Source organism: Myxocyprinus asiaticus, chromosome 6, assembly GCF_019703515.2.
Source record: "Myxocyprinus asiaticus isolate MX2 ecotype Aquarium Trade chromosome 6, UBuf_Myxa_2, whole genome shotgun sequence".
NCBI classification, from domain to species: Eukaryota; Metazoa; Chordata; class Actinopteri; order Cypriniformes; family Catostomidae; genus Myxocyprinus; species Myxocyprinus asiaticus.
The window spans coordinates 39,464,873-39,536,961 of record NC_059349.1 but is presented as its reverse complement, the minus strand read 5'-3'; the positions used below and the strand labels follow the sequence as shown (position 1 = coordinate 39,536,961).

General features: G+C 37.6%; 3 protein-coding genes and 1 pseudogene across 3 annotated transcripts; 2 read left to right on the top strand and 2 right to left on the bottom strand.

The window, feature by feature from the left end:
• Positions 1–19,767: 19,767 nt before the first annotated feature.
• On the bottom strand, positions 19,768–30,859 carry LOC127442335 (proteasome subunit beta type-5-like). Its single transcript, XM_051700292.1, has 3 exons — positions 30,601–30,859; positions 27,296–27,602; positions 19,768–20,559 (listed from the first exon to the last, which is right to left on the bottom strand). Exons 1-3 carry the CDS (start codon positions 30,814–30,816, stop codon positions 20,273–20,275), a joined length of 810 nt encoding a protein of 269 aa, XP_051556252.1. The 5' UTR covers positions 30,817–30,859; the 3' UTR covers positions 19,768–20,272.
• Positions 30,860–33,952: 3,093 nt separating this feature from the next.
• Positions 33,953–35,101, bottom strand: psmb11a (proteasome 20S subunit beta 11a). Its single transcript, XM_051700912.1, has one exon. It carries the CDS (start codon positions 35,099–35,101, stop codon positions 33,953–33,955), a length of 1,149 nt encoding a protein of 382 aa, XP_051556872.1.
• Positions 35,102–37,028: 1,927 nt separating this feature from the next.
• On the top strand, positions 37,029–52,719 carry LOC127442325 (protein arginine N-methyltransferase 5-like). Its single transcript, XM_051700254.1, has 16 exons — positions 37,029–37,194; positions 39,539–39,657; positions 40,775–40,860; positions 41,763–41,897; positions 43,909–44,021; positions 44,240–44,289; positions 44,596–44,759; positions 44,843–45,004; positions 45,613–45,690; positions 46,275–46,333; positions 47,233–47,355; positions 47,619–47,794; positions 47,902–48,105; positions 49,338–49,448; positions 49,538–49,602; positions 51,966–52,719. Exons 1-16 carry the CDS (start codon positions 37,097–37,099, stop codon positions 52,116–52,118), a joined length of 1,896 nt encoding a protein of 631 aa, XP_051556214.1. The 5' UTR covers positions 37,029–37,096; the 3' UTR covers positions 52,119–52,719.
• Positions 52,720–60,027: 7,308 nt separating this feature from the next.
• The window catches only part of LOC127442327 (large neutral amino acids transporter small subunit 2-like), a 15,423-nt pseudogene continuing 3,361 nt past the window's right edge, over positions 60,028–72,089 (top strand).

Below are 72,089 nucleotides of genomic sequence, written 5' to 3'. Positions count from 1 at the left end.
AAATTGACCTGAAACACACACACCTTTCGGGTGAGTTGTGTGAGACATTGGCTGTTGCTTTACATGGATGCTACACTTGACACAGAAACGGCTGGGGAAAAGATTAGTGACAATCAGCGCGTGTTTTCTGTCAGAAGCAAGATAATTTTGTCAAAATCATATAGCATGTTAATTGTTTCCCACCACTGGGATTTTAATACGCCAGTAAACGCACCTATTCATGACATGCCATTGCATTTTATTGCATATGTCAGAGCTCGTTCTGGTAGAGAGAGACAGAGAGAGAGAGAGAGAGGTAAGAAAACTGGATTAATAAAAGTGCAGTAGTACAGGTGTAGTTAAAACACTTAACGTGATTTTCTTACATTTCCCTTATGATAAACACTATTTACTGCCAAAACAACGACACTAATCCAAGGAGATATACACTATTTTCATGTTAAGCCTTTTCTCTCCCTTTCTCTCTTCTTCCTGGTCGTTGTATTAAAGCATTTTTCATTTTAAGTTTAGTAGGGGACGTTCGCACTGAACGCGTTTTTGCGCCCGTCCAAGCTGTTTTTCAATGTAAAGCAGTGTCTCGCACAGGGACGCCTGTAAATATGGGTCATTCCTACAATTTTATGTCATTTAAATCCCCATTACAAGTGTGTGTGGTATTTATATTGTTTAATTTCACCCTTAAAAGTTACATTTTAAAATCTATTGCACTGTCATTTTCTCATGTCCTAAAAACTGCACGTATAACATCTTTGACAAAAATAAATGCTAAATCATTGGATTTCTATTTTTCCCCCACATACAGTTAATAGAGTTTAGTGTTACATTCCTTCACTAACATGTATTCATTTGTGGTAAATGTGTAATTTTAACACTGATAGTGGAGGTTTTTTTGTGTGTCCCTTGATTTATTGCACACCCTGTAATGTCATGATACTATGATCTTTCATTGAAGATATACTGTATGTTCTTCTGAGTCATTTGAAGTTTATAACTCTGTTTTATTTATGTTTTCCTTTATTTTGTGGTGTTAGTCGTATGTGGTCAAGCATAACATGTCCACCCTGTTATGGGAAGATATATGGGAAATTAATATAATTTAAAATTTTAATATACAGTACTTATGTTTACAGAAATAAAATCGTAAATATTCGTTTACAAATATGTTTCCTAGATATCAATCACAGACCATGTAGTGGCTAATTTATCCATTGAATGTCCACCCTGTTACTGTCCACCCCAATGCTGCCCATTTAACTGAATGGACATCTGAATGTTTATTTTTTATTTATTTATTTTTTTTATTTAGCTTGACCAGTATGACTAATACAGTCTTTAATATGTCCCTGTAATGATGAAACATGAAGAAACTTTTGAATCTATTCTATGTCTGCTAAACATGTTGAGTGGTCCAAACATCATATGCAGCCTCAAACTGAACTTTTGATAGGAAGTTTGCACTTAACTGCATAGAGAGCTATATGCTCCCTTTTTAGTGAATGACTTAACCTCCAGTGTGCTACTATGTCTGCACTATTCTCAGAACAGTTTGAAATGCATCTTATTTTCATCCTAACTCCATATAAAGCCTCTGAAAGCAACATTTTTCAGCTTTTGGATGAACCCATTGATTCTCAATGTGATAATGCACAGTAAATATAGGATTTCTTAGGAAAAGATGCGCTAAAGTACACATTAGTGTACATTGTGTTAATCATTGTGGAGTTTTTCGATACATCGCTCAAATTTAAAAAAAAAAAAATGGCATACTGGATGAAACTAGAGACTAATCTTTTGACTCAAACAGATTTCAATGAAAAACTTTAAATGAAAAATACGTTTTTTTACCATATACTTTTGTTGACATTTCTTCCAAAGACAAACTCCACTGTAATCGGCCCCATGTTGTTGTTGTCAACAACTGATGACTCCGTGCCTCGAAAGTTTAACCCTTTACTGACAGCACAGAGTCTCCTGAACTGAGAGATCAGTCGGTTTAAATGAACTTAAATTATGTGTTGTGTATAGCGAAGCCAAAATACAGTGTCCACGCATGTGTTCGTGGGGGTCGCATGAGGTTAAAAACTGCAAAATTTGTTTACATTAAGGCATCAGACATGCACTGCACCTCTCTATGGCTCAGACTCTCTGTCTGTTCCAGCAATATCATAAACTATAATGGAACCAAATGTGTTTCTGTTACTGATACACACAGACAAACAGCTACAATTTTAATTGATTTGAAATACTGGACCCAATTTAACCATGAATGTAAGTCATGTCAGAACAATTACCCACTTACAAGTAGACTTGGCCCCTTATCCCCTGCCGCAATAATGGAACTAGATGGACAGAGAGCATGTCTATGCCCCAGAGGTACAATTTCATTAGCGTTCGGCAGTGCTTCCATAATATGGAGTCAGAGGCACCTGCGCACCACCTTGCCAATGTCTTCGGTATCTGCCTTTGCTGCTATGAGAACCACTCCAGCTGTTACAAGCATATTGGTGGGGGAGGAGGATGACGAGGAGCAATGATGGAGCCAGAGACGTCTGTCCCTTCATCTCTTTTCCCACCCTGACTCATCAGTTAGTTATCCTAAGGCATTCAGCTTGTGACTTGGTACCCATCCCAGGCCTTATGGTGTTCCCGTGAGCTCCCAGATTTGCCAATTAACAAGATGAAAGCCAAGTCTACACGGGCACGATCACAGTGAAGAATTACCAGAGTCAGGTGATGCAAACAAACAAATTATTGCATTAATTTAGCTATGAAGCAGATATGGGGCACAGATGAGCTGTAAGCAGATGTAGGTATGCATGGTGGGTGAAAACATTATATTTTAAAGTATTGAAATACTGTAGCTTACCTTACAAATACTGCATCAATATTCTAAAATATTCTAGCACAAAGAATCACTATTTTTAGTTGCGTTTTTCAACTAAAGGGGGTAAAAGACACAAAGCAACTGTGTGAGATGACCAAAGACATAGTTCACCCGAATATTAAATATTCTGTCATAATTTACTCACCCTCATGCTGGTCCACAACAATGTTAGAAATAATTTTTTTTAAGGGGCATATTTGCCCCCTGGAATTGATTTTCCATGACAAGGACATATTTTTTCTAACATCGTGTCAATTGTATCTATCAAAGGGTCAACACTCTTTTTTCTTTTTTGTCCAATTATTTAAAAAATACATAAAAAAATGCAATCCACATAAAACAATTATTTGAATACTACTACTATGATGAACATGTTTTGAGTTTCTGAGTTTAAAAATGATTTTGATAAATAAATAAAATAAAATATCTCATTAAAAGCTGAAATTCTTGAAAACATTTTTAGTTTGAGTAATGCATAATAATTTTTATAAATATTTTCCTATAAATGTTTTTTAAAGCAGTAAAACAATTGTTTTGAAATATAATTTATAAACACTTTTGTGCACCAAATAAAAGTCATGTGGTGTAACCAACATGTAGGTAGCCATTTTGTTGTTTATGTGGACAAAAAACATAAAACAGAGAAGACCGCTTCAGACCCTCAAGATTGTGTACACTCTCATGTACTTGGAGATGCAAAGAAAGTACTTTAATACCTTTTACTTAATGGTTACACTACATGAAATGTTAAAGTCTTATTTTTTATTTTATTTATTTTTTAGAAAGTGATATAAATGTTTTAAAAAACTTTATGAAACTAAATTGGACACAGTGATAACATTTTTAAGAACTTGAAATGTGTTTTAAACTAGATTTTTAAAAGATTTTTCATTTTTATTACCTCGGAACCAGCCTTTATTTGTCAATGACCCCAAAAATTTCAACTGAATCAGTTAAATCACTGAAATGGCCACTACAGTGTCTTAACTCATCACTAAATAAGCCTATAATTTATTTTTAAGTGTATAAAATGTTAGATAAAAAAAAAAAAAAAAGAGGAGGAATTCAGTGGTGGCATTTCCCCCTATCCTATTAAATCAATGAACACTCAGTTCATTTGTCTGAATTTCTATTTGACTAAATTTCAAACTCGAACGAGCTAAGAACATAATTATGTAATTATAAGACTGCGAGGGTTTTGGTACAATGACAAACACACTGGAAACAGCAAGTGCTTATACACTTCTTCTATGGCTCTGCAATTAAGTAAAGCAGGAAGTTCAGCACATGTTGTACAAAGCACCAAATTCCAATGAAGATGGATGAGAAACAATTGAGTAACAGATTACAATAAATTACAGTTTAGGATCGCAATATTGTAAAGCAACCCAGATAGCAATATAATGATGTATTGCAGCCAGGTCTCTGCTGATTCCCACCCCATCAGTGTATGACATGAGTGATTGTTGGACACATCTTACACAGTCACCAGGACTTAGTTAAACAAATGAAAGCTGTACATGGGAACGGTGACAGAAGCAGCTAGAGTGAGAAGCAATGTTAAACATCAGATTAGGAGTCATTCTGTCTTTATTAAACCTTGTCACTCAGAAAGGGACACCTCCAGTCATCACATAAACTCATTGTACTACAGTGTACTACACACTCTGGTCTAACATGTAGCGTTGTTTTATAATTAATTACTGCACAAATTCACTATCAGACACTTGATATGTATTAATAAGGTAAATAAATCTGAGGGATGAGGGAAGACAACAACATGCATGACTTCTCTCAAATACCCACAGGGTGCAGCAGTCCAGAATCTTCCCCTAAGCCATATAGACACCCAACTTAGGGCGATACAAGTAATAACCCTCTCCTTGATTTACTGGACCAGCGCTTGGATAAAATAAATCCTCTCAAGGTAAGGCTGGCTCTACAGACGAAGATTACCCTATCTAGTAAGAGAGTCTCTAGTTTCACCTGATGTAATTTAAAAAATGTCATCTTTTTATCGTGAAACGGCATGCTGTTAAACCCAATGACCATGTATGTGGACTATCCATAGGCTTATTTTCCTTAAAATATCCTATATTCACTGTGCATTATCACACTGAGAATCAGTGAATGCATCCAAAGGCTGGAAAATGTTGCTTTCAGAGGCTGAATATGGAGTAAGGATGAAAATAAGGTCCAATTTAAACTGTTCTGAGACCAGAGCACACTGGAGATTACATAATTCACTAAATAGGGAGCAAGGGAGCATTTTATAGTTTTCCTATGCAGCCAAGTGCATTCACTCCTAACATTCGGTCAAAAGTTCAGTTTCAGGCAGCAGATGATTTTTGGACCACTCAACATGTTTGGCAGACATGGGACAATGGTAATCAGTACATGGATTCAGAATTTTTCATGCACATTTTTATTTTAACATGGTTGGCAGTGATTGGATGATGCTGGCCACTACATTGATTCAGAATTAATTATGCACATTTTTGATGTAATGTCTGTAACATCTCAAAAACATGAATAACCAACACTTCTGGAAACATAATAAATTATTTGATTTAAAATAAATCTGACTTTCTATAGCTTGGCTCACAACTTAGTCCAACTGTCCACATACAGTATGTGGACATCAATTTTAAGGGAAATTATTTGGTCTGAAAAAAAAAAAGGTTTTTTTTTTTTTTTTTTTGCATGTTTCTTAGGGGCTACTCATTACAAATCAAAAAGGGGAATTGAAAATGCACACAGCAGTCATGCTCGGGTCTCATGAAGTTAAAGATTTAAAACAGCCCCAAAAGAATTTGGACAATTAAGCCACACTTAAAAATGTTTGAATGTCACTGCTTAGGGAACAAAATATCAAATCAATGGCTTTTATTGGTAACACTTTACAATAAGGTTTCATTTGTTGACATAAGTTAACAACATTGGTTAACATGAACTAACAATGAACAATACTTAAGCATTTATTAACCTTAATTTCAACATACAGGAATACATTTTTTAAATCAAAAGTTGTATTTCTTAACATTAGTTAATGCACTATGAACTAACAATGAATATAATTTTTTTTTTATTAACTAGCATTAACAAAGATTAATAAATGATATAAAAATATATTGTTAATTATTTGTTCATGATACCTAATGTATGTTAACGAATGGAACCTTATTGTAAAGTGTTACCCATATACTTTAAAAGAAAGCTAGCACAAGCACACTTTAAAAGCAAAGCATTTTCAAAAACCAAATAATGTGTTTGTTAGGTTTTAAAATATAAATCAGTAAATGTACAATTAAGACAATTTCTGAATGTCAAACTTAGTGGAACTTAGTTAATGTGTTAACTGGTTACTTTACCAGTGCATCTGTGTGAACTTGAGACTAACTGACTTCATACATACACTAAAATATATTTTACCAGCAGCCATATCACCCTGCAGCACTTGCCTGGTTGCCCACTATAGCTAAGCAGGGTTAAGCCTGGCCAGTACCTAGATGGGAGACCTCCTGGGGAAAACTAAGGAAGCCAGCAGGGGTTGCTCACCCTGTGGTCTGTATGGGTCCTATACTGGGGCCACTATACTGTAAAAAGGCACCGTCTTTCGGATGAGATGTTAAACCGAGGTCCTGGACCTCGAGGACTGTCTGTTGTCATTAAAAATCCAAATTTCCCCCATAGGCCCTTCTCAATCATGGCCTCCTAATAATCCCCATCCATTAATTGGCTGTTTCACTCTACTCTTTCCTCTCCACCAATAACTGGTGAGCATACTGGTGCACTATGGCTGCTGTCGCATCATCCAGGTGGATGCTGCACACTGGTGGTTGTAGAGGAGAGTCCCCCTATACTATGTAAAGTGCTTTGAGTGCCTAGAAAAGCGCTATATAAATGTAAGGAATTATTATTAAAATAACTTTGGGACCAGTTGGTTTCGAGTGCAAAAATGGCAAAGGACAGTGAGGTTAGTTCTGAGAAAAGGTCACCTTGTTGCCACTTTGTTTGATATTTTGATATCTAAAGCTATGACATTCATACATTTTTAAGTTTGGCTTAAGTGTCCAAATACTTCTTAGGGCCACTCAATAATATCTGCATAGACATGTTTACAAAACGAAAGAGCTGAATGATTATAAGATATACACTACCGGTCAAAAGTTTTGAAACACTTACTCATTCTTTATTATACATTTTTTTATTTTTTTTTTCACATTTTAAAATAATAGTAAAGACATCAAAACTTTGGAATAACATAAATGGAACTATGGGAATTATGTTTCATCCCATCTATGTTGGGCACTTATTAGCTGCTTTTCTTTATTATTCGGTCCAAGTCATCAATTTCAAAAACTTTTTTTTTATTTTTTTTTATTACATTTTAGTTTTATAATGAAATAAATTAATATGGTGGCACAATTATATTTTTGTTTACAAAACTAATTTCAAACATTTAAGCATATGCCTTCAAATCAAAAGATTTTTAAGATCATGAGAAACATTTCAGTCAAGTGTTTCAAAACTTTTGACCGGTAGAGTACATTAGCGGACAAATAAACTATTTAACGGTTTGTCTAATACACAATAACAAGTATGTATGTCTCTTTGACCTTTGTAAAAAAATCTCTAGTACTCTTCATACTTATATCAGAGCAGCTTTATTAGCAAAATTCTAATAAGGCTGAGACCACAGAAAAGCCAACAGCACTTCTGAGTATAGAGAAAAAGGTGAAATCTCTGCTTCGCTCTGTGTAGAACAAGATGAATAGATATATCAGCCATTCAATCATTCAACTATTGGAAGAGTAAATTACACTATACTGAGATCATACACAGTCACAAATAGCAGTGCTAAATTACATAAATGTGAGTCAAGCTTCAAATCCTTTAAGAGGCTCCATTTTTTATTTTAAACTCTCTCAATGTGACTAAAATAAGGATATATGAACAATACTCCTACGAATAAATGCACCATTTTGTGTCAAGGGGGTTAGTAAAGGCCAGAGTTCACTCTCAAGTGCGAAGAGCACGAACAAAGGGCTGACATCAAGGTCAAATGTCAATGTTTTGTAGAGCACTATAGAGGTCTTAGGCAAAGATGCCGGTCATGGAATCAAAGTATGACTATAGCTATGTGTTTGTGTAGGTGTGTGTGTACTTGTGTGCCTGTGCAGGTGGCAAATTTGCAGACCAGGCACTACACAGCCAATGTGTCCTTGAACAGAAAACAGTTTATGAGCAGACTGCTGAAAAAGGCCTTGGAAACGCACTGGGGATAGAGCACCAATGAACTGAATCATCACCATCACTGTAATGAGAGCAGATCTGTCCTCTCTGAGAAAGCGCGGGCAGGAGAGAGAAGAAAGTGAAATCATAAAGAGAGAGAGAGAGGTGAGAAAGGGTGGGCATGTACCTGTTTTAGGGAGAGGGCTATACAAGAGATAGGTCTTCCCCTAAGGAGAATAACCAAAAAGGAGTGAAATAGAATGAGACAATCACTGAGAGAGATAGAGACTGTGAGGGGAGGCAGAAGATAAGAACAGCATATGTAGTTATTCAGCGATTCTGCTTCAGCGCTGACAAGCTAACATTAGAGGCTAGAAAGTAACTGCGGTAGGGAGGGCAGGATTTTAACACAACTGGGTATCTGAGCTTGTACTTTACTACACATGAAGAAAGGAAGAGAAAGGCAAATAGCAAACAAGAGTGCACCCTAAAAAATGCTCAGTTATTTTTTTTCTTCCTAAACCCTGTGTTGAGCCTGTTGGGTCAATTTGTTGGGTTGTTTTCTCAATTGCAGGTAGTATTGGTGTAATCCTGTGCCTGGGTTACTATAACCCAGTGGCCTGACTGAATACTGGCTATGTGCAAACAGAGCATTAAATTACAAAATAATAAAGCAGGGAAAGGACATTGAAAGATGAAACATTTAAACTCTAAAGTGATATTTAATGATAGTTGGGCAAACCACAATGTAAAAATTATGAATGAAAATACATTTATGCTTACCTTTTTTCCAGCGTCTGTCCATTGGCAGTTGGAAGCTACAGAACGGTGTGCGTGCATAGAACTCCAATTTCTCCAACCAAGTTTCAATATGAAACAAACACGACTTTGACCAAAATAGATGCTGATCGCATGGACAGCTGTAGTGATGAGTCAACCTCGTTTCAACGTTAAAGGATGTGTCATTTTTTATGTCATAATGCTCTGATGTACCAAGGAATGTTAATTCAACATAAAAAAAATGGATTAATGACTGATACTGACCTTTACAACTAGAAACAGACATTGAATCAACATCTCCTTGCTATTTGTATGCTATCATTTATCATCACCAAAAAGGATTAAACTGGATTGGGAGGTCAATAGTTTTTTTGACCACTGTCATGAGGGCAAAATTCCTGAATAAAATTAAGATCTGTATTCCTAACAATTGTTTTCCTAACATGGCATCTTTGTAGAGACAAAGACTTCTGTAGTCTCACATTATAACTATTTTTCAACTTTTCTGTTGTTTGCTCTGTAACATTAATGGGATAGTTCACCCTAAAATGAAAAATCTCTTATCATTAACTCACCCTCATGACATCCCAGATGTGCGTGACATTCTTTCTTCTGCAGAACACAAACAAAGATTTTTAGAATATCTCAACTCTGTTGTTTCATTCATTGCAAGTGAATGGGTACCAAAACGTTGAAGCTCCAAAAGAATTGAAAGGCAGTGTAAAAGTAATAAGATCTTCCATAAGCAATATGAAACGTGTGGGCGACAAACATTTACATTTTTAAGTCCTTATTTACTATCAGTCTCCACTTTCACATTCTTCTTCTTTTGTTTGTGGTGATTTGCATTCTTCATCCATATCACTTCCTACTGGGCAGAGAGGAGAATCTATAGTGAAAAAGGACTTAATTATTGATCTGTTTCTAACCCACACCCATCACATCGCTTCTGAAGACATGGATTTAACCACTAGAGTCATATGGATTACATTTATTATGCCTTTATGGGCTTTTTGGAGCTTCAAAATTTTGGTACCCATTCACTTGCATTGTATGGACCTACAGAACTGAAATTTTCTTCTAAAAATCTTTATTTGTTTTTATCAGAAGAAAGAAAATCCTACACAATTGGGATAGCATGAGGGTGAGTAAATAGTGGGAGAATTTTCATTTCATTCTACCAACTAACTAGTTACACGGATAGCTTATTTCATTATTTTATTTACTTATTCTTGGGTCACTGGTTTGACACAAATGCAGACATACAAAGTGCATACTCTGAGAGCAAGTAATGTGACTCTGCCATACTAGATTATTTTATACCAAATTTCAAGTGCCATTTTGTGTAGGTCTAAATAGCCTATTCAAGCTCACATTGAATCTATATTTGGTCACATGCTATAGGTTTTGCTGTGTGGAAAAACAAAAATTCACTTCCTAAAACATCATTATTGTAGAGATAACTATTTTTTGTTTACCAAGCTAGCTAGCTAAGCAGCCAATTTATTTATTTTAGTTACTTATTTCAACTAGGGTCCCTGGTTTTGCACAAAAGCAGACATAAAAATTGTCTACACTGAGAGCAAGCAGTGTCACAGATTATTTAAAACCAAAGTGCAATTTTGTGATGTTCTAAATAGCCTACCTACGTTCACTTCAAAATGAACCCTACATTCTAATCAATATTCAGTAAATTACCATTTGGGTTTTATGTGTAATCCAGCCTGCTTTGTTAACTGAGAAATCAAACTTACTGGGTTCATTTAAACCAGCAAGTGTTTTGGTCCTATATTTACCTAGCAGTGTGTTTAAAAACGACCCAGATTGGGTTGTTTTTAACCTAGCATTTTTTTAGAGTGTGAAAGGAATGGACACCACAGTTAGGTAAACAGAGCTGGATGAGCTGCAAGCAAAGGACGTTGACATGAGCTCTCAAGGTAAAGGACGAGCCAAAAATACGACAAAAAATTGCATAACACATTCTTTTCATTACCGTACCCCAGCTCATTGTGTCCCATAAAAAGTTAGTTAATTTCCATAACATGATCTATTCATTTCCATGCCAGCCAACACAGAAAAAGACTGATAGGACACCTACTGCAATCTAATCTCCTCACCCATGATCCATTGACCTTGTCACTCTACTCAAATCCTCCACCCATCCCATCATAGTTGTCCATTACAACCCTCACATAACCCACTACTAGATCTGTTAATTATGCTCAACACCATCCAGTGGCTGCCAATCAGTGCCCTGACGTTCAGCCCACTGTATCATCCATCAGTGGCGGCAGGCCAAATGCATCCTTTCTTATTACCCTCATGTCACTGCCCAAGGGAATTACAAGTACTGTGCCAGTGGAGTAGCCTGCAGCAGAGGGGAATGGCTTGAGTAACGAGCTGGAGGTCCTTAATTAAGGCTGGTCTTCCACAGCCATAAGAAGGGTGGAGGCATTGATTAGCCTCAACAGGAGCGTAGGGGAGATGGACAGTTATACAGGGCGCTCTGGGGGAGATTAAGTAGGCAACTACATGAAAAGAGAGGACTTCACACCTCAGAGACTCTGGCCCTTGGTGAGCAGGAGGCTGGTTCTGCATATCTAAAATCCCTGTTACAGCACCCACTGAGATGTTAAAGGGATAGTTCACCCAAAAATGAAGATTCTCATCATTTACTCACCCTCATGTTGTTCCAAACCTGTATGACTTTCTTATCTTTTGTGGAACACAAAAGGAGATAGGAGTTAGGCAGAATGTTCAGTCACCATTCACTTTCATTGTATGGAAACAAATTGCAATGAAATGGAATGGTGACAGAGGCCATCAGTCCCTAACATTCTGCATAACATCTCCTTTTGTGTCCTACGGAAGGATCAAAGTCATACTGTTTAAGAGCAACAAGATGGCGAGTAAATGAAGACATAATTAGTGACCATTTGTAATATTCGGTTAACTGTGAGGGTTCACGAACAGTTATTCGGTTATTCGTCTGGAGTCAGGACTCTGGAATAAAGAACGTTTATTGCAATGCATATGCGTCAAACACTCAAAATAGCAGGTAATAAAGTCCATAGTGAGCAATGAGCTTAAAAAGCACAATACATAGATCTTCAAATGATAAAATCACTCAAATTAAAGTCAAACAAAAATAATCAAACTATCACAGCCTGTAACACAGTATTCTTAACCAATGGAAAATACCTAACTGAAGTGCCAAACCTGATATGTGCTCTGCCCGGCCAGGTTCACATTCCTGCAGCAAACACAAGTATTTTCATGTGCATGTAATGTGCACAAGACTGCTGCAGTTTATTAGCCTCTTCAGGATGCTTTGATTTTTAAATGGCTTAGCATTTAACTGGTAGAATTACTGTCTGCATACCTGAGCAAAAGGGAAAAAATATTGATGTTAAGTGAGATGCAGCGCAATGGTCAGACGTTTGTCCAACGCATTTAGATTGGAAAAACAGCGCAGACGTACATGAATACAGGCGCGTCAGTTAACTGAATAATGAATGTTCGTTTTTTAATGAACTATCCCTTTAAACTCTTCATACCGAAGAGAATGAGAGAATTAAACTAGATTCACATTTTCTGAAGAGGTACTTGGCAGTGCAAAACTGGATTTGCCAGGGTTTTATGCAATTAATAAGGTGTTACCAGTGTTCCAATGCAGTTGCTTGGGTATCCTGGGTGGTTGCTTTCTGGCCCAAGTCAAAAGCACCCACCCCACCCTCTATGGCTATGTTTGCACAGGCAGACAAAATCAGATTTTTTGGCCTATCAGACTTAAATCGATTTAGGTGTTTGTGTCTAAACAGGACAAAAACACACAAAATCAGATTTTAACAATTTTGAAATCCACTTAAAATCTGATTTTTGTTAACGCATCTGTTTGAACAATCGGATTTCATGTGTTTTTTCACCATTCATTTTGTGCAACGGGTTATGTCAGCTTTCCAACAAGAAATCATATACTGCATTCCAAACGGCATAAATTTAAATATAAAATTATGTCTTTACAGGGCAATGTGAAGGGAAAACAATAATGATGGCCATGATGAAGTATTGTTACATATAGAATTTTCAATAAAAATGACAAACAGCGAGTTGAAAATGACTGTTTTATTACACTTTTTAGCCCCCCGAAACTCACATTGGAAGGTAAAGTCTTTGAGGGGAATAGGGCGTAGGAATGATCACTTCTGAATCGAACCACCGGTTGCAAGCCACCACAATGCGATAAGATATTGAATGTCTCGCGTGAATAAGGGATACTTGAGCATTGTATGCGCTTCAATATGGGTTTGGGTCCCCTTCAAGCGTTTCACTGCCCAACCCTTTAAGCTTTTGTTTGCACTTAAATATGGGTCACAAAGCCTTAAAAATGGGACATTTTGCGTAACAGTAAAACACATGACAATAGAGCTGTTCTGCCATGATGTAAATTTGTAGGCGAATACATCATTTCATGCCTCAGACGTGAATAAAAAAAAAACAAACAAAAAAAAAAAAGTGTATGCAATGAAATACGGCTTCAAAATTCACGTTTGATGTATGACTGTGTAATTTAAGTTGTAGAACAAAACTTCCACGTATCGTCAAGTAAACTTATTTTACTCATAAGTTGAAAAACCCTGTTATTAAAATTCAAAGGAAAATCCAGAGGGAACCCATGGCATACTCTTCTGGGTTTTTGGACAATAACCTGAACAGCATCCCAGGAGACGTCATCATTTCAGTTAAAACAGGACAGTTGCCAACCCGGTACCCTAGCAGAAACAAACATTATATGTGCCACCATTCCTGTTTTTTTTTTTTGTTTTGTTTTTTACAGCTTTATCTGTGACGAATGTGGTCACATTTTTATACTGCCCTCGTGAAAAACATAATCAATGGTGACTACAGTTTGAACAGAAAATTATCAGATCTGGCCACATATAACTTGCAGTTTAAACAGTCAAAGGCCACGTCCACACTAATACGTTTTAATTTGAAAACACGTCTTTTTCACTACTTATGGCCTTCCATCTACACTGAGACATTGCGTTTTTGACAGCGAAACCTGAGCTTTTCGAAAACTCTCTCCCAACTGGATAAATTTAAAAACGGCGTCTTCGTGTTGTAGTGTGGACACGAAAAACTGAGATATCTGAAACCGATGATGTATTTGTTGTCATTTGACAGTCATGGGATCCATTCAACCGAAAACAACAAGATGCCAGCCCATGTTGTTGCAGTGTTGCTGTGCCTGCTTTTCACTTTGATAGCTTTGTTAAAGAAAAATGTTACTTTGTACAACCTTCACACTGCATTCCTACAAAGGCGATAGTAAGTTTACTTGGAATTGCTGTCTGGCGACATAACACAAGGATGATTGCTTTTCAGACTGTACATGGAACAGCGATTCTTTCACATATGGAGTAAAGGGAATTTAAGAGTTATTTATACGTTTTAGTGTGGACCAGCAACTTTTGGAGAACGCTTGAAAACGGCAGTGTGGACGGAGTGTTTTGAAAACTTAAATGCAGTTTTCAAATGTATCCGGATTAATGTGGACATAGCCTAAAAAATTTCGGATTTGAAAATCGGGGAAAAAATCTGATTCTCCCTGCAGTTTTAACAAAGCCTATGATAGTAAGGTCCCTAGATATGTGTGGGGCCCCTTTTCAACTTAAGTATATGTAACTTTTTTGGCGCCTTTTATTGTCTGCCAGGCAACAATTACAGGATAACATTTCTTCTCCACAAGCTGAATGATTTAAGTTATCATTAAGCTGCTCGTTCTGGCCAAGGGTGTCACACATGCACACTGTTTTGCTGAGATCTCGATCTCTTCAGTCAGAGGAATGAGAAAACTGCCGATTAAAAATGGTTGAGGGGTGACACACATAAAGAGATTGAATATTGTTAATGAAGCTAACACCTTAAAGGTGCAATATGTAATATATTTACTGTACTAAAGCATCAAAATATCAGATATTTAGGAAACATGCTAAGTTGAAATACCAGCTTCTCCAAAAACAATGCTAAAGCCAGTATATTCTACTTTGAAATGTCCATTCTGGGGGAATTTCTGTTTGTGTTTTGGCCTGTGAGATCCCACCCACTGCCCATTTCCCAATAGTATTTCGACACCCTGAGTAGCCAGATTTGAAACAAGTTAGCAGGCAAACACAGCGAGCTGCAGCCATGGAAGCCAGCAATACATCTAGCTAACATTGACAGAGTTATAAAAAATCCACATGAGCTGGTTTATAATTTGCAAACAATAAAAGCATTGCAAACGTATACATTAGCTGATCAACTTACAGTGTAAGGCTCGTCGCTTGCCATTGTCAGTTTGCTCGTTCCTGTTGCGTGTCCTCAACCTGTGTGAGGAGTGGACGGGGGAGACAACTCTCTCCAATATTTTGAATTTGCACTGCAGTACCCATTTTAAATGCTTGATGTCAGTGTTACATATTGCTCCTTATAAAACCATTGGAAAAATTTGCTAGTGTGGAGCCAGCTTTAATTCACTTTAGCATGCTTCACTAATGAGAAATATTTTCTGGTTCATTAGTTACACAAAATTAATCACCAGTTATTTTGGTCCTTTCACGTATGCTAATCATATATGGATAAAATACAGTGCACGCACTCTATTTAGACAGGTATCATAAGGAGTATATGGTAGGAATGCTTTACACGGTTCTGTTACAGTGGGCTACTTACTATGGTTGACAACAGCACACCAAACTATTCCTGTCCGGCCAGCCAGCCTATGCTATTCAGCTTGATACACAGCGCCGCAATCTCCATAACCCGCTGTGAAAAGGAATAAAGTGCTTTTTTGCTGCTGGTGTCCGTCAGGCATGCTCAAAATGACACAGGGAGCAAAGGAACAAAAACACACAAAAGCAAACGTGACCACAGTCGCAAACATTTAAGTCTTAGATGCTGCTCCTCTGACAACAGCTCTGGCCTGGCTGTGTGTTTCACTCCCAGGGCTTCTGCACACTTGAGAGACACTGACAATAAAACAAACAGACATGCTACATTCATACAGTCAGATGTCATGGCCAGAGGTAAATAGCTTGTGTAACCATAGCACCTCGGGAGAGAGGAGATACTAATAATGGGTCTTTTACCTCCTTTGTTATCATGATAATCAACATCTGAAGTCTCCATCATCTAACACAATGTGAAAGGCCCCGTTTACACCTGGTATTAACAACAGTGATCTGATCACAAGTGGGTGAAAAACAAAGATCATATCACTCAGACCACATTAAGAGGTAGTCAGAAATCACTATAGCACTGTTGTGCAATGCGTCCCAGACAACAGCAAAGATATAACAACAGTCAAATTTCATGAATAGACCTACTTTGTAGCACAAATTCATCTGATCTTGTAACGTTTTTAAAATGCATTCTTAAAACCCAAGTTCAGTGGAATTAATGACCTCAAAATAATTAACATTACTATTAAGTGGAATGAGAGAGCACGCAGGACACGCCACAAGAATGACAAGAGCGTGACCGTCGCGCGCAAAAGGATGAAAAACAGCCCTTCTCAACACGAGGCGCCAGCCCCATCCTCCTCGTGCTCACTGAGTAGAGAGAAAGATGCGCGAGAAGAATCAAACGCAATTATACGCTGACGCGCACATTCAAGTACTAAAGCACGCTAATTACACAAGTCCTCGAGAGCCTTTGGGTGGACATGCAAGGCGCCGGGTGCGATTTCCTCTGCCAGATTGACTTCTTTTTGTCGATCCAGGAACACCATCTTAAATGAGGGGAAAAACTTTGTATTCTCTGTATTCAATCGCAACCACAGGCTAACACCACGAGCCTCTATATTTCCTCTTTGATCTGAGCTTACATCTTCCAGAAGGAATTATACGCCTATTTCCCTTGCAGAGTAACACGAAACAGTTGCAAGTGAGCCTGACTATAAATTTAAACAAATTTAAATCAGACTACTAAAGCAAGAGTTTTATCATATTTGCTATGGCCACCTGACAGATGGTGGCACGTGGGTGCATAAGGGTTATTTTTTGACACTGTGAAAAATCATCTCCCTGGCACCATGCTAACCAGCTGGTCTCTGACACAATCCTATTTGTTTGGCTTTGGTTAAGATACAGTTTTACTATTCAAACTACTATAGAGTTCCAATGTGTGTTGAATCACAGGACAAATAGTGTGAAGATGATGGAGAAACATTGTGGGCAAGCATCCCCTTAAGCAGGGTTTTAAATTTCAAGTAGTTCTTTTTCCTACATTTTTAGACCTTGAAGTGTAGGTTTATACTGATTACTCATGAGAGAGGAACAGTAACTGGGGCGGCCAAGGCTAACCAGTTATTCTTCCATTGCAATAAACAATGATATTTTAATATAATGTATGGCATGATGTCATGGATTGCATTCTCTAAAACCTAATCATTACAGATAATTAAAGGGATGGTTCACCCAAAAATACAAATTCTCTCATTTACTCACCCTCATGCCATCCCAGATGTGTATGACTTTCTTCTGCTGAACATAAAGATTTTTAGAAGAATATTTCAGCTCTGTTGGTCCACAAAATGCAACTCAATAAGGTCCAAAATGTTGAAGCTCAAAAAGAACATAAAGGAAGCATGAAAGTAATCCTTACAACTCCAACTATTAAACCTATATGATAGGTGTAGGAGAGAAACAGATCAATATTTAAGTCCTTTTTTCAATACATTATCCTCCCTGCCCAGTAGGTGGCAATATGCATAAAGAATGCGAATCACCAAAAACAAAAGAAGTGGATAAAGTGAAAGTGGAGATTGTGGCTGTGTCTCGTTTGGAAGGCTGCGTCCTCCGGAGGTCGCATTTGTCGGCCACATACTTCATCGAGACGGTCTTGTTTCAGAAAAGCGAGTAGGACACTTCGAATACAGCCTTCGAATGAGACCTTCTTTCATGGGAATTCTGAGGACGCAAGAGGTGTATCCTTCGTGGGCTCTCACAACCCACAATTCCTTGCTTCAATGGAAATGTCTAAAAAAAAAATGACACCAATTTGCCCCTAAATGTTCAAACGCAAGTAATGTTAATTCCTAAGTTGAAGTACCTCAGTAGATGGGTGCAGAGTCTATAATATGTATAACTATATTAATATATAATTAAAATAAAGTATTAGACTAAAAGTACACCTGTAAAATCTATTTTCTTTCTCTTTACATCATAACTCTCCTAAATGTTACCTCATACATTCCCTTACAAAGAGAATTTGTTACCTTCTCTCTCAAAGCGCTCGCGCTTGTTAAAGAGTGGCGTGCTGTCACAGCAACCATGTTACATTCCGTTTCCGTTTGTCCTATGAAGGCAGTCTCGTTTAAACGAGACTTGTTCAAAGGAGGACGCTCGGTATACTGCAGTCTTCAAAGGACGCGTCCTACATAGCATGCAGCCTTCGAAACGAGACAGCCATCGATTTCTTGGTAACACTTTACAATAAGGTTCCATTTGTTAACATTAGTAAATGCATTGGTTATCAGGAATAAACAATTAACACTATATTTGTTACAGCGTTTATTAATCTTTGTTAATGTTAGTTAATAAAAATACAATTGTTCATTGTTAGTTCATAGTGCATTATCTAATGTTAACTTTTGATTTAAAAAATGTATATGTTGAAATTAACATTAAGATTAATAAATGCTTATTAAGTATTGTTAATTGTTAGTTCATGTTAATGTTGTTAACTAACGTAAACAAATGAAACCTTATTGTAAAGTGTTACCGATTACTTCTATGCTCCCTTTATGTGCTCTTTGGAGCTTCAAAATTTGCATTGTATGGACCTACAGAGCTGAGATATTCTTCCAAAAAACTTCATTTGTGTTCAGCAGAAGAAAGAAACTCACACACATCTTGGATGTCATGAAAGTGAGTAAATGAAAGAATTTTAATTTTTGGGTTAACTATCGCTTTAAGGTAAAGCTGATGAGTATTCATAGTGCTTTCAAGAGTGATCTGGCCAACATCTAATTTCACCATTCAAATCAAATACACATTCGATGCTGCAGATTTTTTTTTTTTACCAAATTACCTCTAAAAACTGATTAGCATATTTGATTTGAAGTAAGGAATTCTCATCTCTTCATTTTCCCCCAGCAAAGTAATGGTGAAGAACTCCTCATTTACATTTATTGAAATCCTAATAGCTTTCCATCTGCTAACTAGCCACCTGTGGTATAGTTTTTAACAATCATTGGTGCTCAGGACTGCCACATCATCCCATAGCCTTACTAGTGTTTATTCCCAGCAGTAAAACTACTGAGGGGGCCAAAACAGATCCTTACATTGTAAAACAAAGAGAAAGAACAGTGCATACATTTGGTGTTGGGAAACAAGGCATGCTGAAAAGGAAATAAGAAAAATAAATGTAGCCTCTAATTAAAAAAAATATAAATACCAGGGACTGAATCTGAACCTGAGAAAAATTGTAAAACAACACAAAATACTATTCCAAGTTTTCTTGTCAGCGTAAGGTGTTAGGAGATTGTTATTCAGTTCAGTCCAGCAAGCATGAACACTAATAGCTCACAAGACTGGTGCAGACAATGGTACAATGCACTATTTGCATCTCTAAAACACTATTATGAAGCAGCGAGGGCAATAAGAGGGAGGAAAATAAGACACTCAATTCAAAGCCTCAGGCGAAACTGAAAAAGACAAAATTCTTATGCTGATGATGACAAATGGGAAAGACACCCAAAAAGAATCCCATAAAGAATAGTAGTAGTATTAAAAAAAAAGCCATCTGAGCACATATACACCATACATGTGTGAACGCACTTATCACCCGATACTTCAGGATCAAGAAACGAACAAATCACATAGATAGCAAAAACAAATCCAAGGTTTATTGAGAGTAGGTTTAGAAACTGTGGTAATGTGTGAATACATGAGAAGAACAGAAGCCCACTCCCACTCAGCGAGAGCAGGCCAACTGGAGTTTTGGCTTGTCATGTTTTCCACTGGGACACAGCGCCCCCTTATTCTTTAATCACAAACAACACCTGGAATTGAAGATCAATGGCTGGGATTGTAATACTAATGACACTGGCTGAAATTCAACCAATAACATGCGTGAGACAAATAATGGAAACTGATCTTACTTCGCCACTGAAAGAGAGAGGGGAAAGAAAAAGGGTGAGAGGGAAAAAGACAGTTTTGCTCATGTTTTCATGTACAAACGTACCAGCTCTGACAAAAAGATTTGGTATTAACTCCCACAAGAAAGTTATTCTGCTGATTTTATTCCATTCAGTTACCAGAAGTGCCTTTGATCCCGCTCTACTCTTACCCCATCCCATTCATTCTTTATCCTCAACCCATCCCTTTATGCTTTCTCGCTCTGGTACTTCTGGTGAAGTTGAAGAACATCTTCCTGAGAGACCCTCTCCCAACCCTCGCTGTGGATGCGGTAGAGGTTGACTTGACCTCCGCTGTAGGCATCACGGTAGGTGGCTTGGTAGATGGCACGGCGGCCCAGGTCACAGGCCTCCTCTATGGTCAGGTCATTGCGAAGGCCACTGTCAACAACACCATAGGCATACATGGAGCCCGAGCCCACAGCGAACAGGTCTCCACACACGCGGTTGCCTTCAGAGTCCACGTAGTACAGCCCTGTGATCAGAGGAAAGACAGAAGGATAGAGGGAGAGAGAGAGCATCAGTAATGCTTTATGCCCTGCTGTGTTAAAAAAGGAAAGGCAGGCGCCTCCAAGAAAGTTGAAAGGACTGAAAAAGCAGAACCCTTAAGAGAGAATTCAGAAGATCAATGTAAAGTTATGAACATAAGGTTATAAATAATGTTTCCAAAAAATGCAAGGTCAAATCCTTCTCTGCGGATACATACGAGAAATGGGAATCATGGGAAACAGTCTATTAATTATTTTTTTCTGCCAAATGTCCGTAAGAAAGGAAAAGTAAAAGAGTGAGAACTGTTATACCTTGCCAATATTAAGGCAAGCTAAGTATAAGCTGCTGACCACGCATAGGCAAACACAGCATCTGCCCTGTCCTGAAACGCCGCTCAAGGTGCTATTGATCGCTCCAAAAACACCTAAATTAATTATTGATCTATACCTGAGGACCTGACCTCTCACCCAAACATGATGGATGACATGGATCAAACTCAGTGAACTGGTGGGTCACTGTCTGTCTAGAAACTGTCTAGAAACGAATCACTTTTTCTGGCCAAGGCAAGCTCAAGAGTGTGTTCTACTGGCTGTGGTATGAGGAAACACACTCCTAACATGAGTAAAGCCCAGTAATGGTGACTAGGACCCATCTGTGCTCCAGGCTACAAATGAAATATTAATCAGCGAGTGGGACGTCCAAAACCAACTCACATGAACATTACTCCCAGTTAGGGCTGGGTAAAAAAAAAAAATGGATTAATGCAATCTTTATTTGAACAATCCTGATATTGATTCTTAGGGTGCTTTCACACTTGGTTCAATTGCTTGGACCGAACCGGAGTTAGTTTCCACCCCCTCCCGTTGCCCTCGCTGGTCACTGTTCACATCATATTATTTGGGTCTGAACACGTCGTTAAGGTGAGTACAAGCGGCAGCTGTTTATCACTGTATCTAGGTTACAACTCAAAGACGTCACTGTGTTAAGTGAAGTATTAAAGTTTGTCTCTTGACAAACAGAAAAACACTTGTGTAATGCAGATGCATTGAATGTGCAATGTTGTGATGAATATTAGCTTTTGTCTTCCGTGAGTTGTAAAGAATGTCAGCTGCTCTCTGAAGGCGGTGTATTTGGACACAAACAGGTAGGAGAAATGTATTATACCATAATAATTGCGACCAGGAGCCTGCAAAGGCGCAAATTATACGTCATCACAAGCGGTTCACTTCCGCAATTTGGTACGATTGCATTCATATCAGCAGCAAACTGTACTGGAGTTCACATGAACCGTACCCCAGACCTCCGTTTCAAGTGGACCCGGGTGCGGTTTGCAGGTGCACACCTGAGTTTGGAAAACAGCGTTCACATTATCCAAACAAACTGAATGTTGTTCGTTTTTGTGTTTCGTTCTAAATCTGTATCAATACCCAGCCCTACTTCTAACAGCCTCTACAAAAAACATGAAACATTCCTTTTGTGATTCCTTTGGAAACTTTAAGAAAAGTTCAAGCACTCCAAATTGGCTTAGAGGCATTTTAAGGACAGCGTATAAAATACAGTTTCAGAAGCGAGGTTCAGAACCCATAATCACTTTCGGCAGGCAAACTGTACCCTCTGAGCGCATCGTTAGCTCGACCCAATAGTCATTTTGTAGAGCCAAGTGCGATGACTAAAAACAGGTTAAAAATGCAAAAGGACGTCTCTTTCATCCGCAAGGCACCAGTTCTCATTAGGAGCGGAGTGTGAGGGTACTTGAGCACACTGAGAATTTTTACACACAACACCTGGGATCGTTTTTCTATGCAAGCTACCTGCATCCCAAAGAGAGGACTTAATAGAAATGCACGGAAAAGGGTGGGGAAGTAAAGTGACGCAGAAAAGGAAACAAAAGAGCCACTTGAATTTGTGAGACCTCATAAAGCCGAGGCGGCGGAGCAGGAGCGATTTCGGAATGTTACGACAGCATGGCGCCTCACACTCTATCACAAAGGTGACAGGCTTTGAGACATTGCAGGCTTAAAGTGTGACTGTCTGCATGCATATATAAATGGCAACTACAGAACAGGGAAGAAAAGGAAAAGTTATTGGCTGACTGCTCTGGTGATTGTCACATAGCTATGGTTGGTTAAGAGTGCCACTGATAAGAGCAGCTGCTCAGAAAGCAAAGCAACTCTGTGTACAGACATTGCCAGTCCACATCAGTTGAATGAGCCAGCATTGTATGTCTTAAAGTTGGTAGCCCAACTCTGCTGCTGACATTTGCAGTTCTTGGCAACACAGAAGTTGTCTACACGTTCATAGTAGGTGCGCAGCCAGCCGGTGGAACTTTTCATAATTTATTAAAAAAAAAAAAAATTACGTTGATACGCAATGAAAGGCATAGCCTAGAGATCATAGGAAATCCATAGCCCTTTTGCACCCACATGGTGCTGGTGCTCGTGAGTCTGTGCAGTCAACTCTCTCAGTTAAAGGAAAAGTTCACCCAAAAATGAAAATTCTCTCATCATTTACTCACTCATGCCATCCCAGATGTGTATGACATTCTTTCTTCTGCAGAACACAAACAAAGATTTTTAGAAGAATATCTCAGCTCTGTAGGTTCATAAAATGCAAGTGAATGGTGACTAGAACTTTTGGGTGAGAACAGAACAAAATGTAACTTTTTCACTGTACATCCTGTTCATGATTTCGAGCTCAAATACACTTCCTAGTGCTTGGCGCATGTGCGGAGCACTAGATGGCGTGAGCTTGAAGTGTAATCGTGCTTGAAATCATGATCGCCAAGGAGACTGCTTTCAAGATGTACAGTGAAGAAGAGTTATATTTTGGTCTGTTCTCACCCACAACCAACTGAATCGCTTCAGAAGATATGGATTTAACCACTGGAGTCTTGTGGGTTACTTTTATACTGACTTTATGTCCTGTTGAGGGTGAGTAAACAATTAGATAATTTTCATTTTTAAAGTTATTTTTTACATTTGTCTAAGTTGTGTCATTAATTGTCAATGATTTGAAACAAGGTAGCATAAAAAAGCAGAACCACCAAACTAAAGGTATCAGCAGATGTTGTTCTAAATAATTGGATATCGGTATCAGCACACAAATTCTGTATGGCTTGAAGGGTGCACAAATTTGTTGATTATAATGGGGAACAATCTACCACCTAGTTTTGTAATGAGTTTTAAAAACTATACTTAGTGCGGACATTATCCTAGCCTCTGATATTACTGATTCCTGGTTCAAGACCAGCAGTGCAGTGCCAATTTTTCCAGCTCTGACCTCTATTTCTTTGCTGGAAACGCATAGCATGGGGCCAGATTGGGCTCCGACACCAGTACTGTGTCAGTGGAAAAGGGGTATCAGCAACTGAGATCCAAAACACTTCTTAAAATACTTGACTAACAGGGCACATAAACTCATCATCGAATTAGTTCAAAACCAGCAATGACAACCACATTCATACAACAGCACTGATAATACAAGGACTAAAACTCTAAGGCATCTGCAGTCTCCTCAACATCAGTGGCGTACTACATTTTATCATCACCGTCTTTGTTAGATCCTCCCAGTTCTTTATAAAATGTATTCTTCACAGCAAACAGACAATTACGGATATAAATGTGCCAGACATCGTTAAGGCCATAAATGTGCTTGTTTTAATCAAGACTGATTTGATTTGCACAATCTTTACCTCTCTATTGAATCACACTGCTTTGTAACAGCCAATTCTGCTATTGAACTAACAGAAATCATTTCTTGCAAACCGATTGTAAGATTTACCATGTCATTTTGTAAGCCTACTAAGCAAAGGTTGTTTTTTGAGGTCACAATAGCCTGCGTCCCTCTGTCTGTAAACCCCAGTTGATCGAGCTGATAGGATTTTGCATGCGACCCGATTGCCCTGGCTGAGAGCCGCGTCCATCATAGCGTTGCTCCCTCCTGGCCCACAGTCAAGGGAATATTGATTTCCCATTACTGTGTCACTGTGCAGGGCCTCTTTAAACACATCAGCTGTGATGTAGAGCCAGTTACAGCACCCCAGTGTCTGAAATTGAAGGATGTAGCACTACCAAAGAGAGTAATTGCACTGTCGCCATCTGGTGGTAACAGGCAATACAACGCCGTCTTTCAATGATTGCTTGTGGTTACAAACCAAATTTAACAGCAGCAATTTATCTTTGTATATCTCAGTTTTCAGGTTTGCACTCCTCATGTTGGGAAGATACAAAATGAACTGAAAATCAGCAGAGCTCACCATTAAGAGCATTAGATTAAAAGCCTCTTAGAAACCTGCACGCATTGTCCAATTAACAAAAATGGACATCAATCAAAAAGCCAAGGTCTTGCGAGTCCGTTAATGTGCAGTTTGTGATTCATCTCTGAAACAAAGTTACGACGCTGCATATTAAAATAAGATTCCGACTACTGCTGGAGATTGGCAGAAAATTATGGTGATAGAGCTATTTTTACAAAGCTATTTCAGCAGAAAGCCTGGGTCAAATCAGCAAAGAAAATAAATCGCATAATTTGTCCCCATGCCAACTGCAGTAATCATTCAAAACAGGAATGGCAAATTCTGGACCCCCTCAGACAATCTTTCACATTGCAGATTACTGCTATGTTTCTGCTTGACACTTTTGATGGAAGCACAAACGGAATTAACTGCTTCAATTAAAAACATATATTGTTGTAAAGACAATTATGAAAAATGTGGTTTCATCATAATGCTCAGTCCCACTGCTCACTGGACAATTTTATATAGCTAAACACTAGTGGTCAACAATGTTTTTTCAAGGCTGATATGATGCTGCAGTATGTATATATAGTATGTATGTATGTATATATATATATATATTATATACACACACACACACTATATATACACTGATCAGCCACAACATTAAAACCACCTGCCTAATATTGTGTAGGTCCCCCTCGTGCCACCAAAACAGTGCCAACCCGCATCTCAGAATAGCATTCTGAGATGATATTCTTCTTACCACAATTGTACAGAGTGGTTATCCGAGTTACCGTAGACTTTGTCAGTTTGAACCAGTCTGGCCATTCTCTGTTGAGCTCTCTCATCAACAAGGCATTTCCGTCCACAGAACTGCCACTCACTGGATGTTTTTTGTTTTTGGCACCATTCTGAGGAAACTCTAGAGACTGTTGTGCATGAAAATCCCAGGAGATCAGCACTTACAGAAATACTGAAACCAGCCCATCTGGCACCAACAATCATACATGCGATTATCTAATCAGCCAATCGTGTGGCAGCAGTGCATAAAATCATGCAGATACAGGTCAGGAGCTTAAGTTAATGTTCACATCAACCATCAGAATGGGGAAAAAATGTGATCTCAGTGATTTGGACCGTGGCATGATTGTTGGTGCCAGATGGGCTGGTTTGAGTTTTTCTGTAACTGCTGATCTCCTGGGATTTTCACACACAACAGTCTCTAGAATTTCCTCAGAATTGTGCAAAAAACAAAAAAAATCCAGCGAGTGGCAGTTCTGCGGACGGAAACGCCATGTTGATAAGAGAGGTCAACAGAGAATGGCCAGACTGGTTCGAGCTGACAGAAAGGCTACGGTTACTCAGATAAACACTCTATACAATTGTAGTGAGAAGAATAGCATCTCTGAATGCACAAAACATTGAACCTTGAGGCAGATGGGCTACAACAGCAGAAGACCATGCCGGGCACTTCATTAGGACCATAGTGTTTCTAATAAAGTGCTCAGTGAGTATATATATATATATATATATATATATATATATATATATATATATATATATATATATATAGCCTATTTTAAACACAATATAATGACAGTAAATTGAAAGTTTAGTACATTGAAAATTGTTAAAATTAAATCAACAATTATTTTAAACAACGTTTAGTCTGCATATTTACTGGCCTGGACGATACATCAGACTATAACAACTAAAACATTTGAATAATACCCAAAAGGCTGGATGTATGAATAGCTGTGGATCTATTAAAGCAATAGTTCACCCAAAAATGAAATTCATCTTTTACTCACCCTCATGTTTGACTTTCTTCAGTGGAACTCAAAAGGAGACTTTAGGTAGAAAAGACTTTCTTACGTGGAACTTAGATGTTAGGCAGAATGTGGGGCACTGACAGCCCCAGTCACCATTCACTTTCATTGCATCATTTACCCATACAATAAAAGTGAATGTTGACTGGGGCTATCAGTGCCCCACATTCTGCCCAACATCTCCTTGTAAGTTCCACATAAGAAAGTCATACAGCTTGGAATGACATGAGGGTGAGTAAATGGCAACAGATGTTTAATTTATGAGTGAAATAACCCTTAAACATCTATTAGTTTAACATTGAGGATGTTTGCGGTAACTCTAAGCATTGCCGTGTTCTGACTGTTTCACAAAAAAAGTTACATATTAAAAACATGTTCCTATGTATTAGGTTACTTGTGTAATTACACTGTAACATGAAAACGAATGTAAAGTGTGACTGGATGCAACAATTTGTATGCGACTAGCCTAAAATGCTGAGAAGACATTATATAATAATTTCTGTTTAGTTGTAATATACATAATTATACAGATTTTTAACACAAACACATGTCAAAGTTTAATGTTCATGCTTTTGATGTTTACAAATAACCAAAACATTGTCTGATCAAGTTGTAATCAACGAGACATTACAATAAAATACGTATGTGATATTTACCTGGCCCTCTCTTGTCCCAGCCGCATACCATTGTCCCCATACTGAGGCCCATGCCTTTGTACTGATACACCATGTTAGCCAGGAGCTTGGATGCAGCCGCTACTGAAATGCGCTCTTTGTTGCGCAGCTCATAGATGCGGCACTGCCTGGCCAGCAGGCGCTCCCAGAAGCTGCAATCTGCAGCACCTCCTGCCATGGTGCCTAGCAGGTAAGGGTTGATCTCAATCACCTTCTTCACCGTCTGCGAAGCGATGTAGGAGCCCGCTGTCGCTCTGGAATCCACAGCCACAATGACTCCATGCTGAAACTGAGAGATGAGAAGAATGTTATGTGTGTGAAACTCATATATTTGATACAAATGCTGATATAATTTATTGATCGTGGATAGACACTACTAAAGAAAATATCAATATTTCAGTCTTTTTACTCCTAGTAGATAGTGAATCACCAAAAACATAAGAATGTGAAAGTGAAAGTGGAGATTTATAGTAAAAAATACGACTTAAATATTGATCCGTTTCTTACCCTCACCTATCATATCGCTTCTGAAGACATGAATTAAACCACTGGAGTCATATGGATTACATTATGCTGCCTTTATGTGCTTTTTAGACCTTCAAAGTTCTGGCCACCATTCACTTGCATTGTATGGGTCTACAGAGCAGAGATATTTTTCTAAAAATCTTTGTTTTTGTTCAGCAGAAGAAAGTCATGCGAGAAAATGTGAAGTTTAATTTTTGGGTGAACTATCCCTTTAATGTTATAAAGTATCAGTCTGTTTGCTTTCTGACTAATAGGCTAACACTGACTTGCGTATAATTTGTCAAATGCAGTTATGTGCTACGACACACGTAAATATGTATTGTGCCTTTGAATATATTAAATGAAAGGCAAAGCCAGATTTTTCACATTTAAAACCTGTTGATGTGAAAACATTTTGCTGTTGTTCTGGGATTGATTTGCACTTTTCGCACCAAACTACATTCATCTCTAGGAGACAGAATGCATCTCTTTCCTGAGCGGTATGATGTCTGCATGGTTGCATGGTTTGTTTGTTTGTTTCTTTCATTTTTTTACGCCATGCCAGCTTCTATGGCTATATTCATGGCAGGAACCAGGTTTAGTTATTTAAAATAGTTAAATAAGTTAAATGAGGTGTTTAGATTCATTTTTCCTAAAAACCTTAAAACTAAATTTGGATTCACTTGATTAAAAACCTTTTCAAAAGAATCAACTGAATAATACAGGTTCCTCAGATGTGTAGAGGTATGACAGTCCAGTAAAATATGTTTAATGGATAGTGGGTTCTGACAAGATGAGCACTTTGGTGAATTGTATCCTGATAGTAAAAATTGGTGTGTGAGTCTTGTATGTCCTATCCGGCATCGTGTATAAATGACTTGATCCCAGCGATTATTAAAAGGGAACACATATCTTGTTCCAACAACAAGATTTATTTCTCGTAATTTGTTGTTTAAACATTGATCCCACTCCGACTGCCATTTGTTTTTGATATATACATTCAGAGTTGGTTTCAGATCTGTGGAAGATACAGGGCATTTTACTGGTTCAGTAGATAGTGCTTCCCTGGCAGCTCTGTCTGCTTGTTCATTACCGGAGATTCCTGAGTGTCCAGGTACCCAGCAGAAAATAATATTAAAACTCTTTGCTTCAAGAGATGACAGTTTGATTAAAATCTTCACGATTGTTGGGTGATCAGTTTTAGTAGCTTCCAGTGCTTCAAGACATGATTTTGAATCAGTTATTATTAAAAACAAATGTTGTGGAGCAGTCTCAATAAACTTTAGTGCCAGTAGTAGAGCGTTTGCCTCTGCAGTGAAAACTGAACTTTGGTCAGGAATGCGGATACCCTGACACAGTTGGTTTGTTGCAAAAGCTGCTGCCACTTTATTTCCAGATTTAGATCCATCTGTGTATATTGGGATATGTTGTGGGTATACTGCTCTTATGTCCATAAATTGTTGATGGAAATCATTCGGATGCATTTTGGATTTTTGGTTGCGTGGTCCCATGGTGTTTATACTTGCGTACTATTGTTTGTACAGATGAATGTGGTGCCTTCAGGCATTTGGAAATTGCTGCCAAGCATGAACCAGACTTGTGAAGGTCCACAATTTTTTTTTCTGAGGTCTTGGCTGATTTATTTTGATTTTCCCATGATGTCAAACAAAGAGGCACTGAGTTTGAAGGTAGGCCTTAAAATACATCCACAGGCACACCTCCAATTCAGTACACCTCCTATCAGAAGCTAATTGGCCAATTGCCTAAAGGCTTGACATCATTTTCTGGAATTTTCCAAGCTGCTTAAAGGCACAGTTAACTTAGTGTATGTAAACTTCTGACACACTGGAATTGTGATATAGTCCATTAAAAGTGAAATAATCTGTCTGTAAACAATTGTTGGAAAACATACTCATGCCATGCACAAAATAGATGTCCTAAACGACTTGCCAAAACTATAGTTTGCTAATATTAAATCTGTGGAGTGGTTAAAAAATGAGTTTTAATGACTTCAACCTAAGTGTATGTAAACTTCTGACTTCAACTGTAGATACACTGTAAATCTTTGCCAGAAGTCCAAACTCAGTTTAGTTCAGCTACTTGACTTTTAAGCTTAGTGAACCTGCATTAAATGTGACATTTTTGTCTTCAAAGATCATTACAACAAGAAGAAATCACAAAAAGTACTTATGAACCACTAAGACTTTCACAATGGATGACCAATGTAGGCCACAATGAAAAAGCATATTTGGTGCTGTGTCATTATGACTGTCTCTGAGCTTTGACAACATACTGGAGAAAAGCGGGAGTCAGTCTGTATGAATTCATACTGTAATGAGCCCCCATTTCAACTTTCATATAGACTTAGCAATACTATTTACAAGATTAAAATGTCTGTTTTGGTGACACGTGTGGTTGATTGCTGTTATTATGACTGAAACTAACTGCTGCAGGTGTTATAAACAAATTCAACGTACCATTCCACCTTTCATGCTAAAGTAAAACTCCAAAAGTGCTAACCAAGTCAAATAAACCAGTTTAATAAGAATACACTGGGCTACTTGGCAACTGGGAGTATCTAACTGGCTCCCGCTCTAGTCAGTTTAACATTCAGCCTCTATTCTATTAATTACACACACCGTATAATCATCAGGTGCATTTTGGAAAAGACACTCGCTTCAGGTGTATTATAAATGTTATGCTGAGGACTTACGAATGTTAATGATGACTACATCGGTTTCAAACTGGCCAGATGCTAACAGCTGCTGGCTAAATGAACTCACTTTGAATGCTAAGGTGGTCGTGCCGTGAAGGAACTCGATTTTTCTCTCCGGTTCTTCCTCTTCACCCAGCGGTGTCACGGCGAAGTTCAGACTGTCTCCCAGAGCGGCTCCGAAGCCCAGATTCGTTTGATTAAGACCGCAATCGTGCGCGAAAGGCCGGCTAAAGCGATCACAGAAATCCGCGGACTCACTCCTCAACACACTAGACAGAGCCATGTTTGAGATTAATCACAAGCGGCAGTGTTCTGCTTCATGTACAATATACGTAAGGGATGTGAAGATTGAGGAGCTACAGCGCCATCGAAAGCCCTGGATGACGCGTGACGAACTCCAGCAAAGCGGACTCGAAGATGAGGGGCTGTTCACACCGACTGCATTACTGCGTCCATCTAGACTTTTACCGTTGCGCCGCGTCTCGCTCTTTTTTTTTAAACGCCGTGTCTAGTTAGAAAAAAATCTAACCTTTTTAGATTTTTTTTCCTCCCCAATTTGGAATGCCCAATTATCAATGCGCTCGAAGTCCTCGTGGTGGCGTAGTGACTCGCCTCAATCCGGTGGCGGAGAACAAATATCATTTCCCTCCGCGTCTGAGACCGTCAATCCGCGCATTTTATCGCGTGGAGGCTTGCTATTCTCTAAAGCTATTCTCTAAAGCATCCATGCACAATTCACCACGCGCCCCACCGAGAGCCAGAACCACATTATAGCGACCAGGAGGAGTTTACTCCATGTGACTCTACCCTCCCTAGCAACCAGGCCAATTTGGTTGCTTAGGAGACCTGGCTGGAGTCAACCTTTTAGATATTTTAAAGGGAAATACGGTTCAGTCTGAACGGCCTCTAATGCTATAATTTGATTCATTTATTTTATATAGAGAGACACATTTTTTAGACATTTCATAATTGAAGGAATATTCCGGGTTCAATACAAGTTAGGCTCAATCTGCATTTGTGGCACAATAATGATTTCCACAATTATTTTGACTCGTCCCTCTGTTTCTTAAAAAAAAAAATTTTGAGGTTACAGTGGTGCACTTACAATGGAAGTGAATGGGGCCAATATTTGGAGAGTTTAAAGGCAGAAATGTGAAGATTGTAATTTAATAAAAGCACTTATATTAATTATTCTATTAAAACTTGTTTAGCTGTAAAGTTGTTTAAATCGTCATTTTTACAGTCATTTTAGGGTTTGTTGACATTACATCATCATGGTAACGAAGTTGTAAAATTGGCAATAACTTTACACACAAAAGGTTAGTAAGCAATTTTATCGCACTAAAATCATGCTAACACACATATTGTTATGTCTTGTGGCCAGGGTTAGGAGGGTCACTTTTAAAATGTATTCCACTACAGATTACAGAATACTTGCTGTAAAATGTAATTTGTAACCTATTCCATTAGATTACTCAAGGTCAGAAAAGTAATCTAAATATTTTGGATTACTTCTTCAGCACTGGTAGATTTTTTTCTCGTTTTGAATATAAAACATCTGCCAGTACAGTAAGAAAAAATACACATGTTAAAAATACATTTTCTGAGAAAAAAGCCTAAATATCTTATGCAGGGTTGCTTCTAAAACCAGTTAAAGCAAACTAATCTTGTTTTATTTTTAGATATTTTTACAATACAAAAATGCTCATCAAGTGTAAGATTTTTGTCATATCAAAGATCAAAAATTATGATCTTACATGGATTTTCTTGATATAAAATATGATTAAATGGCTAGTGTTAAATGGCTAGAAACAGCATTTTACCTTAGCATAAAGCGAAATGTTCAAATGACAATTTGCAGAAGGTTTATTTATTTATTTATTTTATTATTTTGGTGGGGTGGGGGATTTTGTCCCCTTTTTTACCCAATCTGGAATGCCCAATTCCCAGTGCGCTTTTAAGTCCTCATGGTCGCGTAGTGATTCGCCTCAATCTGGGTGGCGGAGGATGAATCCCAGTTGCTTCCGCATCTGATACCATCAACCCGCACATCTTATCATGTGGCTTGTTGAGCACGTTGCCACAGAGACATAGTGAGTGTGGAGGCTTCACGGCATCCACTGCGGCATCCATGCTCAACTCATCACGTGCCCTACCGAGAACGAACCACATTACAGTGACCACGAGGAGGTTACTCCATGTGACTCTACCCTCCCTAGCAACCAGGCCAATTTGGTTGCTTAGGAGACCTGGCTGGGGTCACTCAGCACACCCTGGGATTCAAACTAGCAAACTAGCGAACTCCAGGGGTGGTAGCCAGCGTCTTTTACCACTGAGCTACCCTGGCCCCTTTTACACAAGATTTATTTCTATTTCTGCTGCTCCAAACTTACTTTTCTGTCTGCTTGTATGAATGTAACATATCTTAAGAAAGTGTTTCACCACTGTTCAAACGCTCTTTGGATCGCATCATTTATATAGAGAAATGTTTTCCAACTGAATAGACTAAATATTAAATGGAACAATACAATGCAAAGTAATCTCTTCTGTAATCAAATTACTTTTTGATGTAACTGTATTCTGATTACTAATGATTTAATTTGTAACTAGAGGAATACAGTTAATAATATTTTGTATTTTAAATACATAATCCCGTTACATGTGTTTCATAACTCCCCAACCCTGCTTGTGGCAATAATTTTGAAACAGTGAGTATTTTAATGTTTACGGATTGGCTCCATTCACATCCATTAAGTGCCTCAATGTAACCCAGATTTTTGCTTAAAGAAAAACAGGGACAAGTCAAAATAAATTTTTGAGGTAATCAGTATTATGCCACAAATGCGATTGAGCTTAACTTGTATTGAACCAGGTATATTCCTTTAATTTACTGATTATTCTCAGTCAAATAAACTGTAATACAAGACAACATGTTTTGAAACTAAAAGTTTGTGGGATTGAATATTGATCTCAAAGCTATACATTAAAGAATAAAGAAAATCTGCAAATTATTATTTATTTATTTATTTTAGAAATTAATTATCCTTTGCTCAAATATTTCAAATAGAAAAGGCAATTTGTTTGAAATAATAGCAATATATCAGAAAAATTGACAAGAATAAGTATATGGATGCAATGTATTAATCTATTATGTTAATTTGGATAAAATAAAAAATAACATAGAAAATCTAAAATAACTTTATTTTTGCTAATAGAGTCATATAGTATTCTTGTTTTTACCTATTTAATTTAGCTATTTTAATTTAATTTAGATCTATCCTGTTAAGTATGTCACCTGATTTTCTTTACTAACAAATACTATTTATCTTCATCACATTCACATTCAGTGCATGCAGTCTTTTTGTTTTTCCACCTCTTGTCTCCCCATCCTCAGAGCAGGCTACTGATTACTGTATATATCAACCTCTCTCTTCAACCAGCTCATCTGCCTCTCTATTCTGTCTCTCTCTCTCCCTCTCTTTAATTTTCTCCTTCTTTCTTTCCCTCTCACTGTAGTACTCCTCCTTAAGATCCTCTCTGGCTCTGCGTCTGCAGCCATGGGCAGTGATGTGGAAAAGGTCTACATTATTCCCAGAATAGGCATCCCTGTGAGTTGCTCTAAAAACAGCCTCCCGGGCCAGTCCCACAGCCTCATCCACAGTCATTCCCCATCTCCAGCCATCATCAAGCACAGCATATGCATAGGGTGACCCTGAGCCCACTGAGATTATCTCTCCTTTCAGTTGCAGGCCATCACTGCACACATAGCACACACTGGGTCCAGACTGCCCTCCAGTTGTCGACAGAGTACTTTTTGTAATCGGATCTGACACTGTTTGACTTAGTGCATTGGGATCCTTCAAGAACTCCTTCTGTGTGTTTGTTGAGGCCATTTTCTCACTGTCTAGAGCTGATAGTGCACCATTATTTGTAGATAAAGGGGTATTGTGTTCCATTGCTTTCATAACTTCTGCCATTTTTATGCTGGCCTGTTGGGTTGCACTCGTTATCCAAGTTTCCTCTCCATCCCATCCACACAGAGTAGCTGCCACACACACTTCAGTGCCTTTGAATGGATGAAGCATCATGGAGAGCAGCTTTGCAGCTCCACTGACGGTAAGTCTCTTGCGGTGCCGAAGCTGGTAGAGCCTCATTTCACGGGTGAGGATTCGTTCCCACAGCATGCAGTCTGCACCACTGCCAGAGGTGGTGACCACCAGGTGAGAGTGGATGGGCAAAATCTTCTGACTTATTGGGCAGCATATTAGACCCTTGCAGCTGGCCCGAGTATCTGCAGCAGCTATCACGCCACCCTGAAAGGTGAAACCAAGAGTGGTTGTACCATGTGCTAGCTGAAAGGGTTGTGAATGGGGTGACATGCAGGAAAAAGTTATAGGAGCTCTGTTTTTTCTGCTGCTCTGTTGAGGGGGAAAAAGAAAATTAAGAGGACTGTCTCGGTCAAACTCAAACGGTGTCCTCCAAATGGATGCCAATTCTTTTGGTAGGTAAGTACACATGCTGGTGTCCACAGGGGTCTCCAGAAAACCACAGACATCCTGCAGAGCCATTTTGCCTTTTTATAGTGAGATAAATGAAACCGTACGCTGGTGCAATGCTGAGTCTAGAAAGTCGCACTAAAAGAAAGGTCCCCTCTTAAAGCGGGGATTTATATAGGAGTGTACACCCAATGTACACCCATACACATATCCCCATGTATGCAGGCACATTACAGACATATACACAGAGAATATGTTGTTTCAGCAAGAATCAAAGCTACTTTTCATATCTGATACTATGTTTGTGTTGTCGCCATTGAGGCACAACAGTGAAGCGACTCTTCAAACATAACTTGTGAAAGTGCTGAGAGTATATCTCAATGAGCTTAGTTTGCTAAATTCTCTCATACAAATAAATTAGGACACTCACACATACGAAGAGATTCACTTTGATGTACCTTCTACTTTCTGTTAGTTTCCAATTGAGTCATGCTTTCAATTTAAACTCCACAAAAAAAAAAAAAAAATGTCATAAAATATTTATGAGCAAATAAACCATGCTGTGGATTACAAAACTAAATTACATTGAAATCAGTTGAAAAGTTTATCAAAGGATTTTCCCAGTTTTTTCAAAAATGTATTTATTAGTTAGCAATCATATAGATATTTGGTATCAGATGATATACAAGTTTAATGGAATATTCAGGGTTCAATGCAAGTTAAGCTCAGTCGACAGCATTTGTGGCATAATATTGATTACCACAAAAATTTATTTTGACTTGTCCCTTCTTTTCTTAAAAAAAAAGCACAAATCTGGGATACAGTGAGGCACTTACAATGGAAGTGAATGGGGTAAAACCTTAAATGTTAAGTATAGCCACAAGATGTAAACAATATGCATGTTTTTAATGTGATAAAATTGCTTACTAACTTTTTCTGTGTAAAGTTAGAGCCAATTTTACAACTTCATTGCCATGTAATGAGCGGTAATGTAATATCAACAAACCATAAAACATCTGTAAAAAAATTACAATTTAAACAACTTTACTGCTCAAATGATACATGAGTTTTAACAGAAGAAAGAATGCTGTTGCTTTTATAAAATTACAAGCTTCACATTTCTGCCTTTAAACCCTCCAAAAATTGGCCTCATTCATTTCCATTGTAAGTGCATCACTGTGACCTTGATTTTTGCTTTTTTTTTGTTTTTTATAAAGAAAAGGAGGGACGAGTCAATTTTTTATTATTATTATTATTATTTTTTTTTTTATGGTAATCAATATTAAGCACAAATCCTGTTTATTGAGCTTAATTTGTATTGAACCCAGAATATTTCTTTAAGTTTTACGTTTATTGTTATTCCAGCCATATACTGGTATACAGTGAGACAAAATTGTTTCACCAGGTCTGCTGTGCAAAATTACAGAAAGAACGAGGCCCTTTACTTGTACTTTAAAAATAAATAAAATGGTACTGAATGATTACCATGTTTATTCCAAGCATTCCAAAATACTTAAAAGAATATCATAGTACATGCCCATAAAACCATGGTATTAGTAAAGCCCTCAAATATTCTTTTATTTGTCTAATTCCAGGGCATTATCCGTTTGGCACACAAATTTAATCTGGATATATATGCATAAATCTTCTTTTCTCAGTTAAATTTCAGTAACTGTTTATTACAGTTATCCCAACCCAGTTTCTAATGAATGGTCTTACTGTATAAAAAAAAAAAAATACATTAACAATCCCTTAAAACGAATTAAATATTCTCTCAAAATTTTTGGAGTAAATTCGACCTTATTTCAGACACTTAAAGCATCATCTCTCTCTCTCTATCTATCTAGTCGTCTGCATCTTGTCTGGTCCATAGTCTGATCTCGTTCTGAAGTCTCGCAAGATTCTTACGAGAAAGAGAAACTGTATTTCAAGCTATCGCCATTTTGGATCTAACATAGCTGTTATAGACGTGCGGACCCACATGTTTTGAGCCAACATGGATTCAGCTTCTCCATAGCGCTGAGTCAGTTCCATTTTCCCTCCCATCCCGTCTCCTGTCTCCTCACGATGGCGTCCGGCGGTGCAGGTAGCAGGGTCTCCTGCGGGAGAGATTTAAGTTGTGTTCCCGAAGTGGCGGACACCCTCGCCGCGGTAGCCAAATTAGGGTAAGCAAGCGGGGCTATCTGCGCTGTAAATCAAAAAACGATTTGAGCTTTCTCGGCTAGGTCGCTGCACGTGATGCACATGAGTGTTTGCTAGCTGTGTTAGCGGTTTCTTATGATCTGCTTCAAATTCACACATGCACCTCAAACGTTTAGTGCTACAGCGTGTCACTCTCTTTTGAAACCTGCGTAAAACTGTCACAATAGGTGTTGTTTATATTTATTTGCAAGTTCGATTATAGCTTTCATGCTGAAATATATTTAGATGCTCGATTTGAATGGACTCATTCAGTCTTGTTGATGTAACCTGTTCGTTTCAGGTCCAATACTTATCGATGTATGCTTTATGTGCATCTGTTCTAATTATGTTTAGAATGGCGTAATGTATTGATAAATTCATCATGATATTTAAAGATCTGGCCTCATTCATTGGCTTGTTGGAAATAGGGCAGCATGATGGTGAGGAGCTGTAATGCATGACTATATGTGGCATAAACTACATACGTACACATCTAAATAAAACTTAATTGCTGTATTGTAGAAGATTAATAGTCTCATTGTTAAAACCTATGTAGTTCAGTAAAAAAAAAAGCAGTTTGGTGTATCTGAATTAGATGTACTGTAATATTCCTTAAAGGAAAATTCCAGGTTCAATAAGTTAAAGGAATAGTTCACCCAAAAATGAAATTCTCTCATTATTCACTTACTCTGATGCCATCCCAGATGTGTATGACTTGTCTTTCTTTAGCAGAACATAAATGAAGATTTTTAGAAGAAGATAGAGCTCTGTCAGGTCCTTATAATGCAAGTACATGGGTGCCAGCAGTTAGAGGGTCCAAAAGTCACATTTAGGCAGCATAAAAGTAATCCACACGACTCCAGTCAATCAATAAATGTCTTCTGAAGCGAATTGATAGGTTTGTGTAAAATAATAAATCGATAATTAAAAGTTTATTAACTTCTAAAAAGCGCTTCCTGCCAGCAGCTGACGTGAAGCGTGACGTAAGTGCGTCGGCGAGTTCACGTGAGGATTCGGGCGCTTATTTACAACAGAAGACTGAATGTCACGTGAGAGTTCGGCCATTTCAAACTGCATCAGAGCCCTGGATGGAAGCGCCGATTTAAAGTTAAAAACGTTTTAATTGTCGACTTGTTTCTTACATAAACCTATCGATTAGCTTCAGAAGACATTCATCGGTCGACTGGAGTCTTGTGGATTACTTTTATGTTGCCTAAATGTGAAATTCTCTAATATAGTAATGAGAGAATTTTCATTTTTGGGTGAACTATTCTTTAAAGGTGCATTCAGTAATTTTTTTTCCTCATTAAAAAAGTTTAACTCCTAAAAACATGAATTGTAATTTTGCAATATATGTAGGAAATCATGACCACTCACATTAAAATTAAGACTCCATTCATATCAGTAACCTTATAAAAACTGATTTATTCTACATGGAGAGGGTCCGCACATGGGGGCTGCCATGTATTAATCACATGACCAGCCAAATATTACTTGCTTAATGTCAGTAACCGTCCTGTTATTGGGCACTTTCACACATTGATTAAAGTAATCATGACTGACTGTGAATACTACATTTCTACAATGGCATCTAAATCACAAAAATAAGATTTTAAATTATGCTGCATCCAGGCTGCTAGGTGTCAAGATGACACAAAGACAAAAGGTAATGAGTGCACCTTTAGCTCAATTGACAGAATTTGTGACAATATTGATTACCACAAAAATTTATTTTGACTTGCCCCTCCTTTAAAAAAATTTTTTTTTTTAAAAAACAAAGCAAAGATCTGGGTTTCAGTGAGGCACTTAGCGTGGAAGTGAATGGGGCCAATTTGTAAACGTTCAAAAGTATAGCCACAAGATATAAACAGTCTACACGTTAATAAAAAATGTTTTTGATAAAATTGCTAACTAACTTTTTCTGTAAAAAGTTATGTCCAGCCATGTCGACATAACACTGTAAACCCTTAAACGGCAATATAAATGACAATTCAAACAACTTTTGCATCTAATTAATGTAAATGCTTTTACAAAATTATAAGCTTCACATTTCTGCCTTTAAACCCTCCAAATATTGGCCCCATTCACTTCCATTGTAAGTGCCTCACTGTAACCTCAATTTTTGCTTTTAGTGAAGAAAAAGAGGGTCGAATCGAATTTAATTTTTGTGGTAATCAACATTATGCCACAAATGCTGTCGATTGAGCTTAACTTGTATTGAACCTGGAATATTACATTAAGTTGCATGCTGATTAGGTCTAAAGTGATAAAAGGTATCAGTTTGTGTTCTTTCTGTGCGTCTAAGATGTATGTCATTCTCCTCCATAGCTTTGATTTCCTGTGCATGCCGTTGTTCCATTCACGGTTCCGAAGGGAGTATGAACTGGACCCTGCTAAGTCAAGACCTGGAGCCCAAACCCGCTCTGACCTGCTATTATGTGGCAGAGGTGAGTTAAACTAACCTGTGAAGACTTAAATTTATGTCTTTTCCCCATTGTGAAGTCACGGAGCCAAACACTGGTTAAATTTACCAAGAAATAACATTTATTAAATCTTTAGTTATCATAGGAAATAAAATGTCAATTATAACGGTTTATGCGATGGTCTCGTTTGTCTGTCCCATCTTTCTCCGTCTTGCTCGGTCTTTCTTGGTCTTTCTCATTCTTTCTCTAAAAAAACTGTCATTTGCAGGATATATTTAAGCATACCCTAGCAGTTTAAAATAACTTCCCCTCCCCTTATAATGTAAAACACACATCAACACATGCAAACTTCAACTCATACAAGGAAAGCTTACACACAACCTATATAAAGCTCCACATGGGAGTAAGAGCATACAAGACACACATAATGTAAAAGCAGATATGCAACCTATATAAAGCTTACATATGCAACCTTGACTTACACAACATAACAAAGACATAAGTTTAATAATGCAATACAAATGATCAGTACTGCTACTAAATGATTATGAATACTGATGACAGTTAGTAAAGACTGAGTAATAATACTGCAGCATTACATTTTAGTCTTCACCTGTATGCTCTAGCTAAATATTATTCACTGATATAATGCTTCAGATCATGAGAAGCTCCATTGTTATCCATCGTAAGAAGTTTTCAGGCAGGTTTTTAAAGACGTCATATGAAATCAGTTTTTCTTTAATCTCTTGAAATAAGAATGTAATGTTCTATGAAAACGGCTCGTTCTTAACATCCATAACTTTAGGACTGCCCACATTTACATGACAAAGTAAGATTATACGTGTGAAGTTGGATCAATTGGTCAGTTTCATTCTAAGGGTTAGAGAGAGTTTGGAAAATGGCCATGGGAAAACTATATTATGACTATTTATTTACACCAAAATCTTGCATAAAATTGAAGTGGACCTGAAATGGTGAAAAATGTCTGTTTTGACCCTTTTTTGTTCCTCATGAATCTTACTGCAAAATTTAACCTTGTTCTGCATTGCTAATTACAGTTATGGAGATCTACTTATATTATCTTAGTATATAATTTATGTTATATTTTATCATTGTAATAAAATTCTTCATTCATCTCTAGACTGGAACACACTTATCGTAGGAAAGCTGTCACCCTGGATTGAGACAGACTCAGAGTTGACAACAGAACGCAGGAATTCAGAGGCAGTACGTTCATACTCTGTCATTTCTATTTGTTATTTAACCCTTATGTTGTGTTGAGATTGACTTTATGTTTGGGGTCCAAGAGACCTCCCAAAGCCAGTTGTGTAAAAAATAATAGTGGTAATTTTAAAATTAACCAAATAATCTTCCCCTTCAAATTCTTTTAATATGTTCCTCTGATGTAATCACAAATCAGCAGGTAGATTTTATTGATGCTTTAAAGGGAAAGTTCACCAAAAGTGAACATTCAGAAGCGATATGATAGGTGCGGGTGAGAAATAGATCAACTTAAGTCCTTTTTTACTGTAAATCTTCACTTTCACATTCTTCTTGAAAGTGAAAGTGGACATTTATTGTAAAAAAGGATTTAAATATTGATGTGTTTCTCACCCCTTTCTTATCATATCGCTTCTGAAGACATGGATCGCTGGAGTCTTGTGGATTACTTTTATATGGCCATTTTGGGAGCTTCAAATGTCTGGTTACCATTCACTTGCATTGTATGGACCTACAAACTGAGATATTCTTCTAAAAAGCTTTGTTTTCAGAAGAAAAAAGAAAGTCACATCGGGGATGGCATGAGGTTGAGTAAATGATGAGAGAATTTTCATTTTTGGGTGAACTATCCCTTTAACCTTCTGTTTTGTCACAACATAGGCAAGCACTTTTAAGAAAGGTGATTGTTATGCAGTATAGAGTTGAGGTCTTCATGTGTACAATGTGTTTACCCAGATTAATTTTTAAGATTAGATCTATTCAAACACTGCAATATCATTGTAACTTTAATCAAGAGTGAGGTAAACAAGGAATGTTTTTGGAGATCTGCCCAACTAAGAAGCAGAGCAGGAATGTTGTTTATTTTGATGTGATCACTCCTCCAAATGTCTTTTGTGCCCTTGCTGCAGGCGCTAGTACAGGAGCTGAATTTCTGTGCTTATCTGGGGCTGCCAGCTTTCATGATCCCCCTCAGGGGTCCGCACTGTGCCAACCTGGCTCGAATCCTGCTCAACCACATCCACACAGGACACCACTCTTGCATGGTAATGGCAATCTGTAGCATAAAATGAAAACAAATGTAGCATAGAATGAAAACAAATATGCTCAGAAGAACATGCCATTATTCATTTATGTATACACCCTGGGCCTATCATTTAAACATAATCTTCTTTCCGGTTGCTTCCCTCTGTTCACTGATGTAAATTTAATTAGTTGGTGTGAGCAGACTGTTTATTATTTTTACTTGCTATCCATCTGCAATTCAAAAAAAGACTGCAGCATGAATTACCCATAAAGATCAAGTGATATGCCTTTGCCATATAGGGCTCTATTTGTGACTGCGCTAGGCACAGCACAACAACCGTGCGCAGCTTATCTCATTTTCTTGAGAGCACTAATTCTAAGCGCAATTTTCGTGCAAGTGGCCGTGGGTTTCTGCTATCTGTGGGTGTATTTTATGTTAATGAAGTGGCGCAAAGCGCAATTAGCTATTTTCCAGAGAAACAGGTCATTGCACTAAGACGTTTCAGAAGCATCTCTGTTCTCAGCACAGTCTAAACTCAGTTCTTGCGTTTGTAGTTTTGATTCTACCGCAGTTGGTAAAGTTCATGTCCAAACTCTGAAAATACAGTTATTTATGAAAAATACTAACCTAAAAACATTTAGAAACTATAACTGCCACAGTTGTACTAAAGTCTAATAGATTCCACCTAATAGATTCAAATATTTCATATGAAACTGCAACATTTTTGTCAAAATACTACAGTTACTGTTACCGCTGTAAAATCGTGATCAATTTTAGTAAGGGTGAAAAACCTGGCACATGTCAAAATAATCCAGCAGAGCAGATCCCTGGTGCAAGTAGTTCTGTGGTTCTGTGATCACAAGAAAACCAGGCTTCAGTCATGCTGCACAAACACGCGTCTCAGATGACAAGCATATTCAGTCTGTAAAAGCACAGAACATGAGATGAATGTCATTAATTTTGTTTTTGTGGCACGCCGAAAACATTTCAATGCTTTTAAAAACACTGTCTGATTAATTGCATACAGCCAATTTACAATATCAAATTCATATTCAAAATTATGAATGTGTAATCTTTGTTTATATTGCTGGTGCTTGATAGGGAATGAACTATAGCCTGTAAAAGGACGCGCTGATGGTGCAGTAACCAGAGAATAACCTCCAAATTAACCCAGCCCATTAGTGCTTTGTGCGTGCAGTTTCAACAAACCCACTTGCGCCTAGACTAAGCACATGCTTGCATGAAAATACAAAAACTTTATGGCCATATTCACTGACAGTACGGATGACGTACCGCATAGCGCTGCGCTTAGGGCTCTTAAAATAGGGCCCATGATGTTATTTATTTGATGATTCGTATTAATGGCCTGATTCGCCTTAATGAAATTGCCTAATTAGCCTTAGTGAAAATTAGGCCCACGGCCTAAAATTTGGCTTGCTTTATGAGCACAGTTTTCTTTCGTGTGTTGACAGATTTCTTACTGAAACAAGAAATTTGGGTGGGGCATTGAAGGGCTTGTCCCTTTTTTTTAAATAGCCAATAGCCTTATGTATTGTCACAGCCATGATTTAATACTTGCTAGTCTGTTTCAGGTGCTACTGGGGTAAGGGGCAATGTCATTCTAGAAAGCATTTGATTGGACAAAAATATTTTAATGCGTATATCTGCTAAAAATGAATTCTGTCAACGTTTAGGAGTACAGTAACATATAGATGGCCCCAAAGCTCTCTTTGTGATTTCATGGGGTCTTCAGTTCTGCATCGCATGTACGTAATTCCTGCATTTACTTACCAGACTGGCTCACTAGAATGTGCATATGTTGAAATAATGAGTGCAAAGGCAAAACCTTACAATGCCATTAAGAACACAGCACCAGCTTAATTATACTGCTAAGCCACGTCTAATGCATTAATCAGTGTTAAAAGAAAAAGTAATGTGGTGTTCTCAGTTGGTTGTTCCTTTATTGGTTGTAATACTTCAGTTGGTTAGGAATTAATTCGTTTAATGTTGATTTGTTTTCATTTCCGTAGTTTTGGATACGAGTTCCGCTGCTGTCTCCAGAGGACATGCGCGAGGATCTCATCGAGAACGATCCCTCTAAACAAATGGATGACAGCAGTACTGATGAGAAGACCTGGGCATGGTGAAAGATCTATAACAAAGCCATTTCTTTAATTAAAAATAGATATTAAATAAGTGATCTAATAAAAACATCTAATCAAGTGATGGTGAACGTGACCATTTTTCTTCAGGAGCCCTCCAGCTCATATTTGTGGCTGCAAGTATTATAAAATATTCAGCTGCATTATGAACAGAGTGATTGATGGTCTTTGTTCATTTCATTTCCTTTTTTCTTTTCAGGTGGCACTCATTTAGAACACTCTGTGACTACAACAAGAGGATTTGCCTCGGTAAGACTGAAGAAGTCAAGTGGCCATTGTGTATAGACATAAATACATTTGAATGAATAGTTCACCCAGAAATGAAAACTGTCATCATTTACTCACCCTTATGTCGTTCCAAGCCTAAATGACTGACTTTCTTTGTTCCATGGAGTATCTGAAATCTGCTGTATTTTTTGCAGTATTTATTTCAGAATGCACAAATAAGATTTGAGAATTACGACATGAGGGTGAGTAAATAATGACAGAATCTTTCTCTTTAGGTGAACTGTTCTTTGAAGCAGCATGATCTGATTGTTAACTTTCTGTGTGAAGCTGTTGAGATTGGAGAAGACCTGCCATCTGACACAGTGATTGACAAGTGGCTTGGGGAGCCAATTAAAGCAGCCATTCTCCACACCAGCATATTTCTAACCAATAAAAAAGGATTTCCTGTCTTGTCAAAAGCCCACCAGCGAGTCATCTTCCGGCTCTTCAAGGTATATGTTCCAGATGAGTTACCAATGTTGTATCATGTTAATTTTAGTCAATGCGGTTGTCTGACAGGCTGTGGTCTCCCTAGCTGGAGGCTCAGTTTATTTTCACAGGGGCAAATCGTCACAATGAGAAAGACTTGCGCTCATACCTGCAGTATCTAGAGTACCTCAACCAGAACCGTCCGGCACCCAATGCCTACGAACTCTTCGCCAAAGGCTATGAAGATTACCTACAGTCACCACTACAGGTGTGTTGAGGGCATAAGCGATAGTATATCTAACCATAAAGAGATGGTTCTATTTATATTGTTATTTGTTAATGCATTATTATTATTATTTTCTTTTTGTCATTATTTGTTGCGTGTATTGATGCTTTGGCCAAATTGTATGTAAACAATTATGCCAAAAAAGTACTTTGTATAGTTCATCTAAAAATGAAAATTGTCATCCCAAACCCTTATGACTCACTTTCTTGCATGGAGCACAAAAGGAGTTATCTAGCAGAATGTTCAAGCTGCTTGTTCACATTCAAAGAAAGTGAATGGTGGCCACAGCCAGGGGCGTAGATTCCAGGGGGGACAGGGTGGGGGGTATCCATTGATACCATGATCAGTGGAAACAGGTAAATGCTTCATGTTGAAGCCCCATCAAAATTCAAGGCAAATCTACGCCCTTGGTCGCAGGTGTCTCTGGTCCCCATTCACTTTCATTGTTGAAAAGAGGAGCCTGGATATTCTGCTAAATATCTCCTTTTATGTTCCATGGAAAAAAGTGACAGACTTCTCTTTTTTGGGTGAACTACCCCTTTAGTTTTTGTTTTTTATCATGTTAATGTGACGCCTCGTTTTTTTATCAGCCTTTGATGGACAATTTGGAATCACAGACGTACGAAGTTTTTGAAAAAGATCCCATCAAATATTCTCAGTACCAGCAGGTAAGTTAAAAAAAAACTTGTTAATGTAATGAAGAATGTGTGTGATTTTTTTCGATATACTAAATCGGTAATCGGTATTCTAAATACTTTCCCCTATCCAATCTTCATATGAAAAGATTCATAACTAAGCCATTAGTAGGTTGATTTCCCTGAAAAGTGTAAGCAATTTGGCTCTGTAGTGCTTTAAAAAATTGCTCTGATTGTTTGAGCATTATGGCCAGCTTGAAACAGCAACATTGGCTCAACCAATGACGTGACTTTTTAGCAATGACAGATGGAGAGTGTATTCAGAAATCTGTTTGAAAACATTTATTTTTGCAATTTTGTGCGGTGACGCTAGTGTCGCAGAAATTACGCACTTCAGCTTTAGGGTTTTGTTGCAGCTGGACACAGAATATCATAGAGACTTTTCAGTCAGGTCCTTTTGACTTGGGCCAGTAAGTAAACACCCTAGCAACTGCATAGCAATGCACTAAAACACGCTTCTGAAGGTGTTCTTCAGAAAATGTAAAAATTCCAGTTTAAACTTGTTGTTACTACCACTGTTGTAACTATTAAATATAGTGAATAATTTTTTCTCACAGGCTGTATATAGATGTCTTTTAGACCGAGTTCCTGAAGAACAGATGGAAACCAATGTACAGTAAGTTACTCCACACACCTTCAAGTGTCCTATTGCCTTTTCTTAATGAACTATGCAGAGATGGAGTTATCGGTAACGCTTTATATAAGGTTCCATTCATTAACAATAGTTAGTGCATTAGGTATCATCAAAGTCCCTTTTAAGGAAAGTCAGTCCACTTGGCAGCCATCTATGGAATGCTCCCGGCAGCTATATTCTGTCGATACAAGCGGTATAAAAGTACAGCTCCTACCTGCTTGAATGGGTAAAGTGTAATGTCCAAAACTTTTGGTCAAGATTACAATCAAAGAACATATTTTAAATCAGCAGTTAAATCTGACAATTATATAAGAATTTTTCATTTATTAGCTCTGATCCCACTAAAAAACACTTTTTCAGGCTGGTCCATCTAATGTACATGCGCGTACTCAATTTCACTGACAGGTGCTGTCTGTTTCTAAAAGGTGATTGGCTCTCTTACCTGTAAGGCAGGACTTTCTTTTCTACATCCACCATATTGGGCGTCACAATTTCTCATATTGTTTTAATACAAGTGGTCCGTATTGGGCTAAACAGTCTTCATGATGTATGATGAACAAACAATAAACTATATTTTTTAAAGCATTTATTAATCTTTTTAAATGTTAGTTTATAAAAATACAATGCATTTTTCATTGTTAGTTCATGTAAGTTCATATTACATTAACTGTACATGTTAACATATATAACTTGTGATTTAAAAATGTATTAGTATATGTTGAAATTAACATTAACCAAAATTAATATATGCTGAAAATATTATTCATCATTAGTTCATGTTAACTAATAGTTAACTAATGTTCTAACAAAAGGACATCTTATTTTAAAGTGTCACCGAGTTATCTTTTGTTTGCTTCATTAATACTGAGTCTTCTTTTCAGGGTATTGATGGTACTAGGTGCAGGTCGTGGACCGCTAGTAAATGCCTCACTTCGTGCGGCCAAACAGGCTAAGAGGAAGCTGCGTGTATATGCTGTTGAGAAGAACCCCAATGCTGTGGTCACGTAAGTAACTCAAAAATGCAGTCTAAAGCATGTACTCTTGTTTTACTGTTAATTTATTTTGTATTTTTATTGTAAAGTATACAGTGTAAATTGTATTTTTTTTTTTTATAATGAAGACTTTTTATAATGTGCTGTATATATTGCATTGCAGTGTTGATTTTCTGGCTGGTAATACCCCCCAATTTCCCACTTGGGACCAATAAAATGAATTTTGGTATTGCAGGTTTTGTGACATCTCTGTGGATATCCCTTCTATTTTTCAGGCTGGAGAACTGGAAGTTTGAGGAGTGGGGCGATCAGGTGACTGTTGTGTCATGTGACATGAGGGAATGGGTGGCCCCAGAGAAGGCTGACATCATTGTGAGTGAGCTTTTAGGCTCATTTGGGGACAATGAACTTTCACCTGAGTGCCTTGATGGAGCACAGCACTTCCTCAAAGGTTTGAGATGATATCAGCTTCTTCTCTTTTTTGAAATCCCTCCATGTAGAATACTGTCCTGTTTGACATTGTTTGTTCATCTCATATACCCTCCTTTTTTCTGTTAGATGATGGAGTGAGCATTCCCTGCTCCTACACGTCTTTCCTGGCTCCATTGTCCTCATCTAAACTATATAATGAAGTCAGAGGCTGTCGGGAGCGAGACAAAGACCCTGAGTGCCATTTTGAGACACCGTATGTTGTCAGACTACACAACTTTCACCAACTTGCAGACCCCAAGCCCTGCTTCACTTTCGTACATCCCACGTCAGGTAAAAGATCACCAAACGGAACTGCAAAAATAACTAGATAAGTAAAGTTTGTCGAAACAAACTTTGGTGTTGGCTTGACAAAGGCTTGTTTGTAAGTTTAAATTAGTTTTAAAAATTTGAATGTTGATGGTTACACAGACATTACAGTAAGTCAAACCACCAGCTAGCTAGCTAGTTAGATAGATAGAAAGAGAGACAAAAATTAAAGTGGATCAAAGGCTTTTTTGTGGGTTTGTTTATGTTTTAATTTTTGGATAGTTGGAGTTTGAATTAACAAGCATTCCATTGGCTCATTTGAACATTTCATCAATGTAATTCTGTGTGATATTTAGATTTTGATCACCTGTTGCGGTCAGTAAGAAAAGACATAGCACACTATTCCAGAACAGTCTAAAGGTATTTACCATTTTTGGTAGATGTCACTTGAAAGCTTTAGGAGTTGGGGTTGGAAATTCTGGTCTTGGTTAAGGGATTCATAAAAACTCCAAAACCAAGTTTGTAGAATAACAGTATGTTTGCTTTGTCAACGGGTTTTATGAACACTCTCTGTATGAAATTAGTAAGCCAAACATAGTTCTACCCCAAACTTACACTGTAAATTGAGCCGATGTTGCTGTGTTGAGATGGTTAGGATGCTCAAACAACCACAGTTCGAAACTGTTTATTTTGGGGGGGGGAAATCAACCTGGAAATTGTTTACTTGCAGTGGTCTCTACAATTTGGAATGGTGAATTCCCAATGCGCTCTAAGTCCTCGTGGTGGCGTAGTGACTCGCCTCAATCTGGGCGGTGGAGGACGAATCTTAGTTGCCTCCATGTCTGAGACCGTCAATCTGCACATCTTATCACATGGCTTGTTGAGCGCGTTACCGCGGAGATGTAGCGCGTGTGGAGGCCCACGCTATTCTCTGCGGCATCCACACACAACTCCGAGAGCGAGAACCACAGTGTAGTGACCACGAGGAGGTTAACCCAACGTGACTCTAGCAACCGGGCCAATTGGTTGCTTAGGAAGCCTGACTGGAGTCACTCAGCATGCCCTGGATTAGAACTTGCGACTCCAGGGGTTGTAGTCAGCGTCTTTACTTGTTGAGCTAACCAGGCCCAGTGGACTCTGCATTTTAAGCTGGAATAGGAGAAAGTATTTTTACACTGAAAAATACTTTGTTCCAATTGTTTCTTATGTAACTTTTCCTCTGATGCCATTAACTCTTTGGTGTTTTCCCTGCACAGATATGAATAACAACCGGTATCAATGTCTATGCTTCTCTGTGAGCTGTAATACAGTGCTTCACGGTTTTGCCGGATACTTTGAGGCCACACTTTACAAAGACGTCACACTCAGTAAGTCTTTTGGAGTAGCAGTTCTTGTGGTGGATCTGTGGCTTTTAAATTGTGCATTCTGATCACTAAAGATCTTTTGGTGTTTGCAGGTATAAAACCTGAAACACACTCTCCTGGAATGTTCTCCTGGTTCCCCATCCTATTCCCTTTGAAAGTAAGTTTATCAAACACTGCAATTGTATTAGTACTAGGGCTGTCAGTCGATTCAAATTAATGAAATAATTACATGATATGCAGATTAATTTATCGAATTAATTGCATAAATGCTGAGATAGCCCATTGAATAACCATAATTCAATATATAATGATTCAATATTTACAAATAGATAGATTTATTATTAGGGCTTTTCTAAGGTTTTCAATGTACACCTGTGTCAGGCGGATGCTTTTTGAGCTTCTCGTTTGGCTGCGTCGTGTCATAAACAGCCGTTTTAGCTCACTGTCTCAAGCTAAACATAGTTTGAAACTTTGAAAAATACATCTCGAGATCCCAGCATTCGGAATTGTGTTTCTTCCAGCTGTGTTTGAACGCAAGAAAGCATCATTTTCTAGTGCTGTTGCTAATGTCAAGCAAGCCTGAGTGTGGTTTTGACAGCCCTAATTAGTACTACATTCATAGTAAAAAAAAAAAAAACCTTAAGTTTATAGGGGTGGGTGAAAATATAGATTTCCAGATGCATCGCAATCTTTATTTGAACAATCTCGATATCGATTATTAAATCCCAAGATCGATCTTTTACTCTATGCCCAACCTCCACTACAATGAGAGGAAATCACTCGCATTTGCAACCAAATTTCGCACTATGCGATTAAAAGTGAATATATTTATTTGGCAACTGGCTGGTAAATGTTTAGATTTCACTCACCAGTGAATGAATTGTGTAGTATAGTGGTGGAGTATTTAGCAGCGACATCCTTCCACTGCGTGTTGAGAGTAAAAGTAGTTCCGTGTAATGTGTCCCCAAAGACGAGATCCAACAACTGATTTGTCAGTGAATAATGTCTCTCTTAATACCCATTCTATTGTTTACAATTAGTTGTTTATAAAAAAAAAAAAAACATATCGGGCATAGCACAGATGAGATCAAGCCAATCGAGTCTCTCTCATTAACATGCACTAATTTAAAAACGCTGTTTACAGAAATGCCGGGTTTCCTTTTTTAGCACGTGTTCAACAAATCAATGTAAATACCTGTAAATAGTACAAATTAAGCAATTAAACAATAAACATTTAACTATATATATATATAGATATAGATATATAGATATAGATTTATTTAAAAAAAGCTAAAATATGAATCGATGTCGAGAGCTTGTGAATCGGAATCTAATCGGGAAATCTGTATCAATACCCAGCCCTATTAGCTTATTATTTCTTAGAAGATCTTAGAAGGTAGCATAAAGTCCACATTTACAGGGACTTAAGAAAACTGTTTATTCCAGGGTTTTTGCAGAAAACGGCATTCAGAAATGTCATGTTAACAAGACCGCTGTTTTCCTTACGCCGTTTAAGGGATTAAGAGAACACACCCAGATTTCTCCTGGTTAATGTGGCTTTTGTGGCCATGTAAACGCATAAGCGGCATTCTTACAAGTTTAAGAGTGAACTAATCTCACAGGATGGTGCCTATGAAATGACATATCAACAAGTCAACACAGCGTAAAGAATTAACATTTCTGGGAGTACAGTGGGAAAAGGGAATACTGCACACGCTATAAAACATACCAATTTAAAATATCTACTACTGTCCCTCACATCCGCATATATGCACTCCAGTACATCGGGGGAATCCCAGATTTTTACATAAGAGGGAAACCCCACTATTGCTGCGCAATTCCACTGCAGGTGTGATAGAAAGTTAAAGAAACAAACACAGCAACAACTCTGGAATATCTGGAAATAAAGTGAAGCAACAGAGAATAAAATAGCGAAGTCTTCCTTGGATCCATGTTTGTTGTTTACAGAAGAGTCGCTGGGAAGTTACGTTGCTATGGAGAAAGCTGCTTACTGGCCGAGATGTATTTATAAGGGAGGAAAGAGAAACCCGATATCACAGTGCATGTTAAAGCATACGCCAATATCGAGTCTTAAGCAGCTTTCTCGCAATTAACGGCTCTCTGGTGTCCATGTAAACGAACTCAGTGTTGCTACCTAACTTTTGGAACAGACCTTTCGTCTGGAGCATGCTTATGGTGAAAGAAAGCTAATGCGATATCATCTTAGCGTTCAGCTAGTGTTATTTAACTTCTACTAAACTTGTAGTTGCATTGGCAGTGTATTTCAAGTGCATCATTCGCTGCCTCTTCAAATAATCGCACAATTCAAGCACTTTCTTGTATGTCCCTTCAGTTAAAAAGGCTAACAAGAACACGAATGCAGTCAGCTTTTTCGGTATGAAAAAAAAAAACAGCTAAGCACTGTCAAAGCGTGGCAGTTTATCGATTTCAGAGATTATGCAGTTTAGTGTATAGTCATGTCAGGAGTTAACACACTTTGCTTTCCTTCTCCCCACGCAGCAGCCGATCCCGATGTCCTGCGGCGATAACGTGAGTGTGAGATTCTGGAGGTGTAACAATGGAAAGAAGGTCTGGTATGAATGGGCTGTGACCGAGCCCGTATGCTCTGCTATTCACAACCCAGCCGGGCGCTCTTACACCATCGGCTTGTAGGAAGACTCGCACATTCACTGACTCACTTCTACTCACACACTTGGGGTTACACTGACATTTTTTTATAACAATCTGATTTCCAGTCAAGCCAGGGCCCATTTTTAATTACAGAACTACACTCAAGGACATCATACAGTACTTCATTACACACATGTAACTTTGGTCACTTTGCGATACGTAAATATTCTATCATGTTCATAAGGATTGAAACTAAAACTGCACTTATTGGTACCCTTTAAAGCAATGTGTTTGATGCTCTTGCTTGGTTCAAATTCCTCATCTAATTTCAGAAAATAAAGTCTGGGTTTTTTGGTTTCATACTAATAACATAAAAGCTGTCAGTTTTTGAAGACCTAATTTAATGAATTTATGATGCGAGTCAGGCAGTCACTTTTGACACTGTACACAACATCAGTGTTTTCCCTATAGCCCACCAGTGCCCTGAAATGCCACATGGTTAGATCATTCATACATAGTATTACTTTCCCAGTCAGGCCAGGTTAGGAAACATATTCCATACTTTTATACGTTTGTTTTTTTTGTTTTTTTCCTGATGAAAATGTATTGTCATATATGATGAATAAAAAAAGGATACAAAGTTTATGTGGTTATCCTTGTTTGTGTTTCACCTAGAAAATATGAACGTACTAGGATCGAAAAGGAACTGTACTATATTTTTTTTATAGGTTGAATTTTGGGCAAACTGAATTTAAATAATACTCCAGGTTCAATACAAGTGAAGCTCAATTGACAGCATTTGTGGCATAATGTTGATTACCACAAATGTGAAGCTTATAATTTTATAAAAGCACTTGCATTTATTCTGTTAACTTATGTATTACATGAGATGTAAAGTTGTTTAAATAGCCATTTTTACAGTTGTTTTAGGATTTGTGTACATTACATTGTCATGGAAAAGAAGTTGTTAAATGTCTATAACTTTACACAGAAAAGGTTAGTAAGTGATTTTCACTTAAAGATCACACTTAAATCATGTTAACACTTATTGTTTGTCTTGTGGCTATACTTTTGAAACAGTGAGTTTTGCAACGTTTACGGATTGGCCCACGTTCCATTGTATTGTAAGTGCCTCACTGTTACCCAGATTTTATTTAGTTTAAGAAAAGGAGGGGCAAGTCAAAATTAGTTTTTATGTTAACCAATATTATGCCACAAATGCTGTTGATTGAGCTTAACTTGTACTGAACCCTGGATATTCCTTAAATACATAGCCATGACAAAATAATGGGATGAAATTTACATTTTCTTTTACTGTCATAAAATCAGTTAGAAACTATTGATTGAAACTTGGTTTTGGTTTGATCTGTTTCCAGTGCAGCTTGTTTGATGGAGGGCAATTAGTTAAGTGTTGTGAAATCAAATTTATTGTGTGCATAGTAGTTATATAATAATAATGCAATTAATTTGTCGTACAGTATATTAAGTGTAGATGAAAGTACACTTTCAAAGTTGAATCAGTTTAATTGAATGTCCTTAAGAATTATAAATGTTGTTCTGTATGTGGCACTGCTAAACAGGACTTTAAGGGTTAAAATTGATTTAAGCAAAAATCCAATTTGCTGTTTGGTTACCCTCCTGGTTCAAAGTATTTAAAACGGTTAATTTGAAGGTTAGCGATTATAGGCAGGGGAAAACAATCAGCGAGGTTTTTGTTTTCTGTTTACTCATGAACACACTCGTTAGGAGAGCACAGCCTGTGAACAAGGGAGGTTTCTCCGAGTGTGTTTGCCAAGACATCTTAAACCTATTTGCTGGAATGAAACTGGGAATATTCACAAATAGCCTCACAAGTACAATTGATTGTGTAGTTCCATTTCTTGCCTGGGTGAGAATCACTGACTTCAGACGGCTGTATTTTTATTATTTATGCACTTTGCTAAAGACTCTTTCAGTAGCATTCGTTTCTTCAGAATTATTGACTTTCCATTGCACATTTCCAAAAGTATAAATATCCTGAAGCTTTACGTAGCATTTAATTTTCCACGCCATTGCATCATTGTTTTTGCTATGTGATTTAGTCATTAACCTGCTGGAAAATTATTCTTTGTCCCAAACATTGATCCCCGGCTAACTGCAAAGCTTTGCTATCTGGTCAAGATGCCATTTTCAATTAAAAGATTGTTGTCTTGCCATTTTCTTTCATTTCAACCAAAGAGCTGCCATTCTGCCTTTAGCTGACTTGCTTTGTAAAAGCCAAAACCAGAACCAAAATAGTTTTTTGAATTTACACATGATACGGTTAGAGATGGGCGATATGGCAAAAAAAAAAAAAATCTCGATTTTTTTTTCAAACTTAATGACAATTATGATTTTCGATTAGATTTAGGTATTATTTTTAGTCCATAGAAAGTTGTCTAGAAATCAATATCTAGAAAGTCATGTTTATCTTGAAAGTATTTTTAGTATATCAATCAATTTGTATGTATAACCATAAACACCTGCAGATATCAGAAAAATTCCAGTGTATTTGAAGACGCAAGAAGCAAAAAGCTCAGTTCAAAATAATGACGTCAGTCAGTGCTGAGTAAGTGTCGCCATCTAGCGGTACACGCTGAGCGGAGCAGCAAAAAGAAACAATATCGCTGTTTGTCAAAATGATCGCTTCGCTTCCTAAATGTTGGCTATACAGTAAATGCAGTACATTTGAAACACATCACAGAACAATGTAAAAATTAGTGATCTATCTGAATCATCGTCGTAAAAGGAGATGTGGATGATCAATCCATTTATAGCCTATCCATTATATGATTTGATATGAAGCGCCCATAACAGTCACGTATGTTCTAACAATTTATTATAAACACATACATTTCTCTTGACATCTCAGAAAATGTAGCTTAGTGCCTCATGACTTACACAGAACATAGTTATTGTTTGATTAAGCCAGTGTAAACATGAACGATGAACGAAGTCTACCTACAATCACGCTGTACAATCGTACTGGAAATATTACCGGCTTTTATATCGGTCTCTGTGTTGTTAACCTATGTTGCGCTGGAGTGCGCAGCCACGCATATTTCAACACGTTAAGTTTATCAGATTTAGGGTGGCATCAAGCTAAGTGAGGTGAACATTTGTTTTTCTCTTTTATATTCATCCATTGGTGGATTGACAGTGTATCCAACTACAGTGTCTGCTAATATTTTATGCAAAACCTCGTTAAAAAAATAAAATAAAATAAAAATATCGTGTCATAAATGTAAATTCGAATTATTAGAAAATATCGCCCAGCTCTAGATATGGTGTGGTCAAAGGTCACCAGAAGTCAATGGTGTCTCTGCACATGCTGGATGAATTAGACACTCTTATGAGGCATTATCGAATTACTGTAACACTCCCTGTCGCACAGAGCCTACAGCTGAAGGATGTGGGAGATGTTGTCTGTGACAGTCATTAGTTTAGACATTATTCTCTCTGCCACAACATCCAGAGGGTCCAGGTCTAACACAATGACAGAACCTGTCTTCCTGATTAGCTTGTTCAGTCTTTTGACATCCCCAGAATGTAACCCCAGTTCCCTTAGGACTCAGTACACTTGACATTGCTTCACTAAGCTGATGCTATGGGGAGTGTCCTATATGACCTAGTTGAAACCTTTCTACAATAACGCCAATTCTAATATTGGCTATGTTGTTTAAGCCCCGCCCTTTTAGGCGGTATAAAAGCGGGCGCGCAAACACCATTCCTCAAAATTTGCTTACTTAAAGACAGCGATTCATCTCTCCTGCAGAAGCCTTCTACTACTTCGCGGTTGACATACATGAGTCAGCGGGCGGGATCTTCACGAGAAGACTCTCTGCTCCCCTTCACAGCGGGTTGATTAAAATGTTCGTGTCTAACGTCATCAACAAAGAAATTCAAGGGTAGGCTGGCATTTCACCAGTTCATACCAACTAAACGCCACAGATTTGGGGTCAAATTTTTTGTGTTAGGTGCTCACCGGTTTATGTGCAGGACATGATCATATACACAGGATTCACCACCGACATCCAGCACTATGAAGGCCTTGGAATCTCTGGGTCCGTTGTCATGACATTACTGGCCCCATACTTGAAAAAGGGTCATATCCTGTTCGTGGACAACTGGTACAGTAGTCCCACACTGTTCCAGCACCTCCTGTCCCTGGACACAGGAGCTTGTGGGACTGTACGAGCCAACAGGAAGGGAATGCCAACATTCACCTGCAAAATGACAAAGGGCCAGGCTGAATGTAAAGAAAATGGAACACAACTGGGAGTGAAATGGCATGAAAAGAGGGATGTTCACCTTCTTACCACGGTCCATCAAGCCACCGGAAAGATCGATCATATATCACCAGAGAAAAAAGATGAAGCCTCTCTGTGTGCTGGAATATAACAAAAAGATGGGGGCAGTGGACAAGGCTGACATGATGAAAGGCTTTCTTGATTGTACCAGATAAACCACCAAATGGCACAAGAAAGTCTTCTTTCACCTCCTTGACACTGCAGTACTGAACAGCCACATTGTCCACCACCAACTTACAGGTGGGTAATTTGCACATCAGACTGAGAACAACATAGAATTTACATATAAATAAAGGGTTTATTTGAATCATTTTAATAATTTTGTCATGTAAACTAAATGAATGCATTTAAACTAAAATTAACTACAAACAATGACCATGCTGTCATATTCCACACTCCTCCTCACTTCCCACCCATGTGCTCTGCTATCAATAGGAAAAGTCATCACATCCTTGCAATTCAGGATGAACCTGATGAGAGGACTACTAGAAGAGCACAGCACACCTCGATGTCCATCCAAAGCAGGCCGCCCTGCCTTGGACACTCCACTGCATCTGACAGCTAGGCATTTCCCCTCCGAAGTCCCTCAGACAGCTTCCCAGAGCAGCAGGACCAGCCGACACTGCAAGGTCTACCTATCCAGCACTCGCAGGACAAAGCAGAGGTGCCTCACAAAATTCAAGTGTGTGCCATGCAACACTCCCTTGTGTGTTGCCCCATGTTTTGAGGAGTACCACACACTGAAGCATTACTGAGAACTGTGAAATAAAATAAGCAAATTTTAATTAATAGATGTTATTGTTGTTATAACATTTGTATTAGTTAATGTTATATTTCCATTGTTATTTATTGTAAATTGTGTATTTTTTCCCTTGTAATTGGTTTATTATCTATTAAATGTGTGCATTGTGGGCTTTTGTTTACCATAAATGCAATGTCATTGAATGTTATGAATGCTGTTTAGTAGCTGTTATAGTTATGTTGCTTGTATTTATTACAATATTTATACAGATATTTATTTTAAAAATGTATTTATAAACATGCATATAAAAAGCATAGATCAATAGATACAATTAAATAAAATCTAATTTTAACAGTAAATTTAGTAGTTCGCAGCAGTTCTCGAGTCAACAGTACACTCATCCGAGGACAGTAGTTTGCGAGTCACCAGTACACTGAACTGATAATCGCCTCTTTCGGACATCAGTGAGCAGCTGATGAGCATGCTTAAACCAAGGACTTGAATGAGGGGGTGAAATGTTTCAGTCGAGAGATGTAAACAAATTTTACTATTGAGTATTATCTGAAGTTGTGATAAGCTGGATCATGGTTTCTATAAAAAAGGGTGAGTTGATTAAGACTAGTTTAATCACGTTTTATGCTTTAAACATGTAGAACATCCACGTTCGTATATCAGTGTCAGTATTGGGTGCAAAACTTTAATGTAGAATGTATTGTAAGATCACTGAATGAAACACTGATGACAATAAACACCCTTATTATTATTATAACTTTATTAAATACAATGTTATAATCAGCAATATCACCTTACATATGGCTTTATTCAATGTGTTTGTGCGTGTAATCTACGACGCCGGCGTATTATCATTATATATAGTGAACACGAGCCCTGAGAAAGATAAAGTCACCTCTTGTGGTATTTGCAGTTGAACTGCACACAATGGCTTTTTCATACAGTATGTGGCTTACATTAGATATGAGGAAGGCTGTTAATCTGGGGTATATGTCACATGAAGCCTTAAGCACCTGCACATGCATTTTGAGAAATTCTTTGACTTTTACCATGTGAAGGATGTGGAATGCACATAAATGCTGACTTTTAGACTTAGAGGCATTGACATAAATACAGTTGAGGAATATAGTGGTGGTGCCAAGGGGGTTATTTTGGACCTGTACAGGGGCTCTGCTATGTGACAACTGTCAAGTGAAGATTAAGATAGATGGAGTAGGCTATAAATCATATTTTGCTTTGTTGGTCTGCTGATATGATTGGGCCATTTTCTAAATCTTTTGTATTTTCATAACAAAATAATAGGCTCAACACAGTACACTTTACATCCCTAGCAAAAGCTTACCATTAAATAGTTTCCACCAAAATACCATACTCCTACAATTATTGATACAACTGTAAAATATCCAACGAATATCGAACCTAAAACTAAACTGTATGTCTGTAAATAAGGGGTCTTCTTCAAATGTAAGGAGCGGCTCACCGAACGCATTTTACGTCCGTTTGCACTGTTTTTCAATTGTATTCCTATGTAAACATGCGCTAGGCCAGCGCTAATCCAAACACGTGGACCTTGAGCCATCTTTTGAGGCCCACACAATGATTTTATCATTAAAATATACTGTATATTTATCAGTATCAAATGTGAGGTGTCCATTTTCAAGAGTATTTACGGTAGCTCTCTGAAGGGCCGTTTCTGAGCATATGGGGGCCCTAAGCGTATTCCTACTTCACCGCAAACGCTAAAGGGGGTGATTAAGTCTGTTACTTTTCACTGGAGCAGTTTGGAGTCAATATTTGATATATCTATCTTGTTTTTGAACGCATCTCTGGTGTATGTGATGTTGAACACTCAATGTTTATCAGTTGACAGTGTCTTTGATAGTGAATGTGGTAGAAAAATCTTTAAAAAATTAAAACCAAACCATGAAAAAATTTAACTACCCTATTTCATAGGCTATATACAGTATAATTTATAAAATAATTACTATATTATTAATAATTCTTACTATCAAAAAGTTTATTTAAAAATTAAAGCTGAAGTATGTCATTTCTGCGACACTAACACCACAGAACAGAACTGCAAAAACAATGTTTTCAAAACAGCTTTCTGAATATGCCCCTCCTTTTCTGTTTAGATAGTCCCTCCCCCTGCTCACACCATTGGTTGAGTAACTTTGTTGAGGCGGATCTCTCAAAACAAACACAGGAATTTTTTATCTGCCACAAAGACAGTATTTACACTTTTCGACTAAATTGACTTATAAATTAACTTACTTATAATTGTCTCTGCATATTAAGCTGGGATAGAAGAAAGTATTTGAACACTGAAAAAGTTACATAGTTCAGCTTTAAGAGTGCGGGCATCGAGGTGGTCCTGAGCTTTCCAAAGTCGAGCAATCCTGTGCTGGACGGACGTTTCGCCGCGTCTCGCCGGTTTTTTAGCGTCTCGCGCAGGAGCGCCGCGTTTTTCTGACGCAACTGTTAAAAACGCGCCTCTAGACACCTGCGTTCTGCTCTTTTTGTTGCGTCGCGTCTAGCTTTTCTTAGCGCACGAACGCGTTCGGTCTGAACGACCCCTTAGAAACTTTCAACATCTTTCTGTTTTTTAATGACAGTGGCTACCAAGTTAACACAGTTTTATTCTATAGTATTTTGGCTGGAAAAAATGGTAACCTATCAGTTTTTAAAGGGTTAAAATAACATGAAAGAAAAGTACAGCATAATTATTTGTGTTTTATTATAAATTGACGATACTGAGCTATAGGCTATCGTTGCTGAAATATCAAATGAAAAACGAACGATGTCATAGCCTATTAAGTAGCCTAATGAAACAAATGGAAAACAAATTCTGTTTGAAGGATACGATAGCTATTCCCTTTGGGTCTGTTTCACTAATTAAAAAACAAAAAAAACAAGACTAAACAGGAGGACCATGGGCGTGTTTACCAGCGTACACATATGTAGTTGGGGCGGGAGGATAAAGTGACTGAGGCTCTCAACATTGACACTTGTTCAGCAAGTTGCGCTGCTCTCTGTGAAAATGAGCAGCAATTGTCCAAGGCGCAGGGCTGCATCAGTACCTGATACAGGCAAAGAAACAGCAGTGGCTTTGAAGAAAGAGATTGGACTAGTCAGCGCGTGTGGCATTATCGTGGGTAAGTCTGCGTTAGTTTTATGCATCATTCAAAAATACTTTTTGATTTTTGAAATAAATTCATTAACAATGAACAATATTTTACCAGACTAGTTGAAACTGGCTCTGAAGGTTACAAAGCAGTAAACATATTATGTACAGGAAGACACACAGACATGCACAAAGAAGAGCAGATCACAGAGATTGATATATGCCAGATACAATTTATGCAGATTATTGACAGTATAATTGTAAAACAAAATCTTGTTGTTTAAACTTAAGAAAGTCAGTGTTTGTTCTGTCTTATCATTTCAAGTTGTCAACTTAAAAGGCAAAGTTGTTTAAATGGAACATAAAGTTGACTTAAATCAATATAACCTGCTAAATGTGCTTAATGTCTTTTTTAAGTAAACTTACATTTCTTAGTTCAGTTAAACTGAATGGAGAAGTTAAATTACTTATATTATCATTTAATATTATTAATAACCTAAGAAGTAGTTAATCCGATTGTCAGAGGTAAAATAAACTAATTGTGAATGGCCCGTTGATGATCAGAGACCAGCATCTAATCTCTTTATCATTTTCAGACTTAAGCTTGTCTAAGAGATACACCTGGGCCTCAACACTACATGCAAATCACATCATTGAGTAAAAAGATGAACTTTGAATTATTCTACTGAAAGTGCCAACAAACACAACCAGCAGCATAAATAAAATCAGCAAACAGTACAAAAACAGACAGTAAAACTGCAATTTATTCATGCCGCAGTGCATGCTGGAAATCCAAATACATGAGCATTATGTGCGTAGTCCAGTGGTGGCACAGCGGTTAAGGCTCTGGGTTACTGATCAGAAGGTTAGGGGTTCAAGCCCCAGCACTGCCAAGATACCACTGTTGGGCCCTTGAGCAAGGCCCTTGACCCTATCTGCTCCAGGGGTGCTGTATCATGGCTGACCCTGCACTCTGACCCCAGCTTAGCTGGGATATGTGAAAAAAAAAAAAGAATTTCACTGTATATGTGCAGATGTGTGAAAAAAAAAATATAATTATTATCCAGTGAGGTTATTCTAATGCTACATTTTAATTTATTATAACTAAAAGGCAAAATCATTATTTTTTACAGTGTATATATAATATTCAGTGGTACAGACGGACAGACAGACAGACAGATTATAGGATATACTGATAAACTCAAATAACTGAAGAAAATATATAATAAAGCCAAAAGGTTGGCTGTTTATTGTTGCCACGTAGAGCATTAATATACAGTACAATGTTTGGTTACATTTGTACATTTATAGTCATTTTACAATGGTTTTGTACATTTCTAAAATGATTTAGAATTTAGAGGAACAATCCATTTTATTATTAACCTAATTCATTCCACTTCTGACAACACTAAAGTCATGTCTTTCTATTAAATGCACTTGCCCTGTCTGTCCTTATCTTCCCAGGTAACATCATCGGTTCTGGTATCTTTGTAAGTCCAAAGGGTGTTTTGGAAAATGCCAGTTCAGTGGGTCTGGCTCTCATAGTGTGGATTCTTACTGGAGTCATCACTGCCATTAGTGCTCTATGCTATGCAGAATTGGGAGTTACAATCCCCAAGTCTGGGGGAGACTATTCCTACGTTAAGGACATCTTTGGAGGCCTAGCAGGGTAAGGCTGATGTGTTTCTTTTGTGCCCTACTGAATTCTTTTTTAAAATATTGTGTATGTCTGTGTTTTGTAGATGGAATATAACTGACTCAGATTTTACATTGAGTGGCGACCCAACATAGTACCAAAATAGTTTGTGGCATTAAAGTAAACAACAATGTCCTTTTCAAATGTTTATTAACACTGTTTTTGAGGATGTGAGCATGCCATGTAACCTATTCGTTTTGGCCAGGTGAATTTGTGCCTGATTGTATGTACACAGCCTTTGACATTACCAACAAAAGATATGGGAAGTGTTTTCTCCTCCCTTTTATAATTGTATAAGCCTATTTATTTTAAGGCAGAGTCTATTTGCATTAAGTGCAAATAGTGGTTGATGCTATTTAAACCCTGCTGCAAATAGTGGGAGATATTATTTGCACCCCTAATTAAATACTAACATACAGTATCGTGGCATCACTGCAGCATGTTTATTGTGTTTATGTAGAGTCCCACAGACATCCTACAAAAACCCCTACTCTTAAACCTAACCTTAACCTTCCCTTACAAAAATTAACCATGATTTAACAACAGCAGCCATAGTATCACCATGGTATTTTGTAGTTAAAATCATAGTAACCACAATATTAAACATCGTTACTATATTAACACCATATTACTTTAGTAATACCATTGTTAATTGCATTGAAACTATGGCTTCTGCCAAAAAAAAACATGGTTATTTCAATATTACTGTAGCAAAACTATGATTAATTTTACCTTGATCAAACTTTTCTCTCAACTCCTCGACGTTCACCTTGACTAAATCACTTGAGATAATCAACCTTGATACTCATTTTTATTAATTATTATAAGTAGTATTAAAGGAAATATTAAAGGGATAGTTCACCCAAAAAAGAAAATTCACTCATCATTAACTCACCCTCATGCCATCCCAGATGTGTATGACTTTCTATCTTCTGCTGAACACAAACAAAGATTTTTAGAAGAATATCTCAGCTCTGTAGGTCCATGCAATCCAAGTGAATGGTGACCAGCACTTAAAAGCATAAAAGTAATCCATAAGACTCTAGTGGTTAAATCCATACCTTCAGAAGCAATATAATAGGTGTAATTGAGAAACAGATCAGTATTTAAATCCTTTTTTACCAGACAGCTCCACTTTCACTTTTACATTCTTCTTCTTTTGTTTTTTGACAATTCGCATTCTTCGTGCATATCGCCACCACTGTGTGGCAGGGGCTATTTACACTTGTACAAATAGTCACTCCATTATTTTTATATCCAAACTATGAATGATTTTATGGTTAGTTGCATTTTATTATTTGCATTTAGCATTGCTTTTCCCCTGCTGTCCGAAACAGTATCAGAACAGCTCTGCAACCCACCACTTGAGAACCACTGATGTAAGGTTTGTTCCTCAGTCTCAAAGGGCTTGCCTTTTGGATAGGTTTCTGAGGCTGTGGACCGCAGTGTTGGTGATCTATCCAACTAGCCAGGCTGTGATTGCGCTTACTTTTGCCAACTATGCACTGCAGCCTCTCTTTCCTGCCTGTTTCCCTCCAGAGAGAGCTCTTAGTGTGCTTGCTGCAGCCTGCCTGTGTGAGTAATTGCTATTCTTCCATTCAAGAAGGGGTTGTTAAGTGGACTGGACAGAGTTACAACATCCTCTGGGGCTAAAGAACAGTGTTGGTAGAGATAGAGTGGACATGTTCAAACCAGGCACTGAAGAGCCAAACCTGACCCACCTGTGTGTAATTCACAAGTGCATCCAGAGATGTTGATGGGTGTTCATATGTGTTTGATTAGAGTTGGAAGATGTAACTAAACTCTTATGGAATTAATACAGGGTTACCGCGGGTCCTTAAAAAGTCTTAAGAAGTCTTTACATTTACTTTTTAAAATGTAAGGCCATAAAAAGTCTTAAATATCTTTAAAAAATTACAAGAAGTCTTACATTTCGTTTGCTGAGGTCTTAAATTTTGGGGCGTGAATAGAGAAGACGCTTAAAACAGCAGAATCTGCGCGAGTCAAAATCATCTCTCTCTCTCTCTCTCTCTCTCTCGTGCATCCATCATTTAGCAGCTGACGCCTGAGTTTAGTGTGAGCGTGCACAGGGAAGCGCATTTTTACTGAACTTTAAAATTACATTTTTTTTTTTTTTTTTTTTTGCGAAATTTGCCGACTTCTGCCTGCTTCCATTGACTTTCCATTTTTATCAGTAAAAATGGTGTGCGTGATGACCTCATGCTATAAAATAAAAAATAAAACACTTTGTCGCATAAGTTTTGGTTTATCGCAAAAGAAATCTGCCCTTAAGCCATTTCCATATAGAAATGTGTGTTTTTCGCTAATTCGCCTCCAAGATGTTCCTAATTATTTTCCTCCTAAGTTTTGGTAAAATGGGGAGAGTATTGAGACAATTCATTGAAATTAGCCAGCTTACTGTCATTTTAATTTCACAAATAATGCAATCAGAAGATGAGGAATTGCAATCAAAATGGAGCCTTTACCCTTCTGATAGGACTATAACTAAAAGGCAGGTTGCCACCGGTTCCGACCCGAAAGCAAATCGTCATGGCTTTGTTCAAGCTGGCAACCCGCACCAAGTAGTGGGGTAAACTTTCGGTCTTAGTATAAGGACCTTCCATCCATGTGTATATGCTGTGTGTATTTGCTGTGTGTACAGCTATTAAAGAAAAACTGATGCGGTGTAATTTCAGGGTTTACATATGATACATTCCTGATATTCAATAGGCTATTTTCAACAATCATCTAATCTAAAGCATTGTCATCTCAACTGCATTATGTCCCGTATATTTGTCCCACAACTTTTAACGACCAACTGAACTTTATCATCTAAAATAAATTTGAGCGTCATAATGCAATTTACATTTTCTGAAGAAGATCAGCAAATGCGATCCGAGGTAATGAGGGTTAGATTTAAAATATTTAAAAGTTTTAAAATGTTCAAAAACTAGTTTTCTGAAAGTGAACTCCGCATTGGACAAATAGTTCTGATAGTTTATAGTCTTGAAGTGTGGAAAATGTCATTCAGCCGACTTTATTCGTCTACAGAACAGGGTATGGCTAATTTAAGTTTGTGTAAAGACAAGACATATATATATATAGGTCTAAAAATAAAAAATAAATTCCTTTTGGTATTTAATGCGTTTTTCGTTTGGTAATTTATTTAATTTAATACAGGAAATTTTTGCCAGCATTTTTTCAAAAGTAAACTAAACAATAATTGTATAGAATTGGGCTACATGTTAGTGTTTTAAAAAAGCACACTGAAGCTTTTCTTCTAGTATTGTGTATTTATTTTTAATTTAAAACAACTTTGTGCACAGAAATTATATGTTTTTTGTATTGTGGTCTAATTCCGTGCCGTCTATTATTTTGAATAGTGTGGAAAAGCAACTTTAATAAATAAGCGATTAAATTAATCACAAACAGTGGCCATTCATTTGTTCTCTGTGCACTTGTCAATGTGCATGTCTTGATACGAGGTATTTGTGTTGGCACTCCTGGAAGTGTCATGTTTGCAGTGATCGGATATTTATGCCATCCAGATCAATCCATAATCACGTACAATAAATTGGCTTTCAAGGATGTATACCATCGTCATGATTAACACAGCCTAACGATTGGGGTAAACTCTGTCATGTGACACATTTTGCGTTAATGCCAATTTTCTCGACAAAAAGTGTTTCCAAACAAGTTTTTCGCGACATTTGATGTATCGACATACAGGTGCATCTCAATAAATTAGAATGTTGTGGAAAAGTTAATTTATTTCAGTAATTCAACTCAAATTGTGAAACTCGTGTATTAAATAAATTCAATGCACACAGACTGAAGTAGTTTAAGTCTTTGGTTCTTTTAATTGTGATGATTTTGTCTCACATTTAACAAAAACCCACCAATTCACTATCTCAAAAAATTAGAATATGGTGACATGCCAATCAGCTAATCAACTCAAAACACCTGCAAAGGTTTCCTGAGCCTTCAAAATGGTCTCTCAGTTTGGTTCACTAGGCTACACAATCATGGGGAAGACTGCTGATCTAACAGTTGTCCAGAAGACAATCATTGACACCCTTCACAAGGAGGGTAAGCCACAAACATTCATTGCCAAAGAAGCTGGCTGTTCACAGAGTGCTGTATCCAAGCATGTTAACAGAAAGTTGAGTGGAAGGAAAAAGTGTGGAAGAAAAAGATGTCAATGTGAGAAACCAACCGAGAGAACCGCAGCCTTATGATTGTCCAGCAAAATTGATTCAAGAATTTGGGTGAACTTCACAAGGAATGGACTGAGGCTGGGGTCAAGGCATCAAGAGCCACCACACACAGACGTGTCAAGGAATTTGGCTACAGTTGTCGTATTCCTCTTGTTAAGCCACTCCTGAACCACAGACAACATCAGAGGCGTCTTACCTGGGCTAAGGAGAAGAAGAACTGGACTGTTGCCCAGTGGTCCAAAGTCCTCTTTTCAGATGAGAGCAAGTTTTGTATTTCATTTGGAAACCAACGTCCTAGAGTCTGGAGGAAGGGTGGAGAAGCTCATAGCCCAAGTTGCTTGAAGTCCAGTATTAAGTTTCCACGGTCTGTGATGATTTGAGGTGCAATGTCATCTGCTGGTGTTGGTCCATTGTGTTTTTTGAAAACCAAAGTCACTGCACCCGTTTACCAAGAAATTTTGGAGCACTTCATGCTTCCTTCTGCTGACCAGCTTTTTAAAGATGCTGATTTCATTTTCCAGCAGGATTTGGCACCTGCCCACACTGCCAAAAGCACCAAAAGTTGGTTAAATGACCATGGTGTTGGTGTGCTTGACTGGCCAGCAAACTCACCAGACCTGAACCCCATAGAGAATCTATGGGGTATTGTCAAGAGGAAAATGAGAAACAAGAGACCAAAAAATGCAGATGAGCTGAAGGCCACTGTCAAAGAAACCTGGGCTTCCATACCACCTCAGCAGTGCCACAAACTGATCACCTCCATGCCACGCCGAAATGAGGCAGTAATTAAAGCAAAAGGAGCCCCTACCAAGTATTGAGTACATATACAGTAAATGAACATACTTTCCAGAAGGCCAACAATTCACTAAAAATTTTTTTTATTGGTCTTATGATGTATTCTAATTTTTTGAGATAGTGAATTGGTGGGTTTGTTAAATGTGAGCCAAAATCATCACAATTAAAAGAACCAAAGACTTAAACTACTTCAGTCTGTGTGCACTGAATTTATTTAATACACGAGTTTCACAGTTTGAGTTGAATTACTGAAATAAATGAACTTTTCCACGACATTCTAATTTATTGAGATGCACCTGTAGTTTATGCGCTAGAGTTAAAGGGAAAAATATTATGTTGACACTTGTGAAATTTTAGCGATAATTTCTCTTAAAAATTATCCGTATCCATCAGCTTTATTTTGATGCGCTAAAACTTTTTGCGCAAAAAATCCTTGGATGGAAACATAGTTACTGACGCTCCTGCCTATAATTGACAAAGCTGTCAGCGTTGCAATTTGCAAACATGCGAGGTTAGAGCGGTCTTTTGACGCCTTTCAAATCATTGCGCTTCCTTATTTTACATTACCTTTGACAATAATTGTAAAGCTAACTGAACTAATCAGAGTTACACCTGTTATATCTCTCATCTCCACCTCTCTTGAGCTCCATCTGAAATATACAGGTATTTTCTCTGCCCTCTGAATCACATTTTTTTTTAATAATATACAAAACAATAATAACATAATTATATAAATTATAATATATAATATACATATGAAAATATATTATCTATATTTAATATTTAGTGTACAGTCTGTTTTCAGTATACATCATAACTAAGTATGCAGCACAGTTCTCTTTCATAATTGAATCTGTTAACATTTTCAATACATACTGTCAACTTTAAATGGCCATTTTTAAGGTAACTGACAAGATATTTACGTTTATGCATTTGGCAGACGCTTTTATCCAAAGCGACTTACAGTGCACTTATTACAGGAACAATCCTCCTGGAGCAACCTGGAGTTAAGTGCCTTGCTCAAGCACACAGTGGTGGTGGCTGTGGGAATTGAAACCAGCAACCTTCTGATTACCAGTTATGTGCTTTAGCCCACTATGCCACCACCACTCACACAATATTTCACAAAAATGAAAACTGTCATCACTTACCTTCATGCTGTTGCAAACCTGTATGACTTTCTTATTTCAGTGGATATCAGAAGGAGATATTAGGAAGTTTCAGTCACCATTCACTTACATTGAATGAAACACAAGATGCAGTGACAGTGAATGAGACTAAACGTTTTGCTTAACATCTCCTTTTTTGTTCCACGGCAGAGAAAAATTCATACAGACTCAAGGGTGAGCAGTGATGACAGATTTATAAATGAACTGCCCTTTAACTTACCTGTTAAAGTATTTGTTAAAGGTATCTGCCAATAAAAAAAATATATAAATGTTATTCAGCACATGCTAGACCTTATTTACAGCAGGTTTTGTCATTCAGTCATGGGAGGGTTTCTAAAGAACTTGTTCACACCGGTCTGGAGCCTGCGGGGTGTTTTTCACTTGTAAGAACTAAAATCGTACATATATAGAGGTGTTACAGTAGATTGCGTGTCCTTGGAAAGTTTCATAGACCTGGAACAATGTCGTCTGGCAACTTTAATCATTCTTGAAGTTTAAACTTATTTTTTCCCCCCTTGTTTTTGTTCTTCATGTGAAAAAAGCTGTTTCATTTTTGTGAAAGTGGCAGCAACACATTTTAGTAATTATAAGTATTACTGTGAAATATTCCATTTAAATATTCAGACAGCATTTTGTTCCTCTCCAAGCTTGTCTTAAGCTGTCTGAATTTTAAATTGGGTGAGGTATATGATATTTTACTAATGTCACTCTTCTGTCTGTCTAAAAAGAGAGTCTTGTTCAATACAAGTATATGTTTGATTGTTATAGCAATGACTGATACTCAATTGTTCTTTGCCTCATAGTGTTGTTAACATGGATTAACTGCTTCAGTGTTCGCTGGGCAACATGTGTCCAGGATGTGTTCACCACAGGCAAGCTGTTGGCCCTCGGCCTTATCATCATTATGGGCATTGTGCAGATCTGCAAGGGTAAAACTCACTTTTTTGGTCAAGTTCTCCCTCTTACTATCTGTAAATACATAAATCATGTAGGGTAGACCGGGGCTAGTTGTCCCACAGGGAAGTTAATATCTCTTTAACTATTAGGATTTGAGTCAGAAGCCCAATTACACATGTGTGTTCTCTTTAACAGTGGTTTTGTATGTTGGTTTCACATACCTAATTCAAAACACTCTTAAAATTAGAACAGTTTTTGTGAAGCTATCAGCCAAACAAAATTTGACTGGAAAAAAAAGTTTCATATTTTTAGCTAGAGCTGTTGGTTATATAATGAACACAATAAAACCACTCTGGCATATGTTCAGGCATGGGTCAGCTATATGATAAAGGTAGATTTTAAACTAAATGTGAACTGTGCTCCCAGTACAAGGGTATTTTTCAGAAATATCAAAATGTTGAGGCAAGTTATTAAAAACATTTGTATAGGGGCAAGTTGTCATATATGCTTTAAATCTTTAAATTTATCCAATTTATTAATTACAGTATTTTCGGCCAAAATGATGTTTTATTTTAGTATGTTACATTTTTGCTGTTTTGTGTTTCATATGTGTTTTACTGTTTCAATTTGGATGAAAAGCCTATAATAGGCTGTTTAATGGCAGGTTCCATTGTAACAACTTACCCCATATGGTGTGACAACATGCCCCAACATGTGTTCAATGAACAGTGTCTTTTTTTCCCCCTGAGCAATAATGGTGAATATGTTCAAAACCTTTTTTTTTTTTTTTTTTGTAGCAAAGACTTTAAGATTCATGCCTATACAGAAATTGACTTTCAAAAATGACCCTAATCTGAGAAATATTCACTGGAGTAAAAAACAGTTAGACTACTTGCCCTGGACTCCACTATTTTCTTTGAGTTTGTGGATAGGTGCTGCTATGCTTATACATTTTTAGATGCTTTTCTACTGCCACAAACATATTTACAAAAGTAAAATGTAGTGTGAAATGTATTAAACCAGGGAAACAAAGGAATCTGTGTTTGGCTTGGTTAAATAACTCATGTGTGAATTATTTGTTGTGAACATAAAAGGCTTGGAAATAAGAGGCCAGGCATTAGGCTAAGAGTATTACGTAGGCATACTTTTCATATTTGACCTATTTTAGCACTATAAACAAAAGAGCAAAAATCTGTTAAGCATGTCATGTTGGGCTGTTTGTAGTATGTCTGCTGTGTTTTATATGTCTGATATTCGAACATGTGATGTCTTAATAAATGCTTAAAAGCATCAAAGAGAAATCAGTTAGTTTTGATGATAGACTGTACTTAAATAGACTATTTGACAAAAATGATATGCTTTGCTGCAATACATGAGTCAAAAGAAACGAATGAAATTGATTATGCATAGCAGCATCAATAGCATCTTGTTCCTTTATGATTATGATGGTTCCTTTTATGAATCACATTACTTTCTCCAGTCATTAGATGCTCTTACTCACATTATACATTTACTCATACTCTACAAACAAAATGCTGCTCTGTTTGCTTTTCTAGGTCATTTTTATTGGCTGGAGCCAGCACATGCATTTCACCTGCTACAGCCATATGATATAGGTCGAATCGCACTCGCTTTCCTCCAGGGTTCCTTCGCCTATGGAGGCTGGAACTTTCTTAACTATGTAACAGAAGAGCTTACTGACCCCCACAGGTACACTGTCATTTATAACATACACTATAACAACATGCACAATTGTTTAATTGTTTATTGATGCCATTAAATGTGTATGTATCTGTTCGATGTGATGAGTACGGAGCCCCTTAGAGGACATGGCGGGAATTATTTTTTCTGAAATAGTTTTGTGTGCCCTTGCAATACGTTTTGCATTCCCTTGGTATTGTAGTACCATGGTATTTCTAGTAAAACCATAGTATATCTATGATTACTATATGGATACAGTTTAATGAACTAAAATCATGTTTTCTACCAAAAAAACAAGGTTACTTACTTTTCATAGTTACTAAAACATTACTATAGTAAAACCATGATCTTCGCCAAAATACTTAGGTTACGACAGTTTACAATATTACTATAGATAACCGTAGTTAAACTATGGTATTTGTGTAGTAAAACCGTAATAACCACAAAATTATAATTTTTATTACCGTAGATTTCGTTTTCCTCTATAGTGATCACTAGGGTTTCACTACAGATATCATAATTAAAATATGGTTATCATAGTAAAACCATAGTAAATGTATTGCGAGGGAACACAAAACTATTGTGAGGGCACACAAAACTTATTGCAAGGAAACTCAAACTGTTGCGAGGGAACGCAAAACTTATTGCGAGGGAGTGTAAAACTTATTGCGATGGAACGCAAAACGTATTGCGAGGGAACGCAAAATATTGCGAGGGAATGCTAATCGTATTGCGAGGGAATGGAAACTATTGCGAGGGAACACAAAACGTTTTTTGTATTACTCTTGAAATTCTTCTCAGACCAAGTTATCTGAACTATATAAACTTTTTGTACTGTTTGTCAACAGTTGTCTCATTTGTTTCTATTCATTTTTCTCCCAAGGAAAAGTTTGACTTCTCAAGACATGAATTGTCTAAAATCATGAGCACTCAAATGAGATGAAGACTTCAGTCATATCAGTAACCTTATGAAAGCTGTTTTATTCTACATGGAGAGGGTCCCCTCATGGGGGCTGCCATGTTGGGATCACATGACCAGCCGAATATTACTTGCTTAATCTCAGTAACCGTCCTGTTATTGGACACTTTCACTCAGGATTTTAATTAATCCTGGATGGATGTGAATAGTGATTTTCTACAATGGCATCAGTAACTGAAAACTATTGAGTTTGAATGATGCTGTATCCACGCTCCTAGGTGTCAGTTTAAGTCCAACGTGAATAAAAATGTAATGAAGTTACTGAGAGCACCTTTAACTGAAAATGCAATTGCTGCTCAGGATAGTACAAGATTGCCCAGGAATTACAATACAGATTCAACTAATGTTTCAAC

Excerpts from the sequence above, each read along its gene's own strand:
- psmb11a (XM_051700912.1), bottom strand. The coding sequence starts at position 35,101 with ATGGCTCTGCAGGATGTCTGTGGTTTTCTGGAGACCCCTGTGGACACC.
- LOC127442325 (XM_051700254.1), top strand. The coding sequence starts at position 37,097 with ATGGCGTCCGGCGGTGCAGGTAGCAGGGTCTCCTGCGGGAGAGATTTA. Across the intron at positions 37,195-39,538 it reads GCCGCGGTAGCCAAATTAGG|CTTTGATTTCCTGTGCATGC; the intron begins GTAAGCAAGCGG and ends TCTCCTCCATAG. Across the intron at positions 47,795-47,901 it reads AGCACAGCACTTCCTCAAAG|ATGATGGAGTGAGCATTCCC; the intron begins GTTTGAGATGAT and ends TTTTTCTGTTAG.
- LOC127442335 (XM_051700292.1), bottom strand. The coding sequence starts at position 30,816 with ATGGCTCTGTCTAGTGTGTTGAGGAGTGAGTCCGCGGATTTCTGTGAT. Across the intron at positions 27,603-30,600 it reads CGACCACCTTAGCATTCAAA|TTTCAGCATGGAGTCATTGT; the intron begins GTGAGTTCATTT and ends CTCATCTCTCAG. Across the intron at positions 20,560-27,295 it reads CTGGGACAAGAGAGGGCCAG|GGCTGTACTACGTGGACTCT; the intron begins GTAAATATCACA and ends CTCTGATCACAG.